Source organism: Aegilops tauschii, chromosome 2 (genome assembly GCF_002575655.3).
Source record: "Aegilops tauschii subsp. strangulata cultivar AL8/78 chromosome 2, Aet v6.0, whole genome shotgun sequence".
Lineage (NCBI taxonomy): Eukaryota > Viridiplantae > Streptophyta > Magnoliopsida > Poales > Poaceae > Aegilops > Aegilops tauschii.
The window spans coordinates 531,334,027-531,405,802 of NC_053036.3; the positions used below are offsets into that span (position 1 = coordinate 531,334,027).

The 71,776-nt window shown below is 44.4% G+C and overlaps 2 protein-coding genes across 3 annotated transcripts; both read left to right on the plus strand.

The window, feature by feature from the left end:
- Positions 1-7,764: 7,764 nt before the first annotated feature.
- On the plus strand, positions 7,765-26,558 carry LOC109752546 (uncharacterized). The gene is given in 48 exon segments (XM_020311443.4): positions 7,765-8,134; positions 8,706-8,892; positions 8,988-9,059; positions 9,224-9,295; positions 9,401-9,472; positions 10,081-10,152; positions 10,258-10,329; positions 10,412-10,480; positions 11,267-11,338; positions 11,433-11,507; positions 11,612-11,686; positions 11,807-11,878; positions 11,970-12,035; positions 12,129-12,188; positions 12,627-12,671; positions 12,765-12,829; positions 12,944-13,323; positions 13,403-13,601; positions 14,224-14,391; positions 14,483-14,601; positions 14,860-15,070; positions 15,161-15,392; positions 15,476-15,623; positions 15,725-16,073; positions 18,848-18,964; positions 19,476-19,662; positions 19,752-19,823; positions 20,221-20,292; positions 20,384-20,455; positions 20,790-20,861; positions 20,983-21,054; positions 21,137-21,205; positions 21,654-21,725; positions 21,819-21,893; positions 22,003-22,077; positions 22,203-22,274; positions 22,368-22,433; positions 22,526-22,585; positions 22,962-23,026; positions 23,029-23,172; positions 23,286-23,665; positions 23,756-23,954; positions 24,624-24,785; positions 24,875-24,993; positions 25,130-25,340; positions 25,426-25,657; positions 25,743-25,890; positions 25,966-26,558. Coding segments are annotated over 48 exon segments (6,213 nt in total). The 5' UTR covers positions 7,765-8,040; the 3' UTR covers positions 26,320-26,558.
- A 1,347-nt stretch (positions 26,559-27,905) lies between these two features.
- Positions 27,906-36,805, plus strand: LOC109752545 (probable LRR receptor-like serine/threonine-protein kinase At1g56130). Of its 2 annotated transcripts, XM_020311441.4 has the most exons (24): positions 27,906-28,189; positions 28,298-28,484; positions 28,611-28,682; positions 30,887-30,958; positions 31,047-31,118; positions 31,513-31,584; positions 31,715-31,786; positions 31,879-31,950; positions 32,088-32,159; positions 32,255-32,326; positions 32,401-32,475; positions 32,593-32,664; positions 32,751-32,816; positions 32,911-32,976; positions 33,078-33,122; positions 33,261-33,325; positions 33,428-33,807; positions 33,899-34,097; positions 34,624-34,785; positions 34,869-34,987; positions 35,236-35,446; positions 35,534-35,765; positions 35,859-36,009; positions 36,163-36,805. In XM_020311441.4, the coding sequence occupies exons 1-24, from the start codon at positions 28,039-28,041 to the stop codon at positions 36,559-36,561; spliced, it is 3,156 nt and encodes a 1,051-aa protein (XP_020167030.1). In that variant the 5' UTR covers positions 27,906-28,038; the 3' UTR covers positions 36,562-36,805. The 2 variants fall into 2 exon arrangements, with proteins under 2 accessions (XP_020167030.1, XP_073365051.1); XM_073508950.1 differs by having other exon boundaries at positions 35,236-35,765.
- Positions 36,806-71,776: the final 34,971 nt, after the last annotated feature.

The window sequence follows — 71,776 nt, forward strand, 5'->3', positions numbered from 1 at the left end:
AAAAGGAAGAAGAAGAAAGAAAAAGGAAGAAGAAAGAAAAAGAAACCAAAAAGAAAAAGGAAGAAGAAGAAAGAAAAAGGAAGAAGAAAGAAACCAAATGAAAACCAAAAAGAAAAACAAAGAAAACAAAATGACAACCAAAAAGAAAAAGGAAGAAGAAGAAAGAAACCAAAAAGAAAAAGGAAGAAGAAGAAAGAAACCAAATGAAAATGTTAAATGTTAAATGTTAAATGTGTTTCAAAAAAAGGAAGAAGAAAGAAACCAAATGAAAACCAAAAAGAAAAACAAAGAAAACAAAACAAAACAAAAAGAAAAACAAAGAAAGAAACCAAAAAAATGTTAAATGTGTTTCAAAAAAAGGAAGAAGGAAGAAGAAAAGGAAAAACAAAATAAGAAAAGGAAAAACAAAATAAGAAAAGGAAGAAGAAAAGGAAGAAGAAAAGGAAAAAGAAAAGGAAGAAGAAAAGGAAAAACAAAAAAAGAAATGGAAAAAGAAAAGGAAGAAGAAAAGGAAAAAGAAAAGGAAGAACAAAAGGAAAAGCAAAATAAGAAAAGGAAGAAGAAAAGGAAGAAGAAAAGGAAAAAGAAAAGGAAAAACAAAATACTTGGCAGTGCTCAATAATCTTATTTTTTAATTCCTCCTCCTCTATGTCCCCTTAATCTTATTTTTTAATTCCTTTATACTTAAAGAATTTTTACTACATGCAGGAGTGACATATGGCGGACGATAGAGCCGAGCCGCTTAGGGATCCGGAGGCTGAACGTTATTTAATGGGCATCATCAACAACGAGATTTCTTATGTGCCGGGCTCAGAATATGAGCAAGAAGAGGATGTAGTCTCTTCTTTTCTGAACCTTGACGGTGGAACAGACATTGACGATGATCAAGAAGGTGAAGGAACGGACATTGTCGACGGAGGTCAACCGTCAACAAACGACGATCTCGAATTGCAAGTAGCAACCACCTCCGGCGAGGTATATATATACATTGAGCCTCTCGTGATACAAACTTACTGAAATGTGAATACATATGTATTAACGCGCGCGACTCTCTTTCTTTTTTTAGCCCTCGGCCGGATCGAGTACGACAAAGCGTGGCAAATCCAAGGCGATGAAAACAGGAGAAACATATGACATTGAGTTTGTCAGTGAAACCGGCAAGCCCCTACAGCACACCTCAAAGTTTATCAACCAATGCGGAGTCGTTGTTAGAGACAACGTCCCGATCACCGTCCAGGAATGGAAGGAGCCAAAGAAGGCACGTCTTGGTTTCAGTTTTGTCGACAAGAGAACGAAAAAGGATTGCTGGAGAAAGCTTATGGAACATTTCATTCTACCTCCGGAATACAACAAAGTCGATGAATTCGGTAACGAGGTTCCGGGTGGACGTGAGAGGAGGAGGCTAGTTAAAGAGTTCGCTCTTCAGAAGATGGGCGAAGCATTCCGGAACTTCAAGAAAAATTTAACCCGTGACTATGTCAACAAGGGCAAGACTCCGGATTTCAATGGACAACATGAGAAACTGAAAGATGATTGGCCAGAATTTGTGAGGCAAAAGCAATCGGAGCATTTCAAGGAAATATCAAAAAAATAAGGATAATGCGAGTAAGAAAAAGTTCCATCATATTATGGGGCCAGGAGGATACCGCCTTTCGGGGCCTAGGTGGCAGAAGATGGAGGAGGACCTGAGGGTGCGAGGAATCCCTCTAGGTATAGAGGGATGGGACCCAAGGGCCAAAAGCTGGTGGTACGGGCATGGGGGATCGCTAGACCCGGAGACAGGGGTGTGTGTTCACCGGAAGAAAAAGTTTGCTCCCACCCAAGCCCTTATTGACGCAATGACCCAAGCTCAAGAGGGCTTGATCAAGTTCAACAGAGAGAAAGACGCACTGACAACAGCCCTCGGGAATGATGAACACGGAGGACGTGTACGAGGCAAAGGCAAAGTTCCGTGGAAAGTAGGGTTTTCCCAGGACAATGACCCGTACTGTTACAGAAGCCGTAAGAGAAAGACGGACCGGGATGCAGATCTTATGGCGAAGTTTGCATCGGAACTCCATGAGTTGAAGCAGACCGTGCATGAACTAGTAAAAGAAAAATCGGCTGCAGGGCCGCATGAAGATCATGAAGCGGATCACGGAAGCCAGCAGCGGAGAAGCAGCGTGGCTTCCACGGATGCCCCGCCTGGTGCTAGTGCACCGATGATCGAGATTCGTGCACCGGAGCCTCACTACCCCGTGGATGATGTAAAGGAGATGAAAGAATGTGATCTGCATTATCCCGTGGGGAACGTTTCCACGAAGGTAGCTAGCGGCAGTGCTTTACCCTGTACACCTGGAGCACTCCACCACAACAACCCCATTGCATATGGCTATGCTCGTGTCACGGTGGAAGACATAGTCGAAGGGTTTGAGGACCTGGAGATTGACAAAGCTACACCCGAAGGGGAGAGAAGACTTGGAGATGTCAAGCGCCAGATCATTCTATGGAAAAAGAAGTACATAGTGTTTCCAGGCGAGGCGCCAAGGCTAGCAAGTCCACCCCCCTCCGATGGTGGTGGTGGTGGTGGTGGCGGTGGTGGCGGTGGTGGTGGTCGTGGTGGTTCACCTACACCTCCTTCACGCCATTCGACGCCGTCCCCCGATCCACAACCTCCGGCGGGTACGACGCCCCCCAATCCTCCTCCGGCGGGTACGACGCCCCCCAATCCACCTCCGGCGAAGAAGCAGAAGCAGGCGGACAGCAAGGAAACCCGCTCCTGGACTATTAACCCGGACCCTTATGTACCTAAGACCACAAGGGTACCGGAGCCATCACTGAAGCCTCTCCTCCCAAGGCCTTGGGAACTTAGTGAAGCTGAAACCAAATTGTCCGCGTTTGCTGATTATGAGAAATGGAAGGCGGATATGAAGGCGATAAAAGAGCCTGAGCCCAAGCAAGTATTCACTGAGAAGCAAAAGAAGTGGGCTAAGGATTTTTTGACGACACCGTCCCAGGCCGAGCTGAATATGCCTGACGACTATGGACATGAACTTCGTAGGCAAGCAAAAATATTGAAGGAGGAGAAAGAAGAAAGTAAAAAAAGCGGGAAACAAGTTGACCAGCTCGGGATGCAGAAGAAACAATCGATCCCCCCGCTCATAGTGAAAGCCGGTCCGGAAGAGGACCCCGAGATCATAGCAGCTGCGGCAGCACTTGGATTGACTGTAGCGAGTGCCATGAAACAAGCGTCCGAGATGGGTTTGACTCTTCGTGCCTTCTTAGGCCTTGAGGATGCGCCAGTATGTGAGATAGCATTACAATATGTGCGGAATGGGCCTCTCGTCGAGCCTGCGCGGGAAAAGAGTCTACCACCACAAATGCGAAATCTGCAACGTTGGTACAAGCAATTCATAACATGGGCCGACAAAGAATATGTTTATGCGGATGTTACAGAGGAGCATCACACCAAACGGTACTCTGTACAAGTTCATATGAGTGAATTGTTCCAGCTGTTCAATCTGCGCGACCTCGACAAATCTATGCTGAGTTGCTACGTTCTGTAAGTGATTTATTTCTACCTCATCTCGTTCTTCATTGCCTGCACTATATATATATATATATATATATATATATATATATATATATATATATATTGTCCTAACTATATTGTTGCGTACGCTATTATGCAGATTGAAGATTTGGGAATGCAAAATAAGAAACATCCATGATGTTGGATTCATTGACCCACATATCGTTAATGGACATGTGTTACAAAGTCACCCCGAAGACGTGAAGAAAGACTTGTACAAGTTTCTTAGAAAGCATCAACTCAAAAGTCATATTCTATTTCCTTACCATTTTGGGTGAGTGTTTCTCTCTTGTGCCCATTCTCTTTTGTTTACTCCATGCATGGTATGTCTAATCGATGAGTTATGCATGACTGTGCATGTAACGTGTCCGCAGGTTCCACTGGATTCTGCTAAATATTGAACTTCACACCTCCAGAGTTCTAATCATGGACTCTATGGATTCGGATCCAAAGCGTTGGGCTGACATGAGAAAAATGCTGCAAAAGTAATTATTTTCAATCATTTGAGCTCTATATCGATCGGTCTCTTTCGTTCATTTCCTAATATCAAGTAACTAATAACTCCCTTGTTCATTTAATTTTCTTTGCCCTGTAGGGTTTGGAGACGGTTTTCAGAAGAAATTGTCGGTGAATTCAAACATGAGCTAGATTTTAGAAGGTTAGTTAATGTGGATAAGCAGCCACCGGGGACCAATCTATGTGGATACTATGTTTGTGAGAACATCCGGAGACACACCTCTGAGCGGAAGGCATCGGATAGCGTGCGCAAGGCGACGGATAACTTGCGGAGGAGGCTTAGTCCAGAAGCTCGCTTCCGACCAATTCAAGATGAATTAGCAGGATTTTTCATGAGGGAAGTCATCAATCCTAAAGGAGAACACTATATCGAGGACGAAGAAATTTATATGCATACCCGAGATTGAAACTTGTTCGAAGTTGTATATGGTCATCCATCCTAATTGTGTATGGAAACTTGTTCGAAGTTGTATATGGTCACCCGAGATTGAATATATATTATATATTCCTCTTGAATTCTTCTTGTTTGAAATTTCATATGCATGTATATAGTAGCGTAGAATATGTGTACTGAAACTTCATCAAAATTAAAATAAAACACAAAATAAAATATAAAAGAAATAAAACACTACAAATTAAAAAGAAACCAGGTTTAGGGGGGCTAAAACCCTAAACCTGCGGAGGAGGCCTTTAGTCCCGGTTAGCCACGAGAACCGGGACTAAAGGTCCTCCGCCCCGACGGACCCCTGGCACCCACGTGGACGGGCCTTTAGTCCCGGTTAGCCACGAGAACCGGGACTAAAGCCTTTAGTCGCGGTTCGTAAGAGGCGCGACTAAAGGGGGGGTCTTTAGTCGCGCATATTTAGTCCCGGTTGCACAGCCGGGACTAAAGGCCTTTGCGAACCGGGACTAAAGGCCTTTTTTCTACCAGTGGGGTAAAGAAGGTACAGCTCGGATCGCCACCCTGTATCTATCTACAAGTTGCCGATCGAGACGAGCCCGACGACCCAGCTCGATCCATCGCTCCGCTATCCGCTCCGCATCCACGTAGTCATGCCAGCACCTCACCCAATTGGTCACAATATACACAAGTCAACTACTTAAAAAAAAACTTAACACAAGTCAACTACTAAGATCCTGCTCTGTCTTACAAAGAATTCGTCAATAGCGCATGCTCAGGTTGCTTTATAAAATAAAGCGGGGGAACCCTTTTTTATTATAGCGCACGCTCAGGCGCTTAGCCGTGCTCGCAAGCAAGAAAAAGTTAGACAAGGACGAGACCTTCTCTCATTCTGCCGCGCATGGTGAGCCGTCAAAGCTGTCGGCGTTAGCCATCTTGGCAACTTCATGTTCATCCCATCGGGAAATTCGCAGGACACGCAGGCATGGGGCACACACCTGCCGAGCCCTCTTCGACCGTCGGATTGCCTGCAATCCACAAAGTAGTTGGATATTGAAAACTATGGTTTTGCATCTGAAGCTTGCAATTTTCTCGGACACTCGTACTAAGTTTCAGAGTTGAAACTTTAAGGATTTTCTTTTTACAAAAGTTGTGATTTTATCGATCGCTCGTACAAAGTTTCAAAGGTTGAAACTTAATGGTATTTTTAAACTCCTCCAAATGCATTCAAAATAGATCTTATTTGAAAACCTCGTCACGAGAAACACGAATATGAAAACATAATTTAGTTTGGAATTTCCATTCACAAGTTATGAAAAATTGAAAATCAAAGCTAAAACAAAAACTACACGCGAGGGATTCGGTGCTCTCTCACCTGCGTGCCACAAATCCTCTCCCCCACCCCACCCCTCTTGTTCCCAATTGTCTTGTAGGTCAGAGTTGTCAGAGGTCCCTTTAGATTCCCCCAAGAAAGGGGAGTCCATAAGTTTTGTACCTTAGGGCATCTTTAAAATGGACCCTCAAACCTCCTGCAAGCATTTGGACCGAGATGTCCGGGCGCAGTTTGTCATCCAGCGCCGTCCCGCATCTGATCGCTTGTCTGTTTTCCTAGAAATCAAAAGCAAACTAGGGGGCTTTGTGGGGGTCCGGACCGCCACCACGCAGGACACCGACAGCCCCAACCAGACCCCGCGTCTCCATCCTTCCCTCTTTTTCTGTATCAGCTTTCTCCCTCGCTGACACCACCGCTCTACCATCCCAACCGCATGCCAAGCCCATATTGTACCTTTGCCACACTGTCGGCTCCCGCATCACTGTCCGCGGACTGGTCCTGACCAGTCCGTGGACGGATACCGTGTCCGTTTTGGGTGTCGGCGTTGGGGATGCCCTTAGCATGTACATTAGAAAAACAAGAGCAATTGTTATGCCTCATTTTCTCCCAAAATCGATTGGCTGGCCCATCGTTGGATCTGAGACGTGTATGATCGCACCACCCAAGCACATGTTGACACCATCGTCCTTCCTAGTCTCAACCCCCATGTAGCACCCCTTGTCACTCATCCCAGCACCCATCGTCATCTGCTCATGCAACCGCATCGGCAGTTGGTCGTCTCCACTCACAGCACCCAACAACAACGGTTTTGCAGCACCTTGGTGTTGCATGTGTATCCATTTGCCACCCTCGCAGCATGCCGCCGACAATGCCGCTTTGCAACACCGGCGGCTGCTGCAAGGTGATGACGGTGTCTGTTGCATGTCGTCTGTCGCACTGGCTATCTTTGTTTTTCTGTTTCTTCTTCTTTTATCTTTTTGGTTGTGTGCATTCTTATATTGTGTCATTGTAGACACCAGATGTAATTGTTAGCATCTTAATATTAATACACTACTCTGTCTTTATGGAAAAATGCATGCGAGATACATGCACTACGCTTGAATGTATATGACTCGGTTCTTTTGACCAATTCTTCCGGAATCTTGAAAATCCAACCCCTTCACAGAAATGTTTGAGGCGTTGGAGTCTCAAAGGTCTGGAGAGAGTGGACGATCTAGTTGAGGCTGGGATGTTGCAGCCCAGGACACAACCGCCGACGGATGGTTTTTCTCATGCTCGTGGTCAGCACGCGCGTTGCGCGCCGAGGACTAGGGGCGAACCGTACGTAAATCAAGCATGCCCGATCCCGGAAAATGGAAGGGCTGATGGCACCGCTCTGTTCACACTCCCGACTCCTACATCGTCCATCCATACGCTACGATGCATGCACCTGTCCTGTCGCATTTATATAAGCTCAAAAGAAGTCAACCATGTTTCGATCTTTCTCCGTCCTTTTTTTTGTGATCGGAATGATCTTTCCCCGTCTTAGAAAGAAAGAACCCGTCCAAGACAAGACACGCACAAGCACAAGCACAACACAGAGGGAAAATCAATCAAACAGGGACAAGTCCAAAGGAAAAGTAAACAAAAGAGAAGACCCACCCGCAAAAAAAGAAAAGAAAAAAAGGGAAGACCATTTCCCGTTCTGCGGCGCGCGCGCGGCAGAGTGTCAAAGCTGTCGGTCTCCGTCTAGCTTGGCCTGCGCGCGTCGCAACCAACCAACCAACGGTCGCGTGTGGATGGGCATCATCGCGCCGCACGTCGCATGTGGGGGTGGCGGCTGCCGTCTCTGCACGCCGCAGCCATCCAATTCCAATCCGACATCTGAGATTATGCTCGTTGTATAACCGGACCCACACGTGATCGAGGTATTCTAATTGATCAAATGGCCCTTCAATTAGTCGATCCACTGCTTCTCAAATCAAAATAAACAAAAGAATAGTCGTCTGTACTGTTTTGCTGTACGGGGCAGGCTACATGTACCCGTCGCCGTCGTGTACATGCCTGCCTCCAGGTCCAGGAGCACGAGCACACACGTCCCTCTCCGGGCCAGGCTTGATCTTCTTCCTCATTGTCCCGGCCCTCGTCGCTCACCAGCTCTCTTATTGCGAGTCAGAAGCGGCCGAGCAAGGCTAAGCCAGAGCACCACTGCACCAGGCAGACAGGCGGAGCCAGGGAGCAATGGGGCGGAGGAGCCGGCTCCTCCATGGCGCCGCGCTCTCGCTGCTGCTGCTCGCGGCGGCCGCCCATGCTCAGCAGACCGATCCAGGCGACGGTAAGCATGCATGCTTGATTCCCTCTTTCTCCCGAATCCCAAAGGCTCACGCCGCTCGTTCCTCAACCCCGAACCATCTTGCTCGAATAGACCAGACCATCCAGTTCTCTTGGTCTTGGCTCCTCTCTTCCAAGAGAATCCCTTCCTCTGTTTTTGCTGCCCGGTTGATCAGTAAAAACACCATGATTCACTCACCTCTGTTTTGGCCAATCGCTGCTGAAGAAAGTAAGTAGGGGAGGCGACACGATTCACCTGGTTAATTTCCCCTGGATGGATTCCTTCGCTGGGTTCGTTCGTTCGCATCATCTGCATGCCAGATGGTCTCGTTAGCTTAGCTCTTCCAAGAAACCAGCCAGCCCTCAAGTCAACGGAGGCACGTCGACGACTCTGTCTGTCTGATATTTCGGCGTTTGACTTTTACCTCGTCGGCACGGAAAAGTCAAAAACCACGTCCAGTTTCATCTCGCCTCTCGACCGTCGGATCCGCGTGAGCCTGGCCCATCGGACGGCCGAGGAGCGATCCTACCGACTGGCTGCTCTGCTTACTTATTTGACTCTTTCTGCCTCGCAGCGGCGGCGCTGAACGCGGTGTTCGCCAAGCTCGGCCAGAAGGCGCTGCCGTCATGGAACATCAGCGGCGACCCCTGCACCGGCGCCGCCACGGACAACACCAACATCGACAACAACCCGCCCTTCAACCCGGCCATCAAGTGCGAGTGCACCGGCGGCAACGCCTCCGTCTGCCGCGTCACCAGGCTGTAAGTGTCCGCCGCACCCTCTCTTCTCTTTTGTACCCCCGCGCACACAGGGTGTTCGACGAAACGCCACGGCTGACGGGACGCCCGTGATGCAGGAAAATATACGCGCTGGATGCAGTCGGCTCGATACCAGAGGAGCTGCGGAACCTCACGGCCCTGACCAATTTGTATGGACTCTCAACTTTCGTCACACGTGAAATGGTTTGATGGACATAGACATAGCAGCAGCTTATTAGAAGCATGGAATGGCTCGCTTTGGTTTCTCTGTATGATATATTCCAGTCTCACACCAAATTCAATTATTTCTGTATCTGCTCCAATCTTGTTTCAGGGATCTATCGCAAAATTACTTAACAGGGCCTTTACCATCGTTTATCGGGGAGTTGACTCGTATGCAGTACATGTGAGATTTTCAGAACGTTAATCCTGATTTAATGAGATCAATAAAGGTAGTATTACTTTGCAATGTTTTCATTTGATCTCACATTTTCTCTTTTGAACATATAAGGTCTTTTGGCATCAATGCGTTATCTGGACCTTTGCCAAAAGAGCTCGGGAACCTTACGGATCTTGTCTCACTGTAAGAAATACTTTTTTTTTCATTATTTTTATGACTGTGTTTATCATGCAACTTTATTGTGTTTTAGTTATAAAACTAGAAATACAAGTTGTTTGTGCAAAAAAAAAATTTGTGAGATGAAGGCCCTGTTCGGATTCACTCCGCTCCCCAACTGCAGCTCCCGGAGCAGAGGGAGCGGCAGCACAAAAGCACGGAGCGGCTCGAACCCAGCTCCTTGAGCGGAGCGGAGTTATGAGACTAGAGAGCTTCCGAACAAGCAGGAAGAGCCATTAAATTGAGAATATATGCCAACAACCTCAAGTTTGCGAGATTCAATAAAGAACTCCAAAATTGTTAGTGAAAGTACAGATCACATCTTAATTTGTTCTAGTATTCTTGTATTAAGGACTTGAGGAAATCACGCACAAAAAATTGGACTCTTTTTCATCTTAGATCAATCAAATAACTACCTGTACTGAACTAATCTAGAATCCCTTTTATTTTAGTAATCCATGGAGTTAAACTCGGTTTGAATGGGGGCTATGCTGATAGCATTCGTGCCTCCTAGAATATAAATTGCAAGTTGTCAATTTTGCATGTCTAACTTGTAATTTTTTGTGTATTTGCAGGAGCGTTAGCTCAAACAATTTCAGTGGCTCGCTTCCTTCGGAATTGGGGAACCTGGCCAAACTTGAGCAATTGTATGTATTTAATACTGAAGACCCCATTTTCCTTCAAGCGTTTTTTCGCTTAGACTAGTTAGCTCCATGTCTAACGTGTATTGTTTTTGTATCTCTCAATTACAGGTACATAGACAGTGCTGGCTTTAGTGGTCCACTACCATCAACGCTTTCCAAACTTACAAAAATGAAAACATTGTATGGCTATAATTGACGGATTATCGCTATTAATGCTTTACATGATTCAGTCTCATGAAAATATTGTCTTCTCTTTGCTTAGGTGGGCATCAGATAATGATTTTACTGGGCAAATACCAGATTATATAGGGAGCTGGAATCTAACAGATTTGTAAGATCGTCATTGATCTCCGTCATAGTACTTCTTTGTTTAGCCTAAGTATTAAAAGCCATCCAAATATTTTGCTTACACAGTTTCAAGAACATTTTTATCTGGGAAGTTTAAAGGGATATTTGTACAATTTTATGCAGTTATCTACAAGTCAAGTGTTAGTTTGTTCAAAACATAAATATGTGATGGTACATTATGATCTGTGCCAGGGATAGCATTTTTTTTCTAGAGTGTTTTTTTACCCTGCTGAATCTCCATCTGAGGCCTCTTGAGAAATACTAGCTCATTAGAAGTCAGATGTTAGATGAGTATCGATAAACATTACATCTTCCTTCCCCCACTAAATGGTTAATTGTGATGCTTGCTAATTTTGGATTAGGTGATGGTATCAGTAGCATTGATTCACTTTACAAGACCAGTCTTTTCTTCAGAATCACTTGTACCTAAATAAAAATTTCTTTGGATTTACCAAAGAATAGAGACCTCCCTTCTTTCACTACTAGGCTACTGCATCCGTGATGAAATAATGCTTTATATATTTATTTATTTATTATTATGGGAAAGATAGCAATTCCATTTGAGAGTAACAATCAAGTCATTACAGTCCTGTTGCACCAATACAGCTAGATCAAGGGGAAGTGGATTTTTCCAAAGAACATCCCTTCCAACGATCCTAGAGAATTTTGCTATTTCATGAACAACCTTATTGCTATCTCTGCCAACCTTGCACACCTGGATATGAAGAAACGATGCTTTATATGACTAACTAGAACTATGGAACTGTAGGAGGTTTCAGGGCAATTCGTTTCAAGGTCCGCTCCCAGCGACTCTGTCCAATCTTGTCCAACTGACAAGCTTGTAAGTGCCTATTTCTGTGTTAATAGCCAAGTATCATTCTTAAAAATGTCAAAGCAGCGGCAGGACAAATAAAAATTCGATTTCTATGGTGCAGACGAATCGGTGATATAGTAAACGGAAGTTCTTCTTCGCTGGCATTCATCAGTAACATGACATCTTTGAACACCCTGTATGCTTAATTTGTGATGCACTAAATACCTCAAACTACAGTTCGATTTTGATGTAATTCGCCAAGTTATTCTGTACTAAAACATGTAAAATGTTTCGCTGCAGGGTTTTGAGGAACTGTAGGATATCTGATACACTTTTATCAGTAAACTTTTCGAAGTTCACGAGTTTAAACTTATTGTAAGCATTTTATTTGACTGAAAAATACAGCCAAGTGTCATTTGTGTGATACACTAATGCGGAGCTATAAATCATACATTTGTTATTGACATCCTCCCCTTATCCTTTTTTTTGTTATAGGGATTTGAGTTTTAACAATATAACAGGCCAAGTACCACAAACCTTGTTGAATCTGAATTCACTCGGCTTCTTGTATGGACTATCTTAACTTGCAATGCATATTTCTTTGAAAGGAAAACTTTCATCATTCATCTTGCTAATGTTTCTAAATTCTTTGTGACAGATTTCTTGGAAACAATAGCCTTTCGGGAAGCCTTCCAAGCTCAGTAGGACCTATGCTTAAAAATTTGTATGTCAATGTGGTTCAAGCATATATGCACAATAAAAGTAGGGAGGTGTTTATTTGATTTATAATGCTGCTTTCACTTTTAATTTTCTGCAGAGATTTTTCTTACAACCAGCTCACAGGAAGTGTTCCTTCTTGGGCTAGAAATTCGCAACTGTAAGTTCTATGTTCTGAAACTTCTACCAACTTGCTGGACCAAATCCAGCCCAACAGGGCCTGTTTAGCCTAGCTTAGGCTCATGAGCTGACTTTTAGGCTTGTAGTGTATGAAAATAACCTAGCATCATATATATTTGATGAATCTGAAAAAACGAGAGGATATTTTGGTACTTCAATCTTACAAGCATTATAAGATTATTTGAAATGCCTACGTTCCTTCATTTGTGAAGTGAGACTTATTAACCTTACAGCCTAGCATGCAATTAAGCCAAAAAATATTGAACATATTGTTTATCCCTTATTATTTAAGCTATATCTAACAACCAAGCCAATTGTTTATTCCTTATTATTTAATCTATATCTAACAATCAATAGGAATATGATATGAATTATGAACAATCCTTTCTAATTTTTGCCTATTGTTCATTTTACTTAGGAATTTAGTGGCAAATAATTTTGGGGCCGATATATCAAGTAACAGGTTCGTTCATATTATGATACCCACCTCGAGTAAATTATTATGTTCTCTCAGCTTGAATTTTGAATTCAAAATGTTGATTTTTTGCATTTGCAGTGCCTTACCTACGGGGTTGGACTGCCTTCAGCGAAATACACCTTGTTTTCTTGGATCTCCTAAATGTGAGATTTCTGCCTTCTGCAATTTTAAGTCTATACATACTTGAGGAACTATATACCTGCAACTGGAGTTTTACTAAACTCATACCAGTATTAAATAATTTAACCTGCTTGCAGCTTCTTCATTTGCTGTGGACTGTGGTAGTGATCGACCCATATCAGGCTCGGATAATTCTCTGTATCAACCTGATGCTGCCACTCTTGGAGCTGCATCATATTATGTTACAGGAGAACCCACATGGGGTGCTAGCAACGTTGGAAGATTCATGGATGCGTCAAACGTTAGTTCTATAATCTACAGCTCACACCAGTTTCTGAATACACTTGATACAGAATTGTTCCGGAATGCAAGGATGTCGCCATCATCCTTGAGATACTATGGTATTGGCCTTGAAAATGGAAACTACACAGTTACGCTTCAATTTGCAGAGTTTGCCTTCCCAGATGCTCAGTCCTGGAAGAGCAGAGGGAGAAGGGTTTTTGATATATATGTCCAGGTAGGTTCTCGCTGATAAATGATAAACAATACTTCTAGCTTATAACCCAGTCATATTTTTCTTCTTGTTATTGGTATAGGGCGAGCGTAAGGAGCAGAACTTTGACATAAGAAAAGTGGCAGGCGGGAAATCTTACACTGCTGTTAGGAAGCAGTACACAGTTCCTGTCACCAAGAACTTTCTTGAGATTCATCTCTTCTGGGCTGGCAAGGGCACTTGCTGCATTCCTGATCAAGGCTACTACGGGCCTGCAATATCAGCTTTGAGTGCAACACCAAGTACTCCCCTTAACTTGAAATAATAGTTTTCATACCATCTACCATATATTCTCCAGGTTAATTTGGATAGATCGATTTTAAATTATGCTGAATACAGCTTGAAATAATAGCAAACACAGATATACCAGAGCATCAATATGAAACTGAGGGTTGATCTGTATGTATTTCATTTAGCCCTTGTTGTACTCATAGCTGTTATAGAAGTTCTCATCATTCTATTTTCATTACCATGGAAAGTGAAAACACATCTAGTTAGGCTTTGCTCAAACTAAAGCGTTTGGACAATGTTCTTCGAATTAAATGGGAAGTTGGATAGAAATATCAAATCTCTTTATTGTCTCTACTGTATTAATATTGGTTAAATATGCTAAACAAACTATTCAGGAATCAAATATTCACAAGAGAACTAATAAATCAAATATGCTAAACAAACTACTCAGGAATACTAGGTATGGGGATAGATTTCTGTAATAAAGTTTGAAATACCCAATACATGATAACCTGACATTAAGATGTAATATTCAAACCAGTTTACACATAGTCCAACTTTCCATTTAACCTCCCTTGAAATATACTGATTCTGTAGGCATCACGTTTTTCTAACAAGTGAACATTCTGTCAGATTTCACCCCTACAGTGCGCAGTGCTGCAGCAAAGAAGAATGGTAGTAAAACAGGTGTGATTGCGGGAGTTGTAGTTGGTGTAGCAGTTTTAGGATTGGTAGTACTTGCCGGAATCTTTCTTTGGAGGCGCAGACAGAAAAGGAGAAAACTATCGTTGGAGCAAGAAGGTATGGGATACACTAGGACCAAATTGTATTCTAACTGAGCAAAGGAGCAGTTTAAGTAAGTTTTTTTATATCTTTCTGTGATGTCTTGCAGAGCTGTACAGTATTGTGGGAAGACCTAATGTCCTCAGTTATGGTGAACTGAGGTCAGCTACTGATAATTTCAGTCCTAATAACCTTCTTGGTCAAGGAGGATATGGGTCGGTCTATAAGGTTGGTTCATCCCGTACATACAGCCTTGAATTTTCTTGAAAGTTTTCGTTCTGGAAGTAACTAAAGCTAGTAGTACAAGTAAACATCAGAAGACAGACCTGTTTATCTGAGTTATTTTCTGTATTTTTGGTATCTGCACATACATATTGGTAACATTTCTAAAATGAAGGAGGAATTTATTCAGTGTATCTGGAGAAAATGATGTTTGACAGTGCGCTACCTAAAACTTTCATTGTTGAAAACTGCCTCTTTTCCCAGGGGAAGTTAACTGATGGTAGGTTCGTGGCAGTGAAGCAGCTGTCTGAAGCATCTCATCAGGGAAAAAAGGAATTTGCAACGGAAATAGAAACTATATCTCGAGTGCAACACCGTAATCTCGTGAAGTTGTATGGTTGCTGCCTTGAGGGCAATAAGCCACTGCTGGTTTATGAGTGCCTGGAGAATGGAAGCCTGGACCATGCTCTGTTTGGTACAACTTCTTCTGATTGATGGAGCTAAATATATGCAGATTCAAGCTTAATTAGTATAAACAACTAAAGACTTAAACCTATATTTGCAGGCAAAGGGAAGTCAAGCCTAGACTGGCCAACACGTTTTGAGATATGCTTAGGCGTTGCAAGAGGTCTGTCCTATCTTCATGAAGAATCTAGCATCCGTGTTGTGCACAGGGACATAAAGGCCAGCAATATCTTACTTGACGCCAATCTCAATCCTAAGATCTCGGATTTTGGGCTGGCTAAACTTTATGATGACCAGAAGACGCATGTCAGCACGAAAGTTGCTGGTACATTGTAAGTGCATTTCCACCTTGCCAACCTCTATGTCTAGCAATATTTTCATATGTATGCTGATGGCGTTTGTCGTCTCCTTGAAGTGGTTATCTCGCACCTGAGTATGCCATGAGGGGCCATATGACAGAGAAGATCGACGTGTTTGCTTTCGGCGTCGTGGTATTGGAGACTTTAGCTGGGAGACCAAACTACAGCACGGAGGATGAGAACAAGGTCTATATTTTCGAATGGGTAAGCTCCCCGAGGAACTCTACACGCTAGCGGTCGCCTGCAACAAGTGAAAAAATGGGTAAACTGATTTCCTGAATAAAACATCGCCTGAATGTTTTCAGGTGTGGGAACTGTACGAGAACAACCACCCGTTGGACATGGTGGACCAGAGGCTGGAAGAGTTTGACAGCGAGGAGGCGCTCCGGGCCATCAAGGTGGCGCTGCTCTGCACCCAGGGCTCGCCCCACCAGCGTCCCTCCATGTCGAGGGTGGTGGCGATGCTGACGGGCGACGTCGAGGCGCCCGACGTGGTGACCAAGCCGAGCTACATCACCGAGTGGCAGATCACGGGGGGCAACACCACCTACATGAGCACCGACGTCAGCGGGCAGCCGAGCTCAGCGCCGAGGGCCAACTCGCCGTCGTCCCGCACCTCGTCGCCGTTCCTGAGCTCCGTCATCGACGAAGGCCGTTGATACAATTCGGTTCGACTTCTTGTGGCACAGATTTGCTGAGAATGCATGCATCTTATCGGATGGTGTCGATACAGGCAGTTTTTTTGCACTGGTATTGATCTGTACAGTGGTAGTATATGTAGGATGAGTAGCAGGTAAAGTTGTATGTGTAGTAGTACGTGTGTAGGCGAAGCTCTGAATTCTTTGGTCTCCTTGACGCGCGTACGATTTGCAATAATTTTGGCTTGGACCTTGACGTGCAGCCGTCTCGAGTCCATCGCATCAAAGCTAGGTTAGCCGGACGGAAGGGCAAGCCAATGGCGGCGGTTGACAGACGAGTTCTCGTCCGAAGCGTGCTGGGCGCGATGCCAACGTTTGCACTCACCGTTCTTTGCGCGCCAGAAAAGCTGTTCAAGGACATCGACAAATGCAGAAGACGATTCTTATGGACGCAGACGACGAGATCACCGGAGGGAGCTGCAAGGGGAACTGGATGGCCATCTGTGCTCCCACGACGCACGGCGGCCTGGGCATCCATGACTTGAAGCGCTTCAGCCGTGCCCTATGCCTGCGATGGCTGGGCTGGCATGGCGCCACCCTGAGCGACCATCGGTGGGGTCTGAACCACCCTGTGACAAGGATGACAGGGCGTTGTTCGCCGCCACAACTACGGTGACGGTTGGTGATGGCGCGGTGGCCTCCTTCTGGCACTCTTCCTGGCTGGGGGCGGGGAAACTCGCCACGGACTTCCCCATGCTATACAAGCACTGGAGAAAGGAAGAACAGGACTGTAAAAGGAGGCGCTCGCGGAGGACACCTGGATCTGGGATCTCACAAATGTCAGCGTGCAAAACCTGGTGCACGATTTCATCTCATGCATCGGAAGATCCAGGAGGCAGGCATTGTCAGAAATGAGGAAGTTCAGGACACCATCGGTTCAATTTTGAGAGATCAGTATAGTACTCAACGAGATCGGCGTATAACCTGCAGTTTCAGGGTTTAAGCACACTGGTTTCGACTAGATCATATAGAAGACATGGGTTCCCGGGAAGATCACGATGTTCGCCTGGTTACTACTACAAAATCGGATGTGGTGCAACGACAGGCTTCATCGGAGAGGATGGGAGAACAACTACTTTTGCCAGCTTTGCCTTCGAAACCTGCAGACCTCCCAACACTTATTTTGGAGCCGCCCTTTAGCAAAGAAGGTGTGGAGCAAAATTTCACAATGGAAGGGTTGCATCTCGCTAACCCCACGTGAGGAATGGCGGCAACAATCTACCTCAACGACCATGCATGACAGCATCGAGAGAACGAAAGCAGGCAAAAGGAAGGGAGGCACTAACTTGCTGGGAGATATGGCAAGAACGCAACAACAACAACATCTTCAGGGGAAAAGTTTCTGCATCAAAGGATACCATTGATGCAGTGGAGTGGCAAGAAACATCAAGCTATGAAGACTGGGTGGAGCTAAATGTGTAGAGTGCCTTTTCCAGGATCCACCGTGAGAATTAGCACTTTTTAGTGTCCGGACCAAAATAGTTGGTCTGGCCTTCTCTTTTTTTTTCCTTTGGATCCAACTCCCTCCGTCCCCTAAGGGCATGAGCAATGGGGGCAGCGGTAGCTGCCGCCCCCGATGCATCCAGCTAGGTATGGGAAAATTGATTTCTTCAGTCACATGAACAAAAGTTCATGCCTTTCATGCCATGGACCTCAGTGTCTATCATCTTTGCTCTCACATTTTCTCATCTCTCTTCACTTTTTCTGTCTAAGAGGCTGCCTCTTGCAGAAGATCCCCTGACAAGTTTGAAGCATCAACCGAATCTAGCTGGACCACCCGAACCAGTGGGGAAGCACCCCTAAGGCTACCCGCTGGACATGCCCTAATATATGAGGTTTCGGTACTTTATATCTAACCCCATCAGGTTATTTTCCGGCTTTTTGACCAATCAAAAGGCCAGCAAGTTGCTGGATATTTCATCAAAAAATAAATAAATAATCAATCCTGTACGATTCCATTATTCCTGAAGAAAACTGAGGCGCTGATCGCCCTGTACTTACATCCTCCATACCCATACGTGCATGCACCTGTCCCAATTATCGATTAAGCACGCCACGCCAAAAGCAGTCAACCAAGCTCCATCTTTTCTCCGTCTTAGAAAGAAAAAACCCGTCCAAGACAGACACGCACAACACAACACACAGACGGGAAATCAAACAAGGATAACAAGTCCAAAGGAAAAATAATAAAGAAGAAAGAGAAACCCTTTCCCGCGCGCGGCGAAGTGTCAAAGCTGTCCGCTCCGCCTCCGTCCAGCTTGGCAGCTTCCTCCCGTCGCAACCGTCGCATGTGGCTGCGGCGGCTGGCGTAGGGGCCAATTCCAATCCGACACCTCAGATTATACCCCTTTTCTAACCGGAGCCACACGTGTTCATCGAATCGAGGCACTGCGTACCAATTCTCTAATTGACCAAGTGGGCCTTCAACCAAAGCTTGATAAAGAAAATAGTCCTCCCACTTGGCAACTGGGAACGAAGGAGATGATCAAGTTGGTGCTTCCCGTTACCAACCCTGTACTGGTTGGCTGTACTACCTGGCAGTGGCAGGCTACATGTACCCATCACCGTCGTCTGTACGTACATGCCTCCGGGAGCACCAACGCACGCACACATGTCCCTTTCCGGGTGAGGTTTTATCTATCTTCTTTGTCCCGGCTCCCATCCCCTCCTTCACAAACTCACAAACAAAGGGGCCGTCCACGCCGTCGAGCTAGGCTAGGCTAAGCTAAGCTAGAGACCTAGAGCGAGGAAGGGAGATGAAGCTCCTCCATGGCGCGGCGCTCGCGCTGCTGCTTCTCGCGGCGGCCGCCCACGCTCAGCGGACCCCGAGGACCCATGCGGGCGACGGTAAGCACGCCTTCTTCCGTCCTTCTCCTCGACCCCAAGGCTCACGCTGCTCCTCGTTCCTGACCTCCGATCGCATCTTGCTCGAATCATCCAGCCACTTTCTTGCTTCATTTTCTGTTTTTCTTCATCCTGTCCTTTTGCTGTCGTCGGAACCATCGATTATCGCCTCTGTTTTGCTCTGTCTGATGATCAACCACCGCCGCTGAACAAATCCGGCCGCGGAACGCTGCCCAATTCGCCAATTTCCCACCACCTTTGCGAGCTTGAAACTGGTAGATTGTTCGTTCGGGCGTCTCGGTCAAAAAAGTCAATCGAAGCACCTCGATGGCTGTGTTTCATTCCGGCGTTTGACTTTGGCTGGCCCTACACAGAAAAGTCAGAAACCTTGTCCGGTTTCGCCTGCCTGGTTTTGCCTCCACTCCCTGGCCGTCGGATCCGCATCGGACGGTCGAGCGCTGACTCGGATTTCCCACTTCCTTTTTTGATGGCCCGGTTTTGTTCTCGCATGCAGCGGCGGCGCTGAACGCGGTGTTCGCCAAGCTCGGCCAGAAGGCGTCGTCCTCATGGAACATCAGCGGCAACCTCTGCACCGGCGCCGCCACGGACGACACCGACATCGACAACGACCCCAACTTCAACCCGGCCATCAAGTGCCTCTGCTCCACCGGCAACGCCTCCCTCTGCCGCATCACCAGGCTGTAAGTGCCCGCCGCGCTCCCCCCAGCCTGCTCGATGAAATGCCTACAGGCGCCAGTACCTGATGGGATGCTCGTCATTGCCAATGCAGGAAAATATACGCCTTGGACGCGGTCGGCCCGATACCAGAGGAGCTGTGGAACCTCACCAGCCTCACCAATTTGTATGTCCTCTCAACTTTCAAACGTGAAATGGTCTCTAGGACAAAGCACTGTGTTCCAGGCACCAGCAGAGTTGGCTGTTTGTCGGTTAACTCTGCCACCGAACTTTTGCCCAAGTTCACACATTCTAGCTTTTTTCCATTGCCCTCGTATTTGTTTTAAAAGGGCTCGTAGATGATCGCTAGTACATAATTTCAGTTAATTGTTACTAATATCTTCAATGTTTTTTAGCATCCCTGATGTTTCCATTAAGGGAACCGCCCACAATATCGATTATATACTTATAGTGGCAATGATTTCTTATGCTTTGCTGTGCTAACGTGAAAAGACATTCTGTATGATATGCCAATTTCACACTAAATTCAATTATTTCTTGTATCTGATTTGGTATTGTTTCAGGAATTTAGCACAAAATTACTTAACAGGACCTATACCATCATTCATTGGGAATCTGGCTCAGATGCAGTACTTGTACGATTCGGAACTCAAAAAATGATTGCATCAAATAAATAGATTTGTTTCTTGTCATTTAATCTAACACTTCCTCTCTTGAATATATTAGGAGTTTGGGCATCAATGCGTTATCTGGACCTCTACCAAAGGAGCTTGGGAACCTTACAAATCTTGTATCACTGTAAGAAATATACCTTTAGTAATTTATTCATTTCATCACAACTGTATTGTTTCTTTAATTAATAAAAACAATAAATATCGATTGGTTGTATAAATGATCAAGATATGGAGAATTGTTTAATATGCCACCGACCTCAAGTTTGCAAGATTGGATAAAGGACTCTGAAATTGTTAGTGAAATCTTTATTCGTTGTCTATTCTTGACATCTTGTACCGAGGACTTAGTTAAACTCGGGTTGAAGGGTACCTATGCTGATAACTTTCATGCTTCTTAGGATATAGATTATAGTTGTCAGGTTCGCTTGTCTAACCTGAAATTCTTGGTGTACTTTTAGGGGCATTGGCTCAAACAAATTTAATGGCTCACTACCTTCGGAGTTGGGAAACCTGGCCAAACTTGAACAAATGTACGTATTTACTGAATTCTGGGCACTCCTTTTTTCTTCTGCCAAGCGATTTTTCTTTTGGGCTTGGGCTAGTGTCATCTCAGTGTCTAATGTGTGCTGTTTTTGTATTGATCACTTACAGGTACATTGACAGTGCGGGCCTTACTGGCCCACTACCAGCGTCACTTTCGAAGCTCACGAAAATGAAAATATTGTATGCCTATAGTTGATGTCTTGTTGACATTATAGTGTTTCACACCATCCCATCTTATTGTACTTCTCTGCTCTTTGTTTAGGTGGGCATCAGATAATGATTTTACTGGCCAGATACCAGATTATATTGGGAGCTGGAGTTTAACAGAGCTGTAAGATTGCTATTGATTTCATTTATAGCAATTCTCTAAAAATATAAAAATGCTGCAAGTAATATGAATACGTTGGTTACACAATTGCAAAGAATACTTGTTTCTTCGGGAAAGTTTACAGAGAATATTTGTGCAGCTTGCTACCATTACCTACAAGGCTACAAGCCAAGCTTTAGTTTGTGAAAAACATAAATTGGTGTTGAAGTGGGAGAGTCATTTCAAATAGTTAAAGCTTAGATGATTGCTAGTTTTGGATAAGTTGATTAATAAGCATTGAATCACTTTCAATATTCTGTCGCTTCTTCAGAAGTAAGTTGTACTTCTAGCTACATATATTCACATTCTTTTGTTTTCCAAAGAATAGAGATGTCCTTTCTTTCACTATTAGCTTACTACATCCGTCAACAAAGGGTGCTCGAAGTGACTAACTAGAACTATGACATTGTAGGAGGTTTCAAGGCAATTCTTTCGAAGGTCCGATTCCAGCTACTCTTTCCAATCTTGCCCAATTGACAAGCTTGTAAGTGCCTATTGCTGGTGATAAGAGATAAATGTCATTCTTAAATGTCAAGGTTGCAGCAGGGACAGTTAATAATCTACTTCTATGGTGCAGACGAATCGGTGATATATTAAATGGGAGTTCTTCTTCACTGGCATTCGTCAATAACATGACATCTTTGAGCACCTTGTATGCATAACTTGTTATTCACTTAATGTCTCAGATTAGAATCCCAATTTGATGTAACTCGTCAGGTTCATCACGTCTAAAACATGCAACATGTTTATTTTTTTTGCAGAGTTTTGAGGAACTGTAGGATATCTGATAAGCTTTCATCGATTGACTTTTCAAAGTTGACGAGTTTAAACTTACTGTAAGCATTTTATTTCCACAATAAACGAGAGCCAAATTCCTTTCGTGCAAGATACTTAAATGCATCGCTATGTATTATACATTGGCTGATGACATCCTTCCTTTTCGCTTTCTTTTTTGTTACAGGGATTTGAGTTTCAACAATATCACAGGCCAAGTACCACAAACCTTGTTGAATCTGAAGTTACTAAACTTCTTGTATGGACTATCTTGACTTGCAAAGCATATTTCTATGAAATGAAGGCTTTCATCATTCTTGTAGCTAATGTTTGTAAATTTTGTTGTGACTAGATTTCTTGGGAATAATAGCCTTTCAGGAAATCTCCCAAGCTCAATAGGATCTTCGCTTAAAAATTTGTACGTAATGTGGTTAATTTTATTTACCCAATAAATGAAGGAAGGTGTTTATTTAATCTCTAATGGTGCTTTCATATTTTAACTTTGTACAGAGATTTTTCTTACAACCAGCTCTCAGGAACTGTTCCTTCTTGGGCTAAAGATTCACAATTGTAAGTTCCAAATTCTGAAACTTTCCTTTTTTGCTCAACTAAATATAGCCCAATTAAGGGCACGTTTGGTCTCGGTTAGGCACCTGAGCTTACTTGCTAGGTTTATAGTGTACAGATGAAATATGCTAGAATCATATTTGATAAATCTGAAAGGCTGTTTTGGTGCATTTATCTTACAAGTATTTATAAAATTGTTTAAGATGCCTATTGCTACTACTGTGTGTGAAAGGACTAAGGAGACATTAGTCTTACAGTCTAGCTCAAAATTTATGCATAAATTAACTCTTCTTATTTAAACTATTGCAAAGAAGCCCTAATATGCTATGAAGTACGAACAATGCATTCTGATTTTTTTGCCTAATTTCCTTCTACTTAGGAATCTGGTGACAAATAATTTCGTGGCTGATAGTTCCAGCAACAGGTTCGGCCATATTTCAATATGTCCTCAACATCTTAAGTATAATTAGTAGATTCTTTTGGCTTTTATTTTGGGTTCAAAATGTCACTCTGTTACATTTGCAGTGTCTTACCTACGGGGTGGGGGTGCCTTCAGCGTAATACACCATGTTTTCTTGGTTCGCCACAGTGTGAGACTACTGCCTTTTGAAAATTAAACATATGCCTACTTGAAGAACTATAAACCTGCTACTGCAGCTTTACTAAACTAGTACCGGTATTAAATGATTTAATCTTCCTGCAGCTTCTTCATTTGCTGTGGACTCTGGTAGTAGGCGACCCGTATCAGGCTCAGATAATTCTTTCTACGAATCTGATGATGCAAGTCTTGGACCTGCGTCATTTTATGTTACAGGAGCACAAACATGGGGTGTTAGCAATGTTGGAAGGTTCATGGATGCACAGAATGGCAGTTATATAATCTACAGTTCACGCCAGTTTCTGAATACACTTGATACAGAACTGTTCCGGAATGCAAGGATGTCACCTTCATCCTTAAGATACTTTGGTATTGGACTTGAAAATGGAAACTATACAGTTACACTACAATTTGCAGAGTTTGACTTTCCAGACGGTCAGTCTTGGAAGAGCACAGGGAGAAGGGTTTTCGATATATATGTTCAGGTAGGTTCCTGTCCCCCTTATAAGTGATAACCAATACTATTAGCTTATAACCTGCTCAATATTATTTTATTCTTGATTTTGTTGGTATAGGGTGTGCGTAAAGAACAGAACTTTGACATAAGGAAGACGGCAGGCGGGAAATCTTACACTGCTGTTAGGAAGCAGTACATTGTTCCTGTCACGAAGAACTTTCTTGAGATTCATCTCTTCTGGGCTGGCAAGGGCACTTGCTGCATTCCTACTCAAGGCTACTACGGGCCTGCGATCTCAGCTTTGAGTGCAACACCAAGTACTTTCCTTGACTTGAAATAATGGTTTTAATACCGACTACCATATATTCTCCAGTTATGCTGAATGTAATCCTGTGCAGATTGAAATAATAGCAAAGGGAAATACTAGAGCGTCAATATGAAAATGAGGGCTGATCTGTACATATTTCATTTAGTCATTGATGTACTCGTAACTGTTATAGAAGTTCTAATTATTATACTTTCAGTACCATGGAATGCGGAAACGCATCTAGTCAGGCTTTGCTCAAACTAAAACATTTGGATATTGTTCATCGAAATAAATGAGAGGCTTCGTAGAAATATCAATTTGTCTATTGCCACTACTGTATTACCTATTACATTTGTTAGACATTCACAAGAGAGCTAGTAAATCAAATATACTAAACAAACTACTCAGGGATGCTCTGGAGTTATTTATTTTTTTAAAGGGCAGCCCGGTGCACGTAGCTCCAGCTTGCGCAGGGTCCGGGGAACGGTCCGACCACTTTGGGTCTATAGTTTTCAGTAAGAAAATTTTAGAGAAGTGAAATACCTAATACATGTATCACCTGACATTTAAGATGTAATACACCAACCAGTTTGCACATAGTCAGACCTTTCATTTAACTTCACTTGAAATATACTGACTGTTGACATCACATGTTTCTAACAAGTGAACTTTTTATCAGATTTCACCCCTACAGTGCGTAATGCTGCGGCAAAGAAGAATGGTAGTAAAACAGGCATGATTGTCGGAGTTATAGTTGGTCTAGCAGTTTTAGGATTGGTAGCATTTGCCGCGATCTTTGTCTGGAGGCAGAAAAAGAGAAAACTATCATTGGAGCAAGAAGGTATGGGATATACTAGGACCACATTGTATTCTAACTGAGCAAAGGAGTAGTCGAAGTAAGCTTATTGTATCTTTTGTGATGTCTTGCAGAGCTCTACAGTATTGTGGGAAGACCTAATGTCCTCAGTTACGGTGAGCTGAGGTCAGCTACTGATAATTTCAGTCCTGATAACCTTCTTGGTCAAGGAGGATATGGGTCGGTTTATAAGGTTGGTTCATCCCATACATTCAGTCTTGAATTTTCTGTAAAGTTTTCAATCTGGAAGTAACTTCAGATAAGCTTATTTATGTTTGGCAGTGCGACACCTGAAACTTTCATTGGTGAAAAATGTCGCCTTTTTGCAGGGAAAGTTAACTGATGGTAGGTTCGTGGCAGTGAAGCAGCTGTCTGAAAAATCTCATCAGGGAAAAAGGGAATTTGCAACGGAAATAGAAACTATATCTCGAGTGCAACACCGTAATCTGGTGAAGCTGTATGGTTGCTGCCTTGAGGGCAATAAGCCACTGCTGGTTTATGAGTACCTGGAGAATGGAAGCCTGGACCATGCTCTGTTTGGTACAACTTCTTTTGATTGATGGAGTTACATATCTGCAGATTTGGGCTAGTATAAACAACTAAAAACTTAGACCTACATTTGCAGGCAAAGGGAAGTCAAGCCTAGACTGGCCAACGCGTTTTGAGATATGCTTAGGCGTTGCAAGAGGTCTTTCCTATCTTCATGAAGAATCTAGCATCCGTGTTGTGCACAGGGACATCAAGGCCAGCAATATCTTACTTGATGCCAATCTCAATCCTAAGATCTCGGATTTCGGGCTCGCCAAACTTTATGATGACCAGAAGACACATGTGAGCACGAAGGTTGCTGGTACATTGTAAGTGTATTTCCACCTTCTCAACCTTTATGTTTACGTAGTATTTTCATATGTATTGCTGATGGCGTTTGTCGTCTCCTTGAAGTGGTTATCTCGCACCCGAGTATGCCATGAGAGGCCATATGACAGAGAAGATCGACGTGTTTGCATTCGGCGTTGTAGTATTGGAGACTTTAGCTGGGAGACCAAACTACAGTACAAAGGACGAGAACAAGGTTTATATTTTCGAATGGGTAAGAGAAAGGATTCCCCTGAATAAAGCACCATTGAATCAAGTTAACCCCAGCGTACCATCTGAATGTTTGCAGGTGTGGGAACTGTACGAGGACAACCGCCCGCTGGACGTGGTGGACCCGAGGCTGGAAGAGTTCGACAGCGAGGAGGTGCTCCGGGCCATCAAGGTGGCGCTGCTCTGCACCCAGGGCTCGCCCCACCAGCGCCCCCCCATGTCGAGGGTGGTGGCGATGCTGACGGGCGACGTCGAGGCGCCCGACGTGGTGACCAAGCCGAGCTACATCACGGAGTGGCAGATCAAGGGCGGCAACACCTCCTACATGAGCACCGACGTCAGCGGGCAGTCGAGCTCTGCGCCCAGGCCCAACTCGTCGACGTCCCAAACCTCCTCGCCGTTCCTGAGCTCCGTCATCGACGAAGGCCGCTGATACAATTCGACCGGTTGATGTCAATCGACCTCTCGTGCTACAGATTTGTTGAGAATGCATGCATCTTACGGATGGTGTCGATACAGGCAGTTTTTTTTTTTGGCATTGTATTGAACTGTACAGTGGTGGTATGTAGGATGAGTATAGTTGTATGTGTACTTGTGTAGGTGAAGCTCTGAATTCTTTGGTCTCCTTGGACGCGCGTACGATTTGCAGTAATTTTCGGCTTGGACTTTGAAGTTTGGAAGCTCGAGGAAGGTTCGTGGCCTCTTCTTGCCCACGTGCCTGCTTGAGAAGAATGTCTGTCCAGTCGTCGCGATATCGGACTTTTGCGATTTCGTTTTTGACAGCGCATTTTATTTCTGGTTTTTAGACTGGGCTACCTGGTTTGGTGGCATCCACTTCAGAGATTCGCTTGGTCTCTTGCTTGACTCTTTTTCGGTCTTTCCGGGAAATCGTCGGTAGCTGAAAGCTGAACAACGTGCACGTACGTGACGCGGCGTTGCTGACGTTGCTCCGTCAACATTTTCCTACAACTTTGTCCGGTGGAAGAAAGTTATATACTTGTTGTTTCAGATGTCATCTCGAATCTTGACCGTTAAGTCTTGGTGGACTGATGTGTCCAAAGTCATATCAGCGCATTAAGGTGGTTGCTTCGGCCTTGGGCATCGGCCGGTCCATTGCATTTGGGTCTTGGGTTGGGTAACATGTCTGGATCGGCTTGATAAAGTTGAAGGTCATTATGTTATTTAAAAACCATGTGGTCATTTAAAATTAGCAGCTAGGTAGCATTTTAAAATTTGGGCAAGTTGAGTGCTACATCACCCCCCCCCCCCCCCTCTCATCAAGGTGGCAGCCTTTTGGTATTATGATATGATATTCATGGCTAATGTCGATGCTTTCTCTGTCTTGAACTTAATTAACATGGTAAGATCCATGCCTGATGTTCAGGCCCAAGTTGGCACACCGCAACCAAAGAGAGAGGGACCGGCCACGCTAACAAACTAAGCTCCTTATTAATTACCCTCGACAGAGATGTAAATACACACCTAACGTACGAGATGGTGTTAGCCGCCTTCCAATCCTACGAAATGCCCAACTGCCACCATATTCACTTAACTGCAAACGTCCATGTGAAAAATTTCAACTAATTTGCTTGGGCACCTGCTCCGTGTGCATGTGGATGCATGTATATTCCTACTCGCGCTACAACCATCAAGGGGCAGAAAAAGAATGTAAATTCAGGACAATGGCAAGCACGATGAGGATGAGTCCACTGGACTCATTCATGTGAACTCAATCTGTTCTTGTCACGCCTTTTGGTCCCGGTCCAAGCCAGCCATCTGAGAATAGACTATTCCATCCGAGCACCGCGCATTTATGCATTCATCTATAAAATTCAGCAACGCACCAGATAACAACAACACAAAATACTGCTAGTACCAATAGCTCACTCTTCTTTTGGCCGTACTGTAGTAGCAGCAGGTGCATGCAGCTGATCGGCATAGGAGTATAGTAGGAGTGCTGTAGTATAGTAGAGTGAGTAGGGGCCGCCACCTCCATAAAAAAACAATCGCCCAGCACCCACTTGGCTGCATGTTTCCTCCCACAGCTCCTCTGAGTATATCTCTATTCTCCAGCGGATGCCTGCTTTATTGTTCTGATCCATCGCCTCTTCTTCCAGTATGACTGCAATCTGAGGGGAAGGGAGGGAGGGAGATGGGTCGTCCGAGTCCAGGGTGGAGCTCGTGCCTCCGCCATGGCCCCGTGCTCCTCTTGCCGCTGCTCCTGTCAGCTCTGTGTTCTTCCTGGAGGGCGGCCGCTCAGGCTCAGGCTCCGCCGCCACCGCCGCAGACCGAGCCGACCGAAGGTATGCAGTGGATTAGTAGTAGTAGCACGCATTCACTGCTCGTCTCTGGTTGTTAAGCTCTGTTTGGTTGACGGTTGTTGGTTGGTTTCTTGGCGGGGTGGAGTGCAGCGGCGGCGGTGAACGCGATACTGGGGAAGCTGGGGCTTTCGGCGCCGGCGTCGTGGAACATCAGCGGCAACCCCTGCAGCGGCGCCGCCACGGACGACACGCCGCTGGACGACAACCCAAACTTCAACCCGGCCATCAAGTGCGACTGCACCGACCAGAACGGCACCCTCTGCCACGTCACCAGACTGTAAGCTAGCTCTTCCTCTCTCACCACCCATTCCATATTTTTCTCGTCTGCTGAATTGCTGATGAGGACGACCCAGCTGATCAGTTGGAGAAGATGAACCATTTTGTTCTTGGTTGGATGGAGCAGGAAGATAAACTCGCTGGACGCGGCTGGCCCCATCCCCGAAGAGCTGCGGAACCTCACCCACCTCATCAAACTGTACGTCCTGTCCACCTCTAGCCTCAAGAGTGTTCACCAACAAAACCACTGTTCACCAACCAAGGAGCAATGCTACACTCACGGGGTGTTTACGGGGTTGATTAAGTATTAATGGCTAGGATTTAATTAAGGGCAGCGGGCCCATCAGTGAAGATCAGGGGGGGCGAATTATGAGAGGGCACGTTGGCCACTCCGTAAAGGTCCGTCAGATGCACCCCGTGAGTCTAGTATTATTGCTTGGCAATACTACTATGCCAAGTTAAAACCCCACGCCTTGATTAGCTAGACATCTTAGCTCAACTACGAGTGTATTACTTGCATGCACGATGTGGTTGATGAATTTTGCTTTCTGATTAAATATGAATATATGATGACTCTTGGATTAAATACGAAGTTTGCTTTCTGATTAAATATGATTTTTGATGTTATTCGGAATCGATACAACAATTTATAGATTTTTTATGATTAAAACTCTTATGGGAAAAAATATGCGAGTTTGGATTCCCAGGCTTCTAATCCATATGAAGTTCTGGTAAGTGCTCGTTTGTGGCATGCCTCGTAAAAAGCATTTTCATTGACTAAACCTTCATATAAATTCTAATTACTAATCAGAGTATAAACATAGTCCATCAACTTGAACTCGAATAACAAAAACATCTGCCTCTCAAGTGTGTATATTTCATCTCTTACCTCTGCCAAAAGATGTTTTGATGATGACGTGACAAAGTTTAGCACAAGTGGCAGTCCATGTACCATAAAAATAAATTAGAAAAAAGAGGGCGGGGGGTAAATATTCCATTAAAAGGATTAAGATTGTAGGAATTCTGAAAACTAGTACACATAACAGTCTGAAAAAATAATGTAGGATGCCTTATAATTAGAAATATGGAAAACCATGGGATTTGTAAAGTCACTAAGTTTCTTTCTAATTTATTCATTTTAAAAAACCATACTTTCCAATAATTTTTCTAGAAATATTATTGATAAATATAAATATAAATTTTCCTAAATTTTAATCGCAAGTATTCATTAAATTTTTTAAAAACAATGTTTAGTTTCTGACACTAGATTTTCTTAAAGTTTTTCGAAAAAATATAACCTATTTAATCCATTTTATCTTCAAATACTAAACTTAAAATAAAGAACTCATTTTTTTTTGCATTTTTCATCATTTTATTGATTTTGTACCACTTTTCTATGTTGCAACTCATGGAAAACTGCCTTTATGTCATGCTGAAACCACTTTCAGTGTGCCAAAATATCAAAACCGGATAGTTTTGTCAGTTGACGGACCAAAAATCTTTGGTATAAAAGTTCAAAGACTATACTTAAACTTTCCTGATAGTCAACAGACAAAGATATATCTTTTCACATTGGGGAATTTGTTTTTTGAGGTAATCTCATTGGGGAAATGTGATGGTGAATAACTCTAGATAACTACTGGGCCGGGTCCAGTGGGTCTGAAAGGACCCATGCCTTTTTCAGCTGTGCCCAGCCCTCTCGCGTATAGTTTTCAGCCCATCTGGCTATCCCTTCAATATCCATCGTTCCATTCCCAGCATTCCACCATCCCCTCAAAAAAAAAAATTTCCAGCATTCCACCACCAAAATGTCGCCCCCTAAAAAAAAACCCACCAAAATTTCGTTCGCTCAAAAAAAAAAAAAACGCCGGCGAGGTTAGCCGGGGATCGGCGCCGGCGCGCTCCGGCTCTCTTCCAGGGCGCAGTGGGCTTGCCTGCCCGCCCACCGCAACGGCGAGTCCGTCGCTCCTGCTCAGATTTTAAACTTCAAAGACAGTAGAGTGGCCCCAGTGCGCCACCGGTGTTCTGCAACGGAGCCGGAGGTATGCTCTCTTCACATTACAGTGGTGCGGATTGGCTCCATCGAGCACAAATATATCGGCGAGGACTATAAACCTAATAACAGTCAGCGCCTAGAATATTACAGCCGATTGTTCCAGGCCTAGGTTTTTTCCCCACAAATATTCCAGGTTCCATATCATGGGTGAAATCGGGCCAAGTTCTACAACCATAGAAATCAATATACTGCACAGTTTATCAAATTGGTGTTGAATTATTGGTTTTCAGTTACGACAAGCACCGAAGATCGATACATTGTCGATTAGATGTACAGTTTTGGGTCTCCCGAACTCAGTGTAAGATCTGTGTAATTAACGTTGTTTGTCTCTGATCTTGTCATTTCAGGGACTTCAGGAAAAATAGCTTGACCGGCCTGTTGCCAGCGTTCATCGGAGAACTGACTTCGCTGAAGTACATGTAAGGCTTTCGACTCAACACCTTTTTTGCATTAATCGTCTTGATTGATTTCAGCGGATCTTACACTCTTTTCCTCTAATGTCGCAAGAACCGTGGGCACCAATGCATTATCCGGACCTGTCCCAAAGGAGCTTTGGAATCTTACAGATCTCGTATCACTGTAAGATCCAATCTTGTCCTCCAATGAGTAATGTTAATTATTTGATAGTATCTTCTAATCATGTTTAATTTTGGATCATTTCTTGTATTAGTTGAACGAGTTCGGGTGTAAAATCGCTCGCACAAAAAGTGCATGACATTGTGTACTGTGGGGCTTGAAGTTTGCATAGACAGCATAGCAACACTATGTCTAAGTAGAGCAATAGAGTATATTCTTTCATGTGTCTTCCTGTTCATGCAAATTGAAACAGTTGGAATAGAAAACCTAACAAAACAGAGCATCTTTCTCATCAAATATCAAGAAACATTTGAACTTGTAAAAATGATTTAGTGGCACTTCCTTTTTAATATTGCTCTAGAGTTGACCTGGTTTACCGTTTATCTCATGCTTTCAGTGCATTGGGCTCAAACCATTTTAACGGCTCACTTCCAGATGAGCTGGGAAAATTGACAAAGCTTCAGCAGCTGTAAGTAATCTATTTACTCACTTTTACATTGCCATTTGCACATGCCCGCATGATCATCAGTGTTCTCTGCATTGTCCAGATCGATAATAGTCTTCTTGAATGGAAAATGATGTATGTCTTTGGAATGTAGGTACATTGATAGTAATGACTTCACCGGTCCTCTACCAGCGGCGCTGTCCCAGCTTACGAACTTGTCAACCTTGTAATTTTCCAAACCAAGATATCAGTGTAATTTATACTAAGGTTTCAACTTTCAACCAATAATCCAGGACACTCTTGTCATCGTGCATCCAGGTGGGCATCAGACAATAGTTTCACCGGGCAGATACCTGATTTTCTTGGGAGTTTGACCAACATGACCCAACTGTAAGATATATGTTCCACCAATCACTAATATTAAATGTTTTCAAACTTTTTCTTAGCATAAATGGTAGCCAAGGACATTAATAAATGGAAATGGCTTGCATTACTTCTTTACTAACAAAATACGTATGAGCTTGTAGGAGGCTCCAAGGGAACTCTTTTCAAGGACCGATTCCCAGAAGTCTTTCTAATCTTATCAAGTTGACAAGCCTGTAAGTTTTAGCAGTTTCAGTTTCACTAGCTGTGTTCTCATTGCAAAGATAAGCTTGTGGCACTGACAGACGCATTGAGTGTCTGAATATAACAGGAGAATAGGCGATATTGTAAATGGAAGCTCTTCAATGGCGTTTGTCGGAAACATGACATCTTTGGGTGAACTGTATGGCACGTTCTTTTTTGCTTTCCTTTCCATGTTAGTTTAAGATCCTGATGAGTAATCTATTTGACCTGCAGAGTATTGAGGAACAGCAAGATATCTGACACACTTGCATCAGTAGACTTCTCCAAATTTGTAAATCTGACTTTACTGTAAGCATTCTCCTTATCAGAAAAATCAGAGTCAAATGGAAGCCTTTCTACTATGGTATAATTTCAGTTAGAAGTGCGGTACTTTGTTGTCTGATACTCCTTGTCCCATTGGTGCAGGGATTTGAGTTTTAACAATATCACAGGCCAAATGCCTCAGTCAATCTTTGATCTTCCTATGCTTAGTTATCTGTAAGCGCATTACTTGTTAGCGTTTTCTCATAATGTTTCTTTTGAATCATGTTTCTCTAATGTTTGCAAATATCCCTCTTCATTAGATTTCTTGGCAATAATAGCCTTTCGGGAAGTCTACCAGCCACAAAATCTCCGCTACTTGCCAATTTGTATGACCATATGCTCCTTGATTTTCACTTCATATTGGCCTCTACAAGAAAATATGTCTCGATCTACTTACTAATTTGGTGTGTTCATTTTCAGAGATTTTTCATACAACCACCTCTCAGGAAGCTTTCCTTCTTGGGTTTCCCAGAAAAACCTACAATTGTATGCTTCATGATTATTACTGATTAAAGATACACAGCCACTCTGATTGAATTAAGCAACAAAATCTGATTTTCCACCCATCTTTTGTGTGTTGTGCTTAGGAATTTGGTGGCAAACGACTTTGTGATCGATAGCTCCAATAACAGGTACTTGCTGCATTTCATTTAATCCTGCCAAAATCATTTAGGAAAAAATATTCATCTCAGTGTGTTTTTTGAAGAATAATATATCCATATGAGCTTGTAAGTGGAATTAAAAAATATTCACCTTTTCCCCATTTGCAGTGTTTTGCCATTTGGGTTGAATTGTCTTCAGCGAAATACCCCCTGTTCTCTTGGCTCTCCGCAGTGTAAGCTTTCGACTCTTTGCATCTTTTAGTACACTACAGTAATTTTAGACCCTTAATTGCAGATTCCCAAGTAAAGATTACTGTTTTGTAACTTGTGTGCAGCTTCCTCCTTAGCGGTGGACTGTGGTGGTAGTAGAACCATATCAGGCTCAGACAATGCCATGTATCAGGCTGATAATGCCAATCTTGGTGCTGCGTCACATTATGTTGGGGGTGCACCTATCTGGGGTGTTAGCAGCAGTGGAAGATTCATGGATCCACCCAATGGAAGTTACATAATCTACAGCTCACGCCAATTTCAGAACACACTAGATTCTGGACTGTTCCAAACAGCAAGGATGTCACCATCGTCTTTGAGATACTATGGCATTGGACTCGAGAATGGAAACTATACAGTGACACTTCAGTTTGCAGAGTTTGACTCCCCTGATCCACAGGCTTGGAAAAGCAGAGCGAGAAGAGTTTTTGACATCTATCTCCAGGTAGCTTAGAAGCTTAAATTTCTATGTTGTCTGATATTTTTAGCTCATCTACTGTGAAACCAATACATTCTTTTGATTGGTGTCTGTATAGGGAGAGCGAAGGGAGCAGAACTTCGACATAAGAAAGGCTGCAGGAGGGAAATCTTTCGTTGTTGTAAAGAAGCAGTATGTTGTTCCTGTGGTAAAAAACTTCCTTGAGATTCATCTCTTTTGGGCTGGCAAGGGTACTTGCTGCATTCCTACTCAAGGCTACTATGGGCCTGCAATATCGGCTTTGAGCGCAACCCCAAGTATGAACCTGAACTGGAACTTCTTTGTTCTACACTACCATCTTGAAGTCAAATTTGAACTAAAACCGCGTCACTTATTTTGGGATGGAGGGAGTACTTGTATAACACAGTGGCCAGGGAAACATCTCACTGTAGTATCGACTGTGCCAGTGTTTTTCACTTTTACCACTGGTGTATTTAATATCTAAAACTGAACATGAAACTTTGATGTGAAAGATACTTACAATTTGAAATTAGTAATCAATCTTTTTTGTGACCGTTTTCATTAAAAAGATTAAGTGGTGCTCTGTAGTATAGTTCCTGCCAGTGTATGCTCACTGGTTGATTCATGTCTAAACAAGTTGAATGCCTTCTATATCAACTGAAAATTAGCATAAATGTTGGAAGACCCATGATGAGCGTAGAAATTCTACCTGATTCACATTTGTATTTGATTTAATCATAACTGTATTAAATTGCTCCTCTTGCAATGCAACTAAGCATCATTCAATGTTTTGCATACTCAAACTAAGTTAACTTTTTTCAGATTTCATCCCTACTGTGCATTACTCTGTGGACAAGAAGAGCAGCAGTAAAACTGGTGTGATTGTTGGAGTTGTAATTGGTGTTGCTGTTTGTTTGTTGGCTGCTCTTGCTGGAGTCTTTGTATGGAGGCAGAAAAGGAAAAAAATGTTATTGGAGTTAGAAGGTACTCCTTGATATTCCAGGGTCATATTGTTTACTTTGCTGTAGACAGAATTATGCTAAGGATCGTTTTTGCCTGTTGTGCAGAGCTGTACACTATAGTTGGAAGACCAAATGTATTCAGTTATAGTGAGCTAAGATCAGCCACCGAAAATTTTGATTCCAGTAACCTACTTGGTGCAGGAGGATATGGATCAGTTTACAAGGTTGGTTTGTTTTACTATATATCTGTACTAATTCAGGTGGGGATCCTCTCCCCCCCGGTGATTACTCAAAAAAAAACTATATATCTGTATTTGGTAAATGCTTAGAAACTGCTTGGTCATAATCTGAACTTGAACTTAGTATCCATCATAGTCAGATGATATGCGTAAATTAATCATTTTCAAGTGTATTCATTTGCTAGAACCTGGTTAAAGCCTGAGCTTAATTGATTAGTGCAACTTCCTTGCAGGGTAAGTTAAGTGATGGAAGAGTGGTGGCAGTGAAGCAGCTCTCTGAATCATCTAATCAGGGGAAAGTTCAATTTGCTACGGAAATAGAGACTATATCAAGGGTGCAACACCGTAATCTCGTGAAGTTGTATGGCTGCTGCCTCGAGAGCAAGACACCACTGTTGGTTTATGAGTGCCTGGAGAATGGAAGCCTTGATCACGCACTGTTTGGTATGATTTCATTCAAGATCGACTATGACTCTGCTGTGTTGAAACTTAATTTTGTAAAAATTAAAGCCCCTCAATGTTTATCTTCAGGAAAGGGAGGCTTGAACCTAGATTGGCCAAGACGATTCGAGATATGCTTAGGCATAGCAAGAGGTATAGCTTATCTTCACGAGGAGTCGAGCGTCCGCATTGTGCACAGGGACATTAAGGCCAGCAATGTCTTGCTAGATGCCGATCTCAACCCAAAGATCTCGGATTTCGGGCTTGCCAAGCTTTATGATGACAAGAAGACTCATGTGAGCACAAAAGTTGCAGGCACATTGTAAGTGCATCTCCATCGACGCAGCCCTCATGAGTTTGTCAAATTTGTTTGTAAATTTTCTGACGGTGATTGGCTGGCTTTCCTTTTCCAAAGTGGCTACCTTGCACCTGAGTACGCCATGAGAGGTCACATGACTGAGAAGATTGATGTTTTTGCATTCGGCGTGGTAGCGCTGGAGATTGTTGCTGGTGAATCAAACCATCACACTACGCTTGAAGAGGAGACAACTTATATATTTGAAAAGGTAAAGATCAATAAAAGCCACAGTACATTCGAAAGTTAAATTTTGAAATGTTCTCGAAAGTAAAGCGGCAGCTGTGCTTTGGTCGGTGTATTGTCGGCAAGATCTACAGTTGAAATTTGTACTACGATCACTGAAACTGTCTGATGTTTTCAGGTGTGGGATCTTTACGAGAATGGCAACCCCCTGGACTTTGTGGACCCCAAGCTCTTGAAGTTCAACAGCGAGGAGGTGCTCCGGGTGATCCGCGTCGCGCTCATCTGCACCCAGGGATCGCCCCACCGACGGCCGTCCATGTCAAGGGTGGTGTCAATGCTCACAGGAGACGCCGACATGGCCGGGGAGGAGGTGATCAAGCCGAGCTACATCACGGAGTGGCAGGTCAAGGCCGGGAGCAGCAGCAGCTACACGGGCACGAGCAGCCAGGCCGGCCTGTCGTCATCGTCGACCACGCAGCAGTCTTCCGGCGGCGGCCATGCTGCGGGCGGGGATGCCACGCCGGCGACCGGAAACCCGTCGCCGATCTTCACCTCCATCATCGACGAGGGCAGGTGAGGTGCGTGTGCGCGCCAAGGTGTTAGTAGTTGTCATCGCCAGGTGGTAGTATGGGCGAAGGAGAGTATTTTTATTTTCTCCTGCCGCGAATGCTAAATTATTTTCCTGGTGTATGAATGCAATAGCTTCCCAGATATATGTAAGCGGAAGATCTCCTTGCACATGCTCTACATGTACAGCACAGGACAATGGGCCCTATTGTCATTGACTTTGCAGTGATACTATGCACCGGGTGTCTTAATTACTTGATCTTCCTATGGTTCTGTAGGTGCACATCACATCTATTTATACATCAGAGCTGAAACACTTTGTCCAGCAACTCAAGCTTGTTGTCTGATACCTTTTTCTCCAGATTTTGTAGGCTCCGAGAGTAAGCAGGGAAGAGGAAGAAAGAGAGAGCACAAGAGCACTAGGAATGGGAACATGGAGGAAAGCTTAACTCCTCTGTTTTCACCTCTAGTGTTGGAGGTGCAAATATTCAGTTTTGTGCTTTCCTGATGTCTCCCATTCCTATGGTTCTTGAGCACTCCTCCCTCTTCCCTTTGGCTTGCACAATAGATAAATGCACAAATCGTAGATATGTATGCACATACTTAAATAACCTGAGATCTAGCTAGAAGGCTAGTCGAGAAGAGGAAGAAAAGAGAGCCTGAGAGCAGTGGGAGTGGGAACATGGAGGAAACCCTAACTTGCTTTGTTTTCACCTCTAGTGTAGGAGGTGAGAATTCAGCTTGGTGTTTCCCGATGCCTCCTATTCCTATTGTTCTCAAGCACTCCTTCCTTTTCTTTTGGCTTGCTTGGTTGCTTTAGCGTAGAAAGAAAATATGTGCACACATATCCGATGTGAGATCTCAAAAGCGAGCTAGGAAGAGGAAGAAAGAGAGGGCCCGAGAGCGGTGGGAATGAGAACATAGAGGAAAACCTAACTTATTGGTTCTTCATCTCTTGTGTTGTGATGGGAATTTGGTTTGGTATTTCCCGATGCCTCTCATTCCTATCGTTCTTATGCACTCCTTCCTCTTCCTTTTTGTTTGCTAAATTGCTATAGCAGAAAAAACATATATGTGCAAATATATTCATGTTATATGAGATGTCCAATGTGAGACAGGAAGTGAAAGAAAAAACGACCTAAGAGCAGTAAGCACGGGAACATGATGGAACGCTAAAGACCTTAGATCCTTGTTTAACAGAGGCTTTGTTTTGAGTTTTCATGTTGCCACACATGCCTATTTTTTTAAACCTTGGCACCCATGCCTATTTTTTTAAACCTTGGCACCCATGCCTATTGTTCTTTGGTTCTCCTTCCTCTCCATTTTGGACCACACAACATAAAAAGGATTCCTAGTTTTAAAATGATTTCGTTCAAGTTCATACACCATGCATAGTTAGATTGCTATTTTTTGTCTTTGTTTCTCTGGCATGCCTTAATCCATTCACAAGATAAGATGCCGGCTTAACAGGCAAATTGCTTTATAGTACATGATAATTTGGTAGTATTGTTTCATTTGTAAGATTCTACTTGCACCATGAAACACACCAAGACATTTAATTTACCTGTCAGATATTGCATACATGAAGTACACATCGCTATATCTGGAAAAGGGCCAGTTAATTGTAGAAACATAAATAAACACACTTTCAGGCTTGTTAAGATGAGACACACAATGATGCAGATTCTTCACTAGTTCCCTTATACTGAACTCATGATGTAGAGAAAATCGTATCAATGACACGCCAATGCCAACCACTGTAGATAGGAGTCATAGCAGAAATTAGATTGGCAAAGATGAGAGTCAGCTCATAAAACATGTAACAACACATGCATTGCAGCTTGTTTTTAGCATCCACCCTGTAAAATGATCTAAATCAGCAAATTGTTCCTAAAGACTTCACACATGCACATAGCAAACTAATGGATATATACGCAGGCTAGCAAGGAACAACCGATTCAAAAACTCTAAAATCCAATGGAATTTGTACACGATCATAAAATGATGTCTTTTATAGATTGTTTATACGTGCGAGATAAGGCCCCACTCTTGAACCTCGGTGGCTGTTTGTGTTGCAACGGTAATTTGATCCTTCAAGTCATGGTACAAGGTTGTAACTGGGAAGTCCTTCAATGGGTGGAAGAAGTAAAGAGATATCTAAGGATCTCGTTCTTTGTATCTGAACATTGTCCCTGAAATACTAGGTGGTTCATCATGTTGCTTAGGCGATCCATGTTGAACCGATGTCTACAATGAGTTTAGACTGAATATATGATCATTATACCTTCATGTATTTTCCTCATAGGGGTTGTGGCTAATGATTTCCTTGGAGATACATTTTCCTATTTTCCCTCCTTCCATGTACATTGTTGTGTACAACCTTTAGAATTTGGATACTAAATTACTTATAGAACAATAGCCCTAGCCATATACACATTTTCTCTCTTGATAAAATGGCATATATACATTTGGTTTTACTACTATGATATCTCTAGAATCATGGACTAATCATATTTTTCCATTTGTAATGGTGTACATCGGCTCTGAAATACCTTGTGTAAAAATTTGTTGTCACTTCAGTGCCCCCCCATTGTTCTATATTGTTTTCAAGTGTACTTGTTTAATTTTTTCAGGTTCATATTATTTTATCTCATGACTTCTTATTGCTACACTTCTTCATACTGTATAAATGCACATGCCGATGAGGATATTATGTACTAGTTTTAGATATGGGTAACAGGGTAAGCAAAAAAGATTTGGATTCACTTGCTCTAATTTATGAGTAAAGGACAATAGGACAGGGCTCCATGATTATGAGCCCCACCATCATTGACAATACAATTATGCCCCATGCACTCCTCTATGGTTCTCCATATGGTGCACCACCTGTTATTTATGCCTCAAAGCTGAAACACTTTGTCTAGCAATTCAAGCTTGTTGTTTGAGAGGTTTTGATTCGTTAGATTTGTAGGCTCCGAGAGTAAGCATGAAGAGAAGGAAAGCCCTCCTTGTTTATTTGCACCTCTAGTGTTGGAGGTGCAAATATTTGGCATGGATCCTTTCTTGATGCCTCCCATTCCTATTGTCCTTGTGCACTCCTTCCTCTTCCTTTTGTCCTATACAATAGCTTTGATGGAGAAACAGTAGACATGTCGTGGTATTTCCGCGGCAGATGTCCTCATAGGACTTAGTCGCGAGGCCATAACGTCGAGTGGTAGATCAAAGGGGTTAAGTGGACACGAAGGACACGAGGGTTTATACAGGTTCGGTCCCTCTTGGAGAGGTAAAAGCCTACGTCCTGTTTTGGGTGTATCGATTATGATCTCGAGGCTCAGGTGCGCTAGGCCAACCCTAAAGCTCGAGAGATTGTCAGTCAACCCCTCCAACCTGGGGCTCCCCTTTATATATAGGTAGAGGCCCGGGTCGTACATGAGAGTCCAAGCTGAGAACGAGTCTACAACTTGTTCCCTAAGTAAAGAAAACACATACATGGCGGTTTACAAACAGGCCTAGGCCAGCACACAATGAGCCAGCCCAGCGGAGGGCGGCTCATCCTCCTCCTGATGATCTTCAGTAGAATACGGCCCACCTGGCCCAACTCCTTGTAAGTCGTCGTTGGTGACCTGGCCCTGGACGGGCGGGTTATATCCTGGGGTCATATCCCCAACATTAGCCCTCAAGCTGATTTGAACTTGTTCATTTCAAGCTTCTGGATCGTTTTACTCTAAGCGAATCTCTCGCATTGTGCCGGTTTAAAAGCCAACTCGCGCAGTCTTCTTTGACTTGCCGCTTGAAAATTCTATGACGTCATTCAACAAATCGTAATGAATCTCTCATGACGTCATCCATACCTTGAGTGGATCTGACAGGCGCGATAATCGAGGCATCTGCTGGCACTGTAGATCCTAATTTTTCGCGCCTGCCTTTTGCAATTCCACCTCCTTTTAAATACCCCCTCAGGGTTTCATTTTTTGTTTGCCGCTTCTGCTTCTTCTCCTTCCTCTCGCCGTCGCGTCTGAAGCTCTGCCGCCTCCCGCCAAGCTCGCCGGCGTCCGAGGTCCAAGCATCTCAGGGGGTGTCATCGCAAGCCGCTCTCAATCGCACGAGGATCTCTCCCCCGTAGTTCAGGTACTTATCACCATTGACTTGGATTATTTCAAAACCCCCAAACCTAGTTCATCATGTTCTTGACTTCGACGGCGCCGCCATGAATGTCGCGGTCGCCTTTGGTCGGCCATGTCACTGCTTTTATCTAGGGGAAAGTCTTTCTCCTTTGTTCGCAGTCGAAAATAGATCTGATATAGTTCATTAGGGTTGGAGATGCAAACCATACTAGCCCATTGTTCCTGCATATGAACTCATTAAGAACTGCTTTTATTTCCCTTTAAACTGAATATTCAGATCTGTGATTTTCTCCACTTCATTTGAAATTTGTTGTTGCAACACTTAGTGAATATTGGCACCCCCCCCCCCCGCCATAGAACGAGCTACCCCTCTGACTAGGGCGACTTAACATTGCAAAGTTTCCCAACAACTGGCGTTTACTTAGTATTCTTATCCGTAAATCTGCTCTTCCAGGGTTCCCTTTTATTTGTGACGTAATTGCTGATCATTGATCTTGTCCCAATGGCCATGATGATAGGGCGGCTCACAACTTGTTTTCTTAAACCACCTGCCATACGATGTTTAGTTGTAAATCACCTCTGACACTGTTTATGCTTTAAATCATACTTAGGCTAAAACATGTCGAGATCCAAATCCAAGGAACCGAATGTCTGCAACTGGGTCGCTTCCCAGGTCTCGAATGTCATTATGCAGGATTACATAAGCCAGTGACTCTTGTCTGCAAAGGAGGCTGCTACCTGCCGGGTTCCAATGGGCGAGTGTCCCCCAACTCCCAAAGACGGGGAGGTCATTATCTTTACTGACCATATGTTAAGGGGCTTTTCCCCACCCGGCTCGAAATTCTTTAGAGACGTCGTCCACTTTTACGGTCTACACCCACAGGATCTTGGCCCTAACTCCATCGTGATGTGCCAATTTCAAGTCATATGTGAGGTATATGTGCAAGTAGAGCCGTCAGTGACTCTCCAGAGAGTTTTTCTATGTCAACAAACAGTGTGAAACCGCAAAGGGCCTTAGCCTAGAGCTCGGAGGAGTCTCATTCCAGAGGCGAAGGGATACTAATTTCCCTGCTGCTCAGCTGCAGAGTCACCCAAAGGGTTGGAATAAGACTTGGTTTTATTGTAAAAACACTACGCCAGAGGATGAAAATCCTTTACCGGGTTACCGTCCAGCCCGGCTTTCTCTTTCGGCGGCTTACCCTGGTTGGCCGTCACCTGAGGAACGAGCACAAGTAAGCGGCCTTCGCTCAAAGGTGGGCACGTTGGTGGCCAACGGATTGACCTAGCACGTTGTTGGATCTCTTGGTGGATAATGCCATTAAGCCGCCGCTCCAACTTGATGCATGCTTACAATGTTCAAACGACTGATCCTCAGTGGAGCAGCTCAACCAACTTTACCGAAGCGGAGGCTGATGAAGCAGTGAGGTCCTTGCTCAAGGTCCCTTCCACAGACAGCGGCAATTTCGGGCTGGCGCCATTTTGTACATCTACCCCGCCACCCCCTGTAAGTGTTTGGAAATAAAGTTAACCATAGCTTACGCGTCCTTCAATCATGTGATCATTTGATGTTTTTCTTGGCAGGAAAACGACCCTTTCTGGAAAAAACGACCAATGGTGAAGAAAACGACCACTAAGCGTCGTAAGGCTGTGTCGGGTGAAGACCCCAAACCCAAAAAGAAAGCCAAGACCGTCTCTGATCTAGAGGCCTCTGAAGAGTCGCCTGAAGATGACCCGACCCTTAATGAGTCACCTCAAGATGATGATTCAGAGGTAAAACTTCTTTTCTTTGACCAACTCATGATCCTCTGACTGCTTATAATATTCCTATTATCAACGCGTTTCCTAGGACGACGCCGGTGAGAGCCGAGCCGAAGATGTTGAGGTAATATCTATCTCATCTGAATCAGATGTTCATGTTCCTATAAAGCTGAGAAAGGCAGTGAGAAAGGTGCCTTTTTCCCATCCACTTGCTTATTTGGGCCCTGATTTCTTAATGAAGAAAATGCAGTATGCTAGCTCATCTCGGCAAGGAGCAGGTGGCGACTCTGGTGCTTCAATGGACGGCTCAGATTCTGCACCAAATCCTGGCAAACGTGCCAATGAGGTGCCTCACAGTCCAACCCCTTCTTACCCCCGAGCCGGCTTATTTAAACAGCCTCTTAACTCATCTGATTCGGGCTATCAGGAGTCGCCATTGACGTCAGAGGACTCATCAGGGTCCCTGTTGGCTCCAATGATTATCAAGCCAGGGTAAGTTTGCATGTGATCAAGACGTATTTCTTTGACCAGGCTTTGAATGTTGGTTAACACTGTTGTACACCTTATGTAACTGTAGGGCCAAGGCAAAGAAAAAGAAATTTGGCGAGGCTAGCTCGACATCAGAGCCGCTCGTGACTCATGAAGAAACTGCCAAGGACCAAACTGAGGAGACTCATGAGGTTGTGGAGCAGGATAACCCGCCGCCAGGTGATGACGCGGACATGCAGGCAAAAGATATCGATAATCAACCGGAAGTTAACACGTCATCTCCTGCTTGTGAGCTGAAGTCGAAAACGGCGGCTAATGAAGCAACCACGTCTCCTCTCCAGGATGATCTTATCATTACAAGGACTGAGTTCAAAGCTCCTGAGCCATCACAAGCTTTGGCAAAAGTGTAACTCAAGGGCGAGTCTCAAGTTTCGGCCAAAGGGAAGGAAAAACTTGAGCTACCAAACTTGGAAGAGCTGAACGCCGCTGAGCTCCATGATACTTATTTGACTCGGCTGTCTGAGAGCCGGAATATGGAAGCTAGCATGGTCAACATGCTGATAAGAAAATATGAGGTATATCTTGCATCTTGAGAATTTACCACTTAGATGTTCATATCTTTAATAGCCGCCCAATCCTGAATACGAAACATTACAATTCGTATGCAGGGTTGTAAAAACATAGTTGGTAGAAATGTGTAGCCCCCAATGGCCGCTTGATTCTCTGAATCAGCTGGGTCTTGCTTAAATATATTCTACTGGTATGGTCCTGAAAAGAGGTAAGTTTGATATTTCGACAAGGGCAGAGTTATCATGCCAATGTAGGCTGGCTCTTATTGTTGATACACAAAAAACTCGATTGTGCATTAGCCCCCAAGTGCCATGTAGAGTACTGGTAGTCTGCTTGGGACTTTCAAAGTGGTTTAATCCATGTAATCTCTATGTGAACAGGAGCTGCTGACTGAAGCGCAAGGCAAACTGACCAGCTGCCAGGAAAACCTCAAGGCGGAGCAAAAGCTAAGGGTAGATGCCGAAGCAACCGCTGTTGATTGAGAAAAAGCAGTAGTTGTGGCGGATGAAAAACTTAAGGCCTAGCTTGCAGAACACAAGAAAGAGAAAATAACTCTGAAAAAGCATGCCCAAGACGTAGAAGGGCGACTAAAATCCGTGGTGGATGAGCTTGCTGGATTGAAGAGGCATATCTTCGAAATGACTCAGCTGTATTTGGTAAGTTGCCCTATCCTTGTAATGTTCATAATGATATGATGAAGAAGAAAACTCACTGGACCATCCTTCCTTTGGTAGGTAAGAGAAGTTTGGGCCTGAAAAAGGAGCCTCTTGTGCAATTGAAGGCGGCTTATACCCTCCTTGAGCAGTTATATACTGGAAGTTTGCGTACCATCCGCTATATAGTGGGTGCAGCAGATATACCAAAGACCATCAAGGAGACGCTCAACATGCTATCAACATTGCCGAGTCAAGTGGGAGAACTGAAAAGATCGTCAGCGCGTTCAGCCGCCATGTATGCGCTGACCCGGGCCAAAGCCCATAATGAAGACATGGACGTGTCTGAATTAGCTGACGGCTTCCCAAAATTAAACTATGACGGTAAAGCATTCACCAGGGATGATTATACCCGCCTGCAAAAAGAGACCCGTTCTATGGCTACCAAACTCGCACAAGAAGTGAATTTGGATAGGTACCAGGCGGGTTTTGATGAGGCGGGTAAACGCATAGAGCAACCCAACTTCAAGACTGTCAGCCTGATCCCTGCCGGACGTAAGGACTGTTTTGCCTCTAACGTTGACCCCTCCGAACTTATTGAAGAGGGTGATTTCTTTGAAGCTTTGTCAACCATTGATTGGGATCCTTATGATGTTCAGATCGTCGAAGCAATAAAGATGGCGCAGGGTGAAGAACAGGCGGCTCAAAAGTAGCCCAACTGTGGCGGGTAGAACTATCAATGGCACAGGTTCAAAAAGACTTCTTGATTATTTTTGAGAGCCCTTCTGTGGCCATGTAATAGGATAGTAAAACTTCTGGCTATGGCATCGTGCACCTGTTTGATAACTGTTGATCATGATGAGGTGTAAAACCTCTAAGTATTTGTGTGCAAGGTCTTGACCTGATCGTAATCCTTTTAAAAAATCTTGAGAAAACGATGTATGATCTTGGTGTGTTAAGATCCCATAAAGGTCATAGAGGCGAGTTATGGCGGCTGAACATGTAAGACGAAACCAGTGTAATATAAAACTAGCGGCTCAAGGGCCAGTCATAATCATGAAAAATAGCCCGAAACAAAAAAAACACAACATAGAAATGTTAAGTCGGCATTCGAGGCTCGACAGACTTTGCTTTCGAGGCTTAAGTCTCACTTCAAAGAAGTGTTTGGCGTGATAGCCCTTGGAGTATCCTCGCTGTTGTAAACCGGCTCTCGCATGACACAAACGTCGTTTGAACCTTGCAAAGTTATAATAAGCAACTTGGCAAGAGTACAGCGGGTCATACGATCGGAGAGGCAACAAGTAAACAAGCGGGTTTAACCAAGATTAATGGCGTTTTGGTGCCAGTCAAAAGGGTGAGATAGCTGCATCACAATTGCTGATAGGCTCTGCTTCGACCCACTTGGTAAACTTATCGACAGCAACCAACAAGTGGGTTTCCTTATCTTGGGATGGTTTAAACGGACCAACCATGTCGAGCCCCCAGACCGCAAAGGGCCAAGTTATTGGGATCATCCTGAGTTCCTGAGCCGGCACGTGAGCCTGACGTGCGAACTTCTGACATCCATCACACCTTTTGACTATGTCCTCGGTGTCAGCATGAGCCGTGAGCCAGAAAAAACCGTGACGAAAAGCCTTTGCCACCAAGGACTTTGAGCCGGAATGGTGGCCACAGTCGCCAGAGTGAATCTCATTAAGTATTTCACGGCCTTCCTCAGGGGAAACACAACCTTGGAAAGCTCATGTGATGCTTCTCCTGTGTAACTCACCGTTGATGATTGACATAGACTTGGAACATCGGACAATCAAGCGAGCCGTAAGCTCATCATCAGGGAGCACACCATGGGTCAAGTAATCTAGGTAAGGGATCGCCCAATCTGGGATAGCATGCAGAGCCGCCACAAGTTCAGCCTCCGGGTCAGGAACGGCAAGATCCTCTTCCGATGGTAGTTGACTGATGGGTTATGAAGGACGTCGAGGAAAACATTGGGAGGAACCGGCTTATGCTGCGAGCCGAGGCGGGATAGAGCATCAGCCGCCTCATTCTGTCGTTGATCTATATGATCCACCTAGTAACCTTTGAAGTGACCAACAACATTGATGACCGCTTGTCGGTAAGCCGCAATGAGGGGATCTTTTGAGTCCCAAGTGCCAGAAACTTGTTGAGCCACCAGGTCTGAGTCGCCCAAGCATCTGACTCGACTGAGGTTCATCTCCTTAGCAATACGGAGGCCATGAAGAAGGGCCTCGTACTCAGCTGCATTGTTAGTACAGGGAAACATAAGTCTCAACACATAACCGAACTTGTCACCTCGAGGGGAAGATAAGGCGACTCCAGCCCCCGAGCCCTCAAGCCGCCTAGATCCGTCAAAGTGTATAGTCCAATACGTGTTGTCTGGTTTCTCCTCAGGTGCCTGAAGCTCAGTCCAATCGTTGATGAAATCCACCGGGGCTTTAGATTTGATAGTTGTACGAGGGACATACTTGATGTTATGTGGACCAAGTTCGATGGCCCAATTGGCGACCCGACCGGTTGCTTCCCTGTTGTGAATAATATCACCTAAGGGAGCCGAACAAACCAATGTGATGGGATGTTCCAAGAAGTAATGTCTCAGCTTCCGACTTGCCATAAAGACACCAAAAACAAGTTTCTTCCAGTGAGGGTAACGTTGCTTGGATAGTGTCCAGACCTTGCTGACATAATACACTAGCCTCTGAACTGGGTACTCTTTACCCACCTCTTTTCGTTCCACCACAACCGCAACACTGACCGCCTTATTGTTAGCAGCAATGTACATGAGCATAAGCTCTTTGGTGATCGGAGCAGCAAGGACGGGCGGCTCAGCTAGTTGCTTCTTGAGGGCCTCCAGGGCGTCGTTGGCAGCAGCACTCCACTTGAAGTTGTCTGTTTTCTTGAGCATCTGGTACAAAGGAATTTCTTTCTCGCCAAGGTGGCTTATAAACCAACTCAAAGCCGCAATTCGACCTGCCAAGCGTTGAACGTCATTGAGATTCTTGGGCTCAGTAAGTGAAGTGATTTCCTGAATCTTCTCCGGGTTAGCCTGAATGCCACGCTCGGATACCAGGAAACCAAGTAACTTGCCAGCAGGGACTCCAAAGACACACTTGTCCGGGTTAAGTTTCATCTGATATGTGCAAAGGTTTGCAAAGGTCTCCCTGAGGTCATCCAACAGAGTCGCCTTCTTGGCTGATTTGACCACAATGTCATCAACATAGGCATGAACGTTGCATCCGATCTGACTGTGGAAACAGTTTTGAACACAACACTGGTAAGTCGCCCCAGCGCTTTTGAGCCCAAACGGCATGGAGACATAACAGAAGGCTCCAAAGGGGGTGATGAAAGCCGTCTTCTCTTGGTCCTCGACGGCCATCTTAATCTGATGATAGCCGGAGTAAGCATCCAAGAAACAGGGGGTTTCGCAGCCTGTAGTGGCATCAGTGATTTGATCAATACGTGGGAGGGCGAAAGGTTCATTGGGGCAGGCTTTGTTGAGGTCTGTGTAGTCAATACACATTCGCCAAGTGCCATTTTTCTTGAGAACAAGCACTGTGTTAGCCAGCCACTCGGGATGAAAAACTTCAACGATGAACCCGGCAGCTAGGAGCCGGGCCACCTCTTCACCAATTGCTTTGCGTCTCTCCTTGTTAAAACGGCGGAGGTATTGCTTGACTGGTTTAAACTTGGGGTCCACATTAAGGTGGTGCTCGGCGATTTTTCTCGGTACACCCGGCATGTCAGAAGGTTTCCATGCAAAGATGTCTCGGTTCTCACGGATAAACTCGACGAGCGCGCTTTCCTATTTGGGGTCCAAGTCAGCCCCGATAGTGAACTTCTTGGATGAGTCGCCAGGAACGAACTCAACGTCCTTGGTATCTTTGGCGGATTTGAACTTGAGTGGCGGGTCAGCTTTAGTGGTGGGGTTTTTGAGATGCGTCATATCAGCTGGGTCTACATTGTCAGTGTAAAACTTGAGTTCTTCTGCGGCGCAAGCCGCCTCTGCATACGTGGCGTCACCCTCTTCGCATTCTAGGGCAATGTTCCTATCACCATTGACCGTAATGGTGCCACGAGGGCCAGGCATTTTGAGCTTGAGGTAGATGTAGCAGGGCTGGGCCATGAATTTGGCATAGGCCGGCCGTCCGAAGAGGGCGTGGCATGGACTCTTAATCTTGACCACCTCGAAAGACAAAGACTCACATCTGTAATTGGTGTCTGACCCAAAGGCCACATCCAACTTGACCCAGCCAATCGGATAGGTTGACTTGCCAGGGACGATTCCGTGAAAACGGTAGTGGATGGGGAGAGGTCTTTCTCAGACAAGCCCATATGCCGAAGAGTGTCGTAATAGAGAATATTAATACTGCTCCCCCCGTCCATAAGCACCTTGGTGAGAGAGTAGCCCCCAACTTGAGGCGCCACCACTAAGGCCAGATGACCCGGGGCGGGTGATCCTCCCGACTCCAGGTTATTGGGTGCTCTGACCATCTCATGTACTGCGGTACCGCTGGCTCAACCATGTTGATCAGGCGTTTCTTAAGCTTGCGGTCTCTCCTGTCTGTGTTGGTAACAAACACATGGTACTGGCCGATGTTCAGCTGTTTGGGGTTACTCTGGTAACCAGTCTAATTGCCCTATTGCTGGTTACCCGGTTGGTGATTGTTTCCTCCATGTCCCTGGTAACTTCCGCCCGAGCCGCCGGACCCTTGGAAATTCTGTTGGTGGTATCCACCCATTGACCCGCCGCCGAATGATCTTGGGTCACCGCCACCACCTCCTTGGTGGTTCTGGAACCGCTGCGAAAAAGCCCTCATAATGCTGCAGTCTTCCCACGAGTGGGTGGCCGACTTATTAGGGAGGCTATGTTTTGGACATGGCCCCTTTAGGGCTTCATAAAAAATTTGGGTTTGAAATTCTTTCCAGCGCCAGCCCTTTTCTGATATTTGGGCCTTGCGTTGGTGTTTGCGACAAGGTCTGACCCGCCTTCCAGGTTCTTGCATTTTCCATCGTTGCCATGTCACTACCCTGCTGGTGGCCCTTACCGCCGTTGCCCTTCTTCCCTTTACCGTTTGGAGCTTTGTCAGCACCAGGGTCCTTAGTGGAATCAGACTCCGCGTACTTGGTGAGGGCATTCATGAGCTCCCCCATGTCTGTGACGCTCCTCTTGAGGCGCCCAAGCTTCTGGACAAGGGGGTCGAAGTGACAGTTCTACTCTAATATCAAGACTGCCTGAGCCGCCGTGATGTTGTCTGAAGAGAGGATGATCTCTGCCACCCGGCCCACCCAATGGTGGGCCGACTCATTGTCGCGCTGAATGCAGTGTTGGAGGTCGACGATGGTTTTGGGACGCTTGCAAGTGCCTTGGAAGTTCTTAATAAAACGCTCCTTCAACCAATACTGCAGGATGCTGCTAATGCGACACTACGATCAGAGACCCTTCGACGAAACTTTGTGTGATGCAATAATCGCAAACGGTGATGTAAAAAACCCGTCAAAAAAGATGCAAAATGTTCGCGATGATGGATGCATCAAACACGGTTCAGAATTTAGTTGCGTGTGCGATGAGGGGCATACGGTCAGTTCAATGAACGTTTGCGATGAGGCAGAAGAACAGAAATGGGCAGCCAGATGAAGGTGTGTGCGATATACAGCATACGGTTCACTTGGATGAACTATTTGCGATTGATGAATTCATCGTTGATGGGTTACCTAGTGCGGTCCGTGTGTGTTGTGATATGCTCTGTCTGCAGAACATTTATGCTCTGTGTACAGAAGAACAACATATATATACTTGGAACATGACATGATTGCAATACCAAATTAAACATCCAATTACATTATATAACAAATACCATAAATATTGCAAGGTTCAAATTCAAAGATTACAATGCCCAAATTCAAACATTGCAAACCTCGTCATTTCTGCAAAGGGATCAGCCGCTGACAAGTCATGTTTGGGTTTGACACAATGACTTCCAATAGCTTTGCCATATGCTCTTCTAATACGAAGTTTAGCTTTTTTGGAGCCTCTTCCATTCTGCAGTACCTGCCGGCTCTGATCAACATACCGTTCATCTTTCCTAATTAAATGTGTGTTCAACCTCAGTACCCTCAGCACCCTTGCTCTGGCAAGAAAGAACCTGGCGAGTGTAATCTCTGGTAAGGTCCCTCGGTAGGAGTTCAAAGTAATATTTGAGAGATGCAGATCCAGGCATTCGATGTGATTGTCGTTATAAACATTATCCACCTCCGGGCCTATTATTATCTGCAAAAGAAGAGAACGTGTTAGTGCCTACATGCAGTTTTGAACACTACTACACGCCTATTTGGTTTGTAGGATTTGTAAAATGAACCAACGTGCCATCTTCGATCTGACATGATTAACACGGGCATTTGATTACAATCTAGAAACATGTAGCCTTCTTCACAAGAGGTTGGATTGGATGAAAAATTCCCTAAGAAAACTAGTAAAGATGAATCCAAAGGAGAAATGCTTATGGATTGTAACCATATGAATCAAGCAACCAATATGTGGTGGGGGTGTATGTCCTGAAATGCTCCAAAATTCCTTCAGAAATCGTAGTACATTGTCATTGTAAACTTGGGAAAAGGTGCAAAAAATTGAACTCCCTTATGGTTAACATTTAACAGGAAAGGAACATCACCTCGATATACAGCTTCTTCAGGCACGGAAAGCATCTCAGACAACTGACAACTTGGTTCAGGTTGGGGCCAACAGATTCTAGTGCCAAGACCTTCACTGTGCCCAGAATCTGGGTGAAGCTTTACTGGATGATATACGAACATACATCTTAAAAACTAGAAATAATGTTGATATCAAGAAAGAGAGGTATAAGGCGATTGTTGTACCTGAAAGTAGTAGTATTTGACAGACAAGTAGCCCACCACTGTCAATTTCAGCGCATAAATGACATTGATTCTTGTTGATCAACTACAAGTAATCTCTCAAGTGAAGGTGTGTCCTCAATGACCATATTGTGGTCCACCTTTTGTGATCTCTCGTTGCAGCAACACACATAAATAGTCCGGAGAGTCCTGGAGGTGATGTGGAAGGTACTCGACCAATTCATCGCCTGAAGACGAAGGAACTCGAGTGCAGTACATCCGCGGAGTAGGCGCTCCATGTCATCCTTTGGAACGCAGACGGCAACGAGCTCAAGGTGCTTCAATCATGGTAGAAAAAGAGCGGGCACGTCATTAAGGGGCGGAAAATGGCAGTTCATGAACTTGGCGAGGCGCAGCGTGGGCGCGAAGCGGAGTGCAGTGTTGGCAGTGAGCGCATATGCACATCATTAAAACTGAGCTTCTCGAGCTGATCTATGGCGGGGGATCGGAACCACTCGTCAAGCTTGGCTCGGTCCTTGACATTGGAACGGAACTTGCCCGTGATAAGGCCTCTGATTGGGCCATGGTGACTGCCGAGGATCTGGGAGAACGCATCCAAGCTTTTGCAATAGCCATGGCAGAGCTCGTGGGCGTCGAGGAGGTCGACAGGGGTGAGGAGCCATAGGGGGCGCCACCGCCGGGAAATGGCGGCTATCCTCGCCCCATATTTGATTGGGAGGAGGGATATGATGACTCTCAACATATCATCGGGGAGGTTGCCGATGAAGTCTAGGCCTGCTGGAGTCACTTGCGGTTCTTTCTCGACCCGCCTCCGCTTGTTGGCAGCCTTGTTCTCCACTTTGTCGGTGGTGACGGAAACCTCTGTCTCCATATTCACGCCGTGCTCCGGTGCTTCAGCAGCCCCGGCGTCGCCACGCCCTCCGATGGGGCACTTCGGCGGCATCCTCATACACTGACGGCTTTGAGGACTGAGAGCAGCGTCGAGGATGTGGGCGGAGAGAGAGGACTGTGTGTGTGGCGAGGATGGGGGGTGCCGACTTTGAGGACTGAGAGCGGCGCCGAAGATGCGGGCGGAGAGAGAGGATTGTGTGTGTGACGAGGATGGGGGTGCCGGCTTTGAGGACTGAGAGCGGCGTCGAGGATGCGGGCGGAGAGAGAGGATTGTGTGTGTGGCGAGGATGGGGGGTGCGGCCGCTCGGGCGCGCCATTAATACAGACCAGTGGGAGCGAGGCAGGCGGCGGTCAAAGGCTGTCTCGCTTCCCGGTGAGCCTGCGCGGCGGACTTCTGGCATTCCGGTGAGCCTGTGCAGCGGACTGCTGGCACGCCTACCGGTGAGCCTGCGCGGCGGACTGCTGGCACACCTACCGGTGAGCCTGCGTGGCGGACTTCACGGAGCGAGGCGGACGCGCCATTAATATGGAGAAGTGGGAGCGAGGTGGGCGGTGGTCAAAGGGCTGGCTCGCCTCCCGGTGAGCCTGCGCGGCGGACTGCTGGCACGCCTACCGTCATTTCACACAGCTACTAGCACGCCCCGTATGGTGAGTGCGTAGCGAACACGTGCATGAACTAGATAGTGCTAGTGATTTTAGTTGCAAAAATTAGATAGTGCTAGTGATTTTTAGCTGCATATTTTGACAAATCGCTGTGTCTCTTAGCTTAGCGCCGAAGTCTGGCTTTAATTTGCATACCGTATTCAATCTGAACCGTTTGCCTTGAAGAGATGCATAAATCCTGCGTTGAACAGCTCACACGCTTCCCTATGAGCCTGCACACCGGACTGCGCTCGCACGCCTCCCGTTCAGTCAAGCAGCTGTCCGCATGACACCTCCTATAGCCATTAAAACAAAGACACGTGGCGTCACATGAATGGTTAACGCACATGATTTGAATTATACAAACGTTTGAGATATTAAAGTGGCAGCTATTTTTTTTAAATGCCTTTGTTGGCTGTTATTCGAGTGCGCCTTCTCTAAAAATGGATACAAAAAATACCACAGCATGTCGGGTGCCATTCCATGATAGCATGCCAAGTTTCATGAATTTCAAACGAGTTTTGGATTTACTAGAATTTAAAAACAAAGTATCTCAACGTTTTGCCGGCAATCAATGGTGCCCTGGTATTTGAAATTCATTCCCATTTCTTGCATGGGACCTAAGCATGCACCCAAGGACACATATTTGATTTTTCAACCAATTTATATGCACTGGAGCATGTGCATGTAGTTCAATTTTGAATTATGCACATAAATGCATTGAAAACTCAGTTAATGCATAAAAATGTCTAAACAAACCCTAAAAAATCCCAAAAATTGACACAACACTCCTTATGTTCTATGTTGACATGAGAGAATTTTTGAAAGCAATAAGAGGCAATGGATATCGTTTCGTCCCCAAAGGTGGGATGTACCCTACCGAAACCATCATGCTTGTTGTGAGAAGCTCTAGTTTGTGAGAAGCATATACCCAAACCTGCCCCAAATGGGACAAAAATTTTACCACGGCATGTTGATGCCGATCCATGATAGCATGCCAAGTTTCATGAATTTCAGACGAGTTTTGGATTTACTATAATTTTAGAATAAAGTATCTCAATGTTTTGCTGGCAATCAACGGTGCCCTCGTGTTTGAAATTCATTCCCATTTCTTGAATGGGACCGAAGCATGCACCCAAGGACACAGATTTGATTTTTCAACCAATTTATATGCACTGGAGCATGTGCATGTAGTTCAAATTTGAATTTATGCACATAAATGCATTGAAAACCCAGTTAATACATAAAAATGTCCAAACGAACCCTGAAAAATCACAAAAATTGACACAACACTCCTGTTGTTCTATGTTGACACGAGAAATTTTTTGAAAGCAATAAGAGGCAATGGATATTGTTTCGTCCCCAAAGGTGGGACGTTCCCTACCGAAACCATCATGCTTGTTGTGAGAAGTTCTGGTTTGTGAGAAGCATATACCCAAACCTGCCCCAAATGGGAAAAAAATTACCACGGCATGTTGATGCCGCTCCATGATGGCATGCCAAGTTTCATGAATTTAAGACAAGTTTGGATTTACTAGAATTTAAAAACCAGGTATCTCAATGTTTGCGGCCGAGTGACGGTGGCAGGGTGTTTGAAATTCAGTCTCATTTCTTGCATGGGACCTAAGCATGCACCCAAGGACACATATTTGATTTTTCAACCAATTTATATGCACTGGAGCATGTGCATGTAGTTCAAATTTGAATTTATGCACATAAATGCATTGAAAACTCAGTTAATGCATAAAAATGTCCAAACGAACCCCAAAAAATCACAAAAATTGACACAACACTCCTGTTGTTCTATGTTGACACGAGAAAAAATTTGAAAGCAATAAGAGGCAATGGATATCGTTTCGTCCCCAAAGGTGGGACGTTCCCTACCGAAACCATCATGCTTGTTGTGAGAAGCATATACCCAAACCTGCCCCAAATGGGACAAAAAATTTACCACGGCATGTTGATGCCGCTCCATGAAAGCATGCCAAGTTTCATGAATTTTAGACGAGTTTTGGATTTACTAGAATTTAAAAATAAAGTATCTCAATGTTTTGCTGGCAATCAACAGTGCCCTGGTGTTTGAAATTCATTCCCATTTCTTGCATGGGAGCTAAGCATGCACCCAAGGACACATATTTGGTTTTTCAACCAATTTATATGCACTGGATCATTTCCATGTAGTTCAAATTTGAATTTATGCACATAAATGCATTGAAAACTCAGTTAATGCATAAAAATGTCCAAACGAACTCCAAAAATCACAAAAATTGACACAACACTCCTGTTGTTCTATGTTGACACGAGAATTTTTTTGAAAGCAATAAGAGGCAATGGATATCGTTTTGTCCCCAAAGGTGGGACGTTCCCTACTGAAACCATCATGCTTGTTGTGTGAAGCTCTGGTTTGTGAGAAGCATATACCCAAACCTGCCCCAATTGAGACAAAAATTTTACCACGGCATGTTGATGCCGCTCCATGATAGCATGCCAAGTTTCATGAATTTCAGACGAGTTTTGGATTTACTAGAATATAAAAACTAGGTATCTCAATGTTTGCGGCCGAGTGACGGTGGCAGGGTGTTTGACATTCATTCTCATTTCTTGCATGGGACCTAAGCATGCAACCAAGGACACATATTTGAATTTTCAACCCATTTCTATGCATTAGAGCATGTGCATGTAGTTCAAATTTGAATTATGCACATGAATGCATTGAAAACTCAATTAATGCATAAAAATGTCCAAACAAACCCCGAAAAATCCCAAAAATTGACACAACACTCCTATTGTTCTATGTTGACACTAGGAAAAAAATTTGAAATCGAGAAGAGGCAATGGATATCATTTCATCCACAAAGGTGAAACATTCCCTACGAAACCACCAGGCTTGTTGTGAGAAGCTCTGGTTTGTGAGAAGCATATCCCCAAACCTGCCCCAAATGGGACGAAAAATTTACCACGGCATGTTGATGCCGCTCCATGACAGCATGCCAAGATTCATGAATTTCGGACAAATTTTGGATGTACTAGAATTACAAAAGCAAGTACGTCAACGTTTGCCGGAGAGCCACGCTGCCATGGTGTTCGAATTTCATCCCCATTTCTTGCATGGGACATAAGCATAAACCCATGGACACATATATGATTTTACAACCCATGTTGGTGCACTGGAGCATGTGCATGTAGTTTAATTTTGAATTGTGCACCTGAAATGGCTAGAAACCCAATTTAATGTATAAAATGTTCAAACGAACCCTGGATAATTCCAATTCTTTTACGACACACATATAGTTGCATGTTCACTGCAGATAAAAGGTCTAGCAATTCAAACACCGTCCATTGCCGATGTGACCCCACTATGTAATTCAAATCAAGATGAAAAATCAAGTATATCGCACACAGTTTATTATCACCAACCGTGTGAGATGCAGCACAAAATATTCTGGAGCACCGTCGGTGTATAGTACGCCTATGGCTTATGCGAGAAGGTGCATCAGCTACAGTCCACAGCCGGCGTCTCAAGCACACTAGCTCGCTCCCCAAATATCATTTCACTATTCAATCATCGCCGGTGAAAGATGGGCACGTGGACCCGTGTCGTGAGGGCAAGTTCGGTGGCCCACTCCGGCGAGAGCGCGGCCGCAGCCGACATGCGCATGCTAACAAGGTGCATGAGCGCGGCCGCAATCTGCGACCGGGCGGCCAAGGCAGCCCAAACGGCCGCTGTTGCTTCTCAGGTGGCGGCAGCAACATCTACCTCGGGGATAGCAACTGGCGAGAGCGGCACAGCAGCTGTCCGTTCCGCAGCGGCAACCTTAGCCCTGATGGAGGCCGCCCACGACCATGTCAAAGGCCGCCCACGCTCAGCTCGGGGCGGTCACCGCACAAATCGAACGAAGCTTCTCCGACAACGGTCGGCAACCCACGGCCGAAGAGCTGGCAATCGCCGAGAGCGTTCGAGCAGCCGTCTGTTCCCCCGCCGCATACCTTGCAACGATGGAGCCCGTCCAAGCCCAGATCACGGCCGCCCACGCCCAGCTCATGGCGGCCTTTTCCAAAGAGATGGCAGACACGGATGGCGAGATGCTTGCCAAGTATGGTGCAATGGATGCCATGGAGCCCCTTCCCTAGGAGACCGTCGGGCGTGAGCTAGACCTGGAGGCGGCGGCAGAGATCAACAAGCACCAGCCGTAATAGTGCTCTTTGTTTTGTTTAATTAAGAGCGCCGGTCTTTAATTTGTTAGAGTAATGTTTAGGTCAGCTAGCTCTGTTTAATTGCTGAACTTGCTCGATTAAGAAGTGTGGGTGTGCTGTAGTCTCCTTTGTGTACCCAAACTATGCAATGATGTGGATGACCACTGTAACCATGGAAATTCGAAGCAAAATTTTTGATGTTCAAACTCATCACACACGGGTTAAGCTATCTGAATCGTTTGTGATGTTCAGATATCGTACATATTTCTGAATAAGGGACCGTGTCTGATGACACTTTGCGCGCCAGTTTTTTCGCTGAAGTGATTCCAAATTTTCGGCTTCCGCGGAAATATCTACCTCCCCGCCCCTCCCCCTTACCAAAAGCCACATTTCCCCTGTTTCCGCCTTCCTTTCCAAGTTGAAACCTTCACTCCTTGCTTGCAGCGCCGCCTCCTCGCCGGCGACCCTCCTTCACGCTGCTCGACCTCGTCTATCCAGGCAGCTAATCCACACCCGACCCCCATCCTCCTCCTCCTTCCACATCCCACATGCCCCGACCGCCGGCGCGAGCGCGACAACTTCCACCAAAATCACCGACCCCTCCACCAAATAAGCGCCGCCCTAAGCCATGGTGCATGCAGTATAGCCAGGATCTCAAGGAGCATTTGGCAGCGGAGAAGAAAATCGCGGCCGCACACGTGGATGAGGTCGCGATGGCTACCATTCGTGCCGACCCCCAGATCTTGGAGGAGCACCTTGCCATTTGCTAGCTACGCGGGTTAAGCATGCTCGGTTTACCCATTGCGTGTGCTGCTCCTGCCTTTCCTTCACAAATTCTAGTGAATTATGCTATCTAATTTTACCATGCAATCTGTTGCTCTTGTGTATATGTTCTATATGTCGTGCAGTGTGCTGCTCACTTATTAACTGTTTTGTTAATTAGTTGTCTTCAGTTAACTGTTTGGTTCAATTCTGCAAATGTGATGTTCAATTCTCCAGGCTGCAATTTTGTGTTGTCTTCCATGTGAGAAATAAATCGAATTTATCTTTACAAAATACATGAGAAACGAATACAATTGCTATATTTCCAAGTTGTCAAGCATGCTTGGTTTGGTTATACATTGTGGAATGTGGTGCTCAGTTAACATTTGGTTCATTTGTGTTGTGGGGTTTAGTTAACTGTTTGGTTCAATTCTGCAATGCGATGTTCAATAGTTGTGGGTGCATTCTGTTATTGTATACCATGTGAGGAATAAATTGAATTTGGCTGTAGTAAATACATGAGAAACAAATACAATTGCTATATTTCCAAGTTGTTAAGCATGCTTGGTTTGGTTAACTGTCTGATCTTCTATTAGGAGTATGTTATATTGTGCAATGTGGTGCTCAGTTAACGTTTGGTTCATTTGTTGTGGTGTTTAGTTAACTGTGTGGTTCAATTCTGCAATGCGATGTTCAATTGTTGTGGCTGTATTCTGTTATTGTATACCATGTGAGAAATAAATCGAATTTGGCTGTACTAAATACATGAGAAACAAATACAATTGCTATATTTCCAAGTTGTTAAGCATGCTTGGTTTGGTTAACTGTCTGATCTTCTATTAGGAGTATGTTATATTGTGCAATGTGGTGCTCAGTTAACGTTTGGTTCATTTGTTGTGGTGTTTAGTTAACTGCACGTGCATGGTTCGTTGTCTAATAGCACATTATTGTGCAATTGCAGGAACCATTCTACTCCCTCCGTCCCAAAATAAGTGACTTAACTTTGTACTAGCTTTAGTACAAAGTTGAGTCAGTTATTTTGGGACGGAGGGAGTAATATTTAGGTTTTTAACAATTTGGTCTTGCACATGTAGGTCCTGCTGTCAGAGGTTTTGACCCACTGTTCGACCCTTTTTGCATATGGGGAAATGAGTTGTCCATGAATATCAGTCAAATCAAGAAACTCAGAAAGATTGTTAGGATAAAGAAATTAGCGACAAAAAACAACAAGATCTTTTTCTGCACAATGAAGAAGACATCAGTTCACTACAAGATGGTAATAACTATTATACCTTGCCTTTTTTTATTCCTTTGCCCCATTTCCAATATAGAGAAGATATTTATGCACATCCTTGTTTCAGGCCTTTCCAAAGCAGTTCACTGATGATTACCTCTCAAACCACCTCTATGATCATGAGGCGAGGAAGGTTTTCATACAACACCCACGGTTCAATATTGAAGTGTTCCTGAAGAGGACAAAGGACGGACGGTCAATCATCCATAGGCACCGGCCTAAAGTTGCAAAGACCTTCAACATGAATGAAGGCTCAATATTCGCTTCCGCTTCAGCAGTTTTCCAGATGAGATGCATCTGTCTATATACCGTCTATGATGCTAATTTCAAAAGGTTCTACATGTTGCATGTGAAACTTGGTGCTGGTGTACTTGTGTAATGGGGTAGCTGAGTGCTGAAGCCATATCATGTTGTACTCTGATGTATTTCAATTATGAAATTCTGCTTCCTTAATATGGAAATGAAATATATTATGTGCTTAATATGAATGTCAATTAGATTAATAAATGGATTATTAATAATAGGGCAATTAGCCTGCTAATGGCGAATTATCCTGCTAATTGGGTTTTGCTATTGCAAATGGTTATTGAAAAAAATACCGTGGGCGATGACCTCAGGCAACGCACAAAGTTTCTAGGAATAAACCTTGTTGGATCAATGAACAATCACACACGACTTTCTCTTGAAAACTGTTTGCGTTAGGCCACCTTGCGCAAACCTTTACCACATAAAAACTGTGTGTGATGGGCAGCCTTTTCCACACAGTTTCTTCTACAGACCGTGTGTGATGCATTCAATAACGCAAACGATAAAATTGTGAATATCGTGTGCAATGGCAACGCTATCACAAACGATTTAACGGGAAAAATTGTGTGTGATGTACCTGTGAACGGAAACGTTTTCCTTGGAGCGACTGTGTGGGATGTACATATGAACAGAAACGTTTAGCGGGGACTGACTGTGTGGGATGTACTTGCGACCGGAAACAATTTCGCCTGTATAATTGTATTTTTTTAGCTCTACTGTACGTATTTCCGTATTTGAGCGCTTGCCGGTCACACACGACCTCATTTTGCCGAGCGTGTGTGCCAGAAGGGCATATCCCTGACGGTTTCTGGGTCTTGTGGGAAGGACCTCCCTATCGCCGTCACTCACTAGGCGACGGTTCCAAATGTCATTGCGGAAAGGGGTTAAAAACCGCATGTATAGCACCGACGCGTACTAGTGAACTCAACCCACGTGTTGATGGAGTTGGGGGCAAGGTTTTTAACCAAGTACGGGCCGACCCCTCCAACATCATGGTCAGGTATTTTGCGCATACCGCGTCACTGGCGTCCAACATGTCCATGGCGAGCTAGTAGCTCTCTATCCAAGACGCCGGCTCAAGGTCCGCCGTGTAGTTAGGGACCTTCCTAGGACCCTTGAAGTCCTTGGGCATTCACTCATTGCGTAGAGCTGGAGCCAGGCAAGGTATTCCGAGGGTCCTCCTAGTCGGGGTCAATTGGGTTGTGACTGGTGGAGACAGAGCCGCGCATTTGCCGCCTCAGCCGCCCGCTGGGCACGTGCGGAGTCAACGATGTCTTGAGCATTGGGAGCTCTCATGTGCGGCAAGACTCGGGGCAGCTCGCGATGTTGACGGGCGCTACTGGACACAGCTGGTGAGTCGGCGTGGTGGCTTCTGCTCCAGCTCGGGGCTTGGGTAGAATGAAGGCGCCCCCTGCTATAAGAATAGTTGGCCTGCTGAGTCACCATTGTTTTTAACATCTTGATGGCATTGCGCGCCTCGATCTCGATGGGCGACTGTCCCGTAATGGGGAGCGCAGCCAAGTTGGTCGTTGCGGCGAGAAGGTTGTCCACCGGGTTAGTGAAGTGACCCGCCGGTGTGAAGAAACGGCGGGGAGGGGGGGGGTATCATGACGTGGACCCGGCTCCCGCTGGGGCTGCAGCGTTGGTTGGGCGGCGCGGCCTGCTGTGGGCTGAACTCCAGGGTTTGGTCGCATGGCGGGTGACCCCGGCGCGTCAGCCTCCGGGTCACGAAGGCGCGTATCTTGAGGGGTGGAGAACAGTTGAGTGGGATCGAGGCTAGGTGGAAGGTGACAATGCCTCCGCTTGTGAACCGCCTCTGAAGCACTCCGCGCTGCTCTAAGTGCCAGGCCTCGGCCCTTAGTTGTTCGACCTCAGCCCTCATCTCAAATTGTACTCCCGCTAGGCGAGTGTTCCCTACATTGATGTCAGCCTGGATCTTGGTCATCTGATTGTGAAGCTTGGTTATCTCGGCGTTGCGTTTGGCCTGGTTCTCAGGCGTCACTGGCGTGGCGAGGAGCGTGGTGAGAGCCGCGGCCAGCCCCGTCAAGGGCTAGGCCGGCGCTGGCGCTGATCCAGGGTTAGAGGTTCCCGTGCCAGCCGTGGCGGCCGCCGCCGCTGGGTCAGCTGTGAGAGTTTCCCCTGCCATGTAGACCGTGGACCGAGCGGGCGGGTCAGGAGAGTCTTGGGTTGCTCCGCCTCCAAGACCCCCTCCAAGCAGACCATCATGGAGCGGGAAGATTAACTCACCATCGCTCGAGGCAAGATCATCGTCGGAGTGGATGAGCGTGTCGCCGTCGGAAGCTGAGCCATAGGGGTAATCATCCCCTTGGATAAAGCCGACGAACGCATGCTTCGGTCGCGCGGGTCGCTTGTCCTGAGCCGGCTTGATGAGGTTGGTGAAGACATCCGCCCAGGCTTGGATCCACGAACCGCGTGAGGTATGGCGGGTCTCTCGGCAGCCCTGGCAACGGCAGGTCGTGAACGCGGGCCGACTCGATGATCTCGGCGGGGGCGTCCAGCTCAGGCTCAGATCTGCCGCACCTGCCGATGAAGACATGGATTCCTCCAAAGGGGACCCGGTACTCGTACTCGATTGAGTCAGCCTCGGGGCCCCAAGTTGAATTGTCGATGTAGAGCTTGCCGCGATGACTCTTGGTCATGCGGCCGATGACGTACCCTTCGAGTTCCGGAGGAGGGCCCTTCCAATACTCAACACCACCGTGCGACAGCCCTATGGTGGGCGCCTACTGTCGTGGTATTTCCGTGGCAGATGTCCTCGTAGGACTTAGTCGCGAGGCCATCACGTCGAGTGGTAGATTGAAGGGGTTAAGTGGACACGAAGGACACGAGGGTTTATACAGGTTTGGCCCCTCTTGGAGAGGTAAAAGCCTACGTCCTGTTTTGTGTGTATCGATTATGATCTCGAGGCTCAGGTGCGCTAGGCCAACCCTAAAGCTCGAGAGATTGTCAGTCGACCCCTCCAACCCGGGGCTCCCCTTTGTATATAGGTAGAGGCCCGGGTCGTACATGAGAGTCCAAGCTATGAACGAGTCTACAACTTGTTCCCTAAGTAAAGAAAACACATACATGGCGGTTTACAAACAGGCCTAGGCCAGCACGCGATGAGCCGTCCTAGCGGAGGGCGGCTCATCCTCCTCCTGATGATCTTCAGTAGAATACGGCCCACCTGGCCCAGCTCCTTGTAAGTCGTCGTTGGTGACCCGGCCCTGGACGGGCGGGTTATATCCTGGGGTCATATCCCCAACAAGACATGAGTTCACATATTTGGTTAACTTGAGAGCTTGAAGGCGAGCCGAGAAGTGTTAGAAAAGAGACCATAAGAACAGTGGGAGTGGGAACATGGAGGAAGGTCTAGCTTGCTTTGTTTTCACCTCTAGTGTTGGAGGTGAGAACTCACTTCGGTGTTTCCCGAGGCTCCCATTCCTATATTGTTCTCAAGCACTCCTCTTCCTTTTTGGCGTGGTTGATTGTTGAAGCTTAAAAACCAAACATATGTGTGCACAAATTTGATGTGGGATGTCAAAAGTGAGATATGAAGAGGAAGAAAGAGAGGGCTTAAGAGCAGTGGGAGTGATAACATAGAGGAAAGCCTAACTTACTGGTTCTTCACCTCTAGTCTTGAGGTGGCAATTCGGTTTGATATTTCCTTATGTGTCTCATTCCTATCGTTCTTAGTCACTCCTTCCTCTTCCTTTTTGTTTGCTAAATCGCTTAGCAAAAAAATGCATATTCATAGCATGAAGAGGAACAAAAAGTGGGCATGGGAACATGATGGAAGGCTAAAGCTCTCACCTCTCAGTTCCCGTGTAACAAAGCAAGATGCTTTGTTTGACTTCCCTAGATGCCTACCATCCCTATATTGTTTGGTGTGCCTTCCTCTTCATTTTGGATCATACAAAATGAAAATGATTCATAGTACAATATGATTTGATTCAAGTTCATTAGCCTACATAGTTGGATTGCTATTTTTTGTGTTTATTTGTTTGTTGGCATCCCTTATTCCATAAGACACACATGTTTAGCTCCAGATTATTCTGCATATGGGTCCTTTTTTTAGGCTTCCGTAGATGAGTCCTTATCATGTCAAGACATTTAATTTACCTATCAAGCATTATATATATGAAGTATACATCTCTATATCCAAAAAGGGACTTTGTAGAAACATAAACAAGCACATTTTCAGAATTAACAAGATGAGACACGCGACTTTAACACATAGGATGGTTCTTTATATTGAGCTCATGTCGGAGAGTAAACCACATCAATGACATAGCACTGCTAACCATTGTAGCTCAGAGTACGAGTAGAAATCAGAGTGAGAAAGGTGGTAAGTGGCTCACAAAATTGGCTTGCTTGGTTGCTTTGATTAGAAACCAAATATGTGTATATGCACATCTTCAATGTGAAATATCAAAAGTGAGCTAGGAAAAGAAAGAAAGAGAGAGCTTAATAGCAATGGGAATGATAACACATAGAAAAACCTAACCTACCGGTTCTTCACCTCTTTTGTTGAGGTGGAAATCCCATTTCATATTTCCTGATACCTCTGATTCCTATTTTTCTTAAGCACTCCTTCCTCTTACTGTTTGTTTGCTAGAGTAAACATATATGTTGATATATATATATATATGATATGAGATGTCCACTGTGAGACAGGAAGACGAAGTAACAAGGGCCTAAGAGCAGTGTGCATGGGAACATGATGGAAGGCTAAAGCTCTCGTTTCTCATCTAACACTAGAGGATGCTTTGGTCTGAGTTTTCCTGATGCCTCCCATGCCTATTGTTCTTTGGTGCTCCTTCCTCTTCCTTTTGGATCACACAACACGAGAAGGATTCATAGTATAACATGATTTGGTTCAAGTCCATATACTCTACGTAGTAGGAGTGTTATTTTTTTGGTGTTCTCTAGCATTCCTTAATCCATGGTATGGTAAGATTGCGGATTGCTAACTAGTTTATACTTTAAAATATAGTATAGTATACAACACTACATTTCAGATTCTACAAGTAGAACAAAACATGTTTTAGCCCCGGATTATTCTGCACATGAGTCCATATCATTCCAAGGCAATTAATTATAAATTAAATACACATCTAGATTTGGAAAAAAATCCACATAGTAAAAGAAACATACACTAGCACCTTTTAAATTTACCAAGGTAAGAAAGATCAGACACACAACTTTACCACATGCAATGGTACATATTCTTCACTCGTTCCCTTAAGTTGAAACCAATTTGGATATAAATTAGATCAACGACACACCACTTTTGACCGGTGAAGCTAAAAATAGGAGCAGAAATCAGAGTGAGAAAGATTTTAATTGGCAAACATAACATGTAAATTATATGCATTTCAGACTACCTTTAGCATGAATTAGCTTCCACCCCGTAAAATGATCTTAAATCACATAAACTATTCCTATAGATTTCACACATGGGCATAGAAAATGGATAAGTAACACATTTTAGCAAGAAGCAACCATAACTATGAAATGATTCATCGACAGCTTCACAAACTCTAAACTCGAATGGAATTTGTACACTTGATCATAACACTGTGTTTTTAACATACTGTTTAGACGCGCAATTTATTTTCCCCACTCTCGAACCTCAATGCATGTTCGCATCACAACTTGGGTGACTTGATCCAAGGGATGGTGGCCGGGTCACAAGGTTGTAACTGTGAAGTACTTTGCGGCTGGAAGAAGTACAAAGCTATGTTGAGGATCTCACTCTTCCTTTATGTCTAAACCTTGTTCCAAAAATACTAGGTGATGCAGCATATTGCCTATGTGAACCATGCTGAATGGATGTGGATAGTGAGTTTAGACAAGTAGTTGACCAATATGCTTCCACCAAGGGATTGTGGCTGATGATTCTTGTTTTCCTATATCTCCTTCTATGTATCTGTGTGCAGCCTACATAATTTGGATGCCAAATTATTTATAGAACAACAGACATATATATTGTTTCCTCTAGAAACGACATGTACAACAGTTCTAGTTTTGCTATTGCGCAATCTGTTTAATCATGGGTTGATCACATTATCATCTATTCTAGTGTAGCTAATATATGAAGTCCATGTGTACCAATTGTAACCGGAATGTTCTTTTCCGTCCTTTCATGTTTTTTCTATGTTTAATTTGTACAAGTTCATATTTTCTTTTAGATCATAACTTTTGCTTGCTACCTTTTATGCTTCATATTATTCTTATGTTTTACACATAACATTTGGTTCTATATAAGTGCAGAATTTGATAAAATGATATATTAGCTTTCGGATGTTGGTAAGCAAAAGATCTCCCTGCATGTGCTATGAATTAAGAGTACGTGACAATAGGAAAAGGCCCAGTTGTTGTGTGGTCCCATTATCATTGGTTATAGAATGGTGCCCCATGCACCATGAGTCTTCGATGCTTGCTCTTCTTAAGTTCTCTATAGAGTGACCTACAGTCTATTTATAGTTTGAAACACTTTGTCCAACACTTTAAGCTTAGTGTTTACTTATTTGAGAGTTTCGTAAGCACTGAGAGTAAGCTATGAAGAGGAAGAAAGAGAGATCTTATGAAGCTAGGAATGGGAATATGGAGGAAAGCCAAACTTATTTGTCTTCACCTCTAGTATTGGGGGTGCAAATATTATGTTTGGTGTTTTCCCGATGCCTCCCATTCCTATGGTTCTTGAGCACTCCTTCCTCTTCCCTTTCGCTTGCTCAATAGATTAATTCATAAATCATAAATATGTGTGCACATACTTAGATAATCTGAGATCTAGAATGCTAGTTGAGAAGAGGAAGAAAAGAGATCCCGAGAGCAGTGGGAATGGGAACATGGAGGAAACCCTAAAGGGAACGGTTGAAGTTGCAGCTATCATACCATCTTCGCCATTGGCCGCTATAGTATTTCATCTACTGATTCAACCTCAACTTCAGAGCTGCTAGGTACAGATTCTGCACATCGAAATGACAATAGAGAAATTGCTTCGTCAGGAATCATAATGTCTATGTAGATTTAACTCAACACATCAGATGACTACATAGATTTAATCTTTTAGGTGTTACTAGGTGGATATTAGTTACTAGACCTCTGAGACAAGATTTTAATCAAAACCTCAAAAGACTACTTTCCCTGGAAACGATTCATGATTCAGAAATTAAATGCTTAACCAAATGATATGGTAAAACATTACAGTACGAAGATCAACTCAAATAGGATGACGAAACAAGTATGAGCGTGCGAGGGATAAAATGCTATTTTATCACGAGTGATGAACATTGAAGAAAAGGGGTATTTTCTCTTAGAAAAAATATAAGACCACCGCCACACCCGAGAGCCAGGGGAAATTGGCTTCAGCGGTTCACATTTGAAAAAGTTATGAATATAAACCAAAATAAAGGACTAAAGCACCTAAATAGATGCATCAGTTGAGTTGTCAAGGGAGTTCATTTCGTTCTCTTTGGAGAGGTCAATTGCGTACATTTGTATCAGTTGAGTTGTCAAGCAAGCATCAATCTGGTGATCGCAAAATCATGTATACAATGGCCGCCTATTACTCCCTACTTCTACTGATCATTCCTTGTTCTCTGCCGTTTAGGTTTTGCTAGGCAAAATCATGATGGAAGGAATACATCCAAGCGCGGACAGAACACTTCACCTTATAGTTACTAATATACTGTAGAATCTAACAAAATTTCTAGCAGTTCATACTTAGAGCACACACTTTGGGTAAAAATCATCCTTCACAATATTCAGGTAAAAATCAGTCTTCACAATATTCAGACATGAAAATACTGAGGGTCCTTTCTTCTAATTCCTTCCTAAACTTTGGCACTTTACCTCTGTGCTAAGCGGTGAAATCCAGCCTATGGATATTGATATTCTGCAATGGATGCAAAAAGTTGATTATTGGAATCCTAGGATATTCACACTGACTCCTAGCCTGTGTCTTAATTTGTCTCCATCGACGTCGCCCTCATGAGTTTGTCAATTTTATTGTAAATGTCCTCATGGTGTTTCACTAGCTTTCCTTCTCCTAGTGGCTACCTTACACCTGAGTACGCCATCAGAGGTCACATGGCTGAGAAGATTGATGGATGTGTTCGCATTCGGCATGGTAGCGGTGGAGATTGTTGCTGGTGAATCGAACCATCACACTATACTTATATTCGAAAAGTAAGGTCATAAAATCTAAAGTACATTAGAAAGTATGCCACAACGTGTTTTGGTCGGTATGCTGTCAGCAAAATCTACAATTGAAATTTTTACTACGATCACTGAAACTCTGGATGTTGTCAGGTGTGGAACTTGTACGAGAACGACAACCCCCTCGACTTTGTGGATCCGAAGTTGTTGCAATCACCAGCGTGGAGGTGCTCCGGGTGATCCGCGTCGCGCTCATCTGCACCCAGGGGTCGCCCCACTGACAATCATCGATGTCGACGATGGTGTCAATGCTCACGGAAGACGCCGACATGGACAGGGAGGAGGTGATCAACCGAGCTACATCACGGAGTGGCAGGTCAAGGCCGGGAGCAGCAACAGCTACACGGGCACGAGCAGCCAGGCCGGTCTGCCATCGTCGTCGACCACGGAGTAGTCTTTCAGCACCAGCCTTGCTGCGGGCGGGGATGCCATGCCAGTGACCGGAAACCCTTCGCCGATGTTCACCTCCATCATCGACGAGGGCAGGTGAGGTGCGTGCGTGCACCAAGGTGTTTGTTACATAGTTGTCATCGTCAGGTGGTAGTATGGGCGAAGGAGAGTATTTTTATTTTCTTCTGTCGCGAATGCTAAATTATTTTCCTTCTGTATGAATGCAATAGCTTCCCAGATATATGTCAGCAGAAGATCTCCTTGTACATGCTCTACATGTACAACATAGGACAATGGGCCCCATTGTCATTGACTTTGCAGTGATACTATGCACTGGGTGTCTTAATTACTTGATCTTCCTATGGTTCTGTAGGTGCACATCACATCTATTTATACATCAAAGCTGAAACACTTTGTCCAGCAATTCAAGCTTGTTACGTGGTACTTTTTCTTCAGATTTTGTAGGCTCCGAGAGTAAGCAGGGAAGAGGAAGAAAGAGAGAGCACAAGAGCACTAGGAATGGGAACATGGAGGAAAGCTTAACTCTTGTATTTTTACCTATAGTGTTGGAGGTGCAAATATTTAGTTTTGTGCTTTCTGATGTCTCCCATTCCTATGGTTCTTGAGCACTCCTCCCTCTTCCCTTTGGCTTGCGCAATAGATAAATTCACAAATTGTAGATATGTATGCGCATACTTAAATAACCTGAGATCTAGCTAGAAGGCTAGTCGAGAAGAGGAAGAAAAGAGAGCCTGAGAGCAGTGGGAATGGGAACATGGAGGAAACCTTAACTTGCTTTGTTTTCACCTCTAGTGTAGGCGGTGAGAATTCAGCTTGGTGTTTCCCGATGCCTCCTATTCCTATTGTTCTCAAGCACTCCTTCCTTTTCTTTTGGCTTGCTTGGTTGCTTTAGCATAGAAAGAAAATATGTGCGCACATATCCGATGTGAGATCTCAAAAGAGAGCTAGGAAGAGGAAGAAAGAGAGGTCCTAAGAGCGGTGGGAATGAGAACATCGAGGAAGGCCTAACTTATTGGTTCTTCATCTCTTTTTTGTGATGGAAATTTGGTTTGGTATTTCCCGGTGCCTCTTATTCCTATGGTTCTTATGCACTCCTTCCTCTTCCTTTTTGTTTGCCACATTTCTTTAGTAGAAAACAGAAACACATATGTGCATATATTCATGTTATATGAGATGTCCAATGTGAGACAGGAAGTGGAAGAAGATATGGCCTAAGAGCGGTGAGCACGGGAACATGATGGAAGGCTAAAGACCTTGGATCCTTGTCTAACAGAGGCTTTGTTTTGAGTTTTCATGTTGCCACACATGCCTAATTTTTTAAACCCGGGCACCCATGCCTATTGGTCTTTGATTCTCCTTGCTCTCCCTTTTGGACCACACAACATAAAAAGGATTCCTAGTATTAAAATGATTTCGTTTAAGTTCATACACCCGGCATAGTTAGATTGCAATTTTTTATCTTCGTTTCTCGAGAACGCCTTAAACCATTCACAAGATAAGATGTCGGCTTAACTGGCAAACTTCTTTACACTTGATAATTTGGTAGTATTGTTTCATTTGTAAGATTCTACTTGCACCATGAAACACACCAAGACATTTAATTTACCTCTCAAATAGTGCATACATGAAGTACACATCGCTATATCTGGAAAAGGGCCAGTTAGTTGTAGAAAAATAAATAAAAACACTTTTAGGCTTGTTATGATGAGACACACAACTTTAATACATACAATGATGCAGATTCTTCACTAGTTCCCTTATACTGAACTCATGATGTAGAGAAAATCGTATCAATGACACACCAATGCCGACCACTGTAGATAGGAGTCATAGCAGAAATTAGAGTGGCAAAGACGATAGTCAGCTCATAAACATGTAACAACACATGCATTGCAGCTTGTTTTTGCATCCACCCTGTAAAATGATCTAAATTGGCAAACTATTCTTAAAGACGTCACACATGCACATAGCGAACTAATGGATATATACGCAGGCTAGCAAGGAACAACCACTTCAAAAACTCTAAAATCCAATGGAATTTTTACACTCATAAAATGATGTTTTTATAGATTGTTTATATGTGCGGGATAAGGCCCCACTCTTTAACCTCGGCGGGTGTTTGCATTGCAACGGAGATTTGATCCTTCATGTCATGGTACAAGGTTGTAACTGGGAAGTCCTTCGATGGGTGGAAGAATTAATGAAATATCTTAGGATCTCGTTCTTTGTGTCTTAAAGTTGTCTCTGAAATACTAGGTGGTTCATCATGTTGCTTAGGCGTGTTGAACCGTTGTCTACAATGAGTTTAGACTGATTATATAATCATTTTACCTTCATGTATTTTCCTCATAGGGGTTGTGGCTAATGATTTCCTTGGAGATACATTTTCCCTCCATCCAGGTATGTTGTTGTGTACAACCTTCAGAATTTGGATACTAAATTGCTTATAGAACAATAGCCCTAGCCATATACACATTTTCTCTCTTGATAAAATGGCATATATACATTTAGTTTTACTAATATGATATCTCTAGAATCATGGACTAATCATATTTTTCCATCTGTAATGGTATACCTCGGCTCTGAAATACCTTGTGTAAAAATTTGTTGTCACTTCAGTGCCCCCCATTGTTCTATATTGTTTACAAGTTTACTTGTTTAATTTGTTCAGGTCCATATTATTTTATCTCATGACTTCTTATTGCTACACTTCTTCATACTGTATAAATGCACATGCTGATATGGATATTATGTACTAGTTTTAGATATGGGTAACAGGGTAAGCAAAAGAATTTTCATTCACTTGCTCTAATTTATGAGTAGAGGACAATAGGACAGGGCGTTGTGATTATGAGGCCCCACCATCATTGACAATACAATTATGCCTCATGCACTCCCCTATGGTTCTCCATATGGTGCACCCCCTGTTATTTATACCTTAAAGCTGAAACACTTTGTCTAGCAATTTAGGCTTGTTTTTTGATAGTTTTTGATTAGTTAGATTTGTAGGCTCCGAGAGTAAGCAAGAAGAGAAGGAAAGCCCTTCTTGTTTGTTTGCACCTCTAGTGTTGGAGGTGCAAATATTTGGCATGGATCCTTTCTTGATGCCTCCCATTCCTATTATCCTTGCGCACTCCTTCCTCTTCCTTTTGTCTTATACAATATCTTTGATGGAGAAACAATAGACAAGAGTCCACATATTTGCTTAACTTGAGAGCTTGAAGGTGAGCCTAGAAGTGTTAGAATAGAGAACATAAGAACAGTGGAGTGGGAACATATGGAGGAAAGTCTAACTTGCTTTGTTTTCACCTCTAGTGTTGGAGGTGATCACTTTGATGTTTCCCGAGGCTCCCATTCCTATACTGTTCCCAAGAACTCCTTCCTCTTCCTTTTTGGCTTGGTTGGTTGTTGAAGCTTAAAAACCAAACATATGTGTGCACATATTTGATGTGGGATGTCAAAAGTGAGCTAGGAAGAGGAAGAAAGAGAGGGCTTAAGAGCAGTGGGAGTGATAACATAGAGGAAAGCCTAAATTACTGGTTCTTCACCTCTAGTCTTGAGGTGGAAGTTCAGTTTAGTATTTCCATATGCGTCTCATTCCTATCGTTCTTAGTCACTCCTTCATCTTCCTTTTTGTTTGCTAAATCGCTTTAGCAAAAATATGCATATGCATAACATGAAGAGGAACAAAAGGTGGGCATGGGAACATGATGGAAGGCTAAAGCTCTCACCTCTCAGTTCCTGTGTAACAAAGCAAGATGCTTTGGTTGACCTTCCCTGATGCCTACCATCCCTATTATTATTTGGTGTGCCCTCCTCTTCCTTTTGGATCATACGAAATGAAAATAATTCATAGTACAATATGATTTGATTCAAGTTCATTAGCCCTACATAGTTGGATTGATATTTTCTGTGTTTATTTGTTTGTTGGCATCCCTTATTCAATAACGACACACATGTTTAGCTCCAGATTATTCCGCATATGGGTCCTTTTTTTAGGCTTTCACAGATGAGTCCTTA

What these genes read in the sequence shown, in the direction of transcription:
- LOC109752545 (XM_073508950.1), top strand. Translation starts at nt 28,039, where the DNA reads ATGGGTCGTCCGAGTCCAGGGTGGAGCTCGTGCCTCCGCCATGGCCCC. An exon ending in CTCTGCCACGTCACCAGACT is followed by an intron (nt 28,485 to 28,610) that starts GTAAGCTAGCTC and finishes TGGATGGAGCAG; the next exon opens with GAAGATAAACTCGCTGGACG. An exon ending in CTTATCAAGTTGACAAGCCT is followed by an intron (nt 32,160 to 32,254) that starts GTAAGTTTTAGC and finishes TGAATATAACAG; the next exon opens with GAGAATAGGCGATATTGTAA.